Genomic DNA, 72,089 nt, shown 5'->3' with positions numbered 1-72,089 from the left:
TTTTTTTTTTTTTTTTTTAAAGTTTTTTTTTAAATTTAAATTTAAATTTAAATTTAAATTTAAAAAAAGGGGTAGGCAATGGAAAGGCTATCTCTTTTCGAGAAATATGGCTGGCCCTGAAAAGGGCCTTTGGGTTTTCTTCTGCTTCTAGTTTCTTCTTTTTCTCCACCAAGTTCTTATTTTATCTCCAACACTCTTTCTCTTCTTTTCTTTCTTTTTTCCTCCTGCTCTTCTTTCTTCTTCTCTTCCTCCTCTTCTTTCTTCCTCTTCTCATTTTCTTCTTCTTTTTCAATCTTTTCGTTCCATTTGCTTATTCTTATTCTTTCCTCTTCATCCTCCTTCTCCTCCTTTATCTCTTTCATGACACCACTAATCTTGTCCTTTACCTTTTTTAAGTTATTAATTTCCATCTTTACACGATGGGGACTATAGGAATAATGGTCTTCAACCAGTCTTATCAACATCTGCTCCATCATTCCTAAGTTGTCTAAAACGTCTTGTAATGTTTGTATTTTGTCCATTTGGTTAGAAGCCATCTTCTTTTTTATTCTTTGCAGAATGGTTTGAACGACGAATACTGTGGGTTCTTATACTTAAAGCGCGTACGTGAAGGAAAACATCCCCCTAAAACGTAAAATTGATCTTACCTAGATCATGACCAAACAACGCGCGGACGTGAAGGAAAACATCCCCTACTTTTTCATTTCATATAATAAAACCCAAACTATACTCTCCACATACGCTAAGAAACAATAAACAAATCCATAATCTACTATCCACACAATCGTACGTGAGCGGGTACAAACACAAACACACACACACAAACACACAAACACATACGCTAAGAAACAATAAACAAAATCCATAATCTACTATCCTCACAATCGTACGTGAGCGCTTACAAAACCCAAACTATACTCTCCACATACGCTAAGAAACAATAAACAAATCCATAATCTACTATCCACACAATCGTACGTGAGCGGGTACAAACACAAACACACAAACACAAACACACAAACACATACGCTAAGAAACAATAAACAAAATCCATAATCTACTATCCTCACAATCGTACGTGAGCGCTTACAAAACCCAAACTATACTCTCCACATACGCTAAGAAACAATAAACAAATCCATAATCTACTATCCACACAATCGTACGTGAGCGGGTACAAACACAAACACACAAACACAAACACACAAACACATACGCTAAGAAACAATAAACAAATCCATAATCTACTATCCACACAATCGTACGTGAGTGGTTACAAAACCCAAACTATACTCTCCACATACGCTAAGAAACAATAAACAAAATCCATAATTTACTATCCACACAATCATACGTGAGCGGTTACAAAACCCAAACTATACTCTCCACATACGCTAAGAAACAATAAAGAAACCCATAATCTACTATTCACACAAACATACCTTAGCTCTTACAAGCACCAACACACAAACACATACCCTCATACTATCTTAGAAAAGAGTTAGTGTTTGTATTCACACTACTCTACCTACACATTGGCAAATTGATGTTTATCTCTTTTCTAGAGTATTGGGTAGCCCTGAAAAGGGCTGCTTTTTTGGAACTTCATGGACACCTGGTTAATGGTGGCACCTTCCAGGCCTGGCGCCACATACACATCTTATCCCCCAATTACTTTTTACTTTTTTGGGGGAGAGAGCAGAGGCAGGATATGTCGCTTCAGAATCCCAATTTTCGATCTCTGGGATTCTGAAATTTATTCTTCTTCTCTTCTTTTCCTTCTCCTCCTCCTCTTCTTTGTTTCTTCTCTCCTCCTCTTTGTATCTTCTTTCCTCTTCTTCTTCTTCTTTATATCTTCTCTCCCCCTCTTCTTTTTTTCTTCTTTCCTCCTCCTCTCTTATCCTTCCCTCCTCCACAATGGCTTCCGCGGCCAGTTCATTCAACAGGCGCCTGGCATATTCCAGATGCACATGAAGTTCCAACAGTTTAGACAGTCTCGTGTTCATTCTTGGTGTTGATCAATCAACAAGGGTAGCTAGACTGCCCAGCGAGTTTCAATTTATAGTGAAAGCGCGGACGTGAAGGAAAACATCCCCCTAAGAAACATAAAATTGATGTTACCTACATCATGACCAAAAACAACACCGCGCGGACCTAAAAGAAACACTCACTCACTTTTTTATGCTACCCATCACTATTTTAAAATTTTTTATAAATCACTTCATTAGACTATCCACATACGCAAAGCAATCCAATCTAACTCCAAATATACACCTCAAACACCAAAAAAAACATGATTTTAATCTACTATTCATACCAACTTACTTAAGCACTTACTAACAGACAAACACATACCCTCACATTTTTTAAAAAAGAGTTAGTGTTTATTTTCACACTACTCTACCTACACACATTGGCAAATCGATCGTTATTTCTTTTCTAGAGTATTGGGGTAGCCCTGAAAAGGGCTGTTTTTTTTGTTTGCTATGGCATTCTTTTTTTAGTTTCTAAGAATGCGATGTCCTCTGAGGATAGACTTTCTGGAGATAGGTCTGCTTCTTCGGAAAGAAAAGAAGAACTCTTTGGTGTCGATACGGCAATCGACAAAGCCTCTGTCAGGTTCAGGTTGCTGCTGCTGCTGCTCTTGTTGTTGTTGTTGCTGCTGTCTCTGAAGTCTGTACTTCTCTGTCCATTCTTCTTTTTCCCTGTTCATTTCTTCTCTGAAGAGCTCTTCTATCAGGTCTTCAGTGATTTTTAACATTCTCACATTCTCTATTTCTTCTGGCTTCGGTATCAGACTGTGTCTGACCCTATGCAAATTCACGTAGGCTTCGTTGAGTTTAGCTAGTTTGGAGCACATCTTCTTAGGAGGATGAGTCGACAATGGATGGTTAGACTGGAAACAACCCGGTTCTTAAAGTTAAAGCGCGGACGTGAAGGAAAACATCCCCCACACGGTTTTTGAGTCGCAACGTTTAGTGAGTGTCATGAGAGGGATAGTAAGAAATGAAAGAACATCAATCCAACATTCTTATAGCTAAACAAAAGAGAAAGGCATTTTTTTTCAAAACACAACATTTTTTATTCAAAAATCACTTAACACTAAACAACAAGAACTCTAACATTTTTTAACAATAATCCAACACTAAAAGTTTCTCCACTAGGTAAAGAGGGATATCAGTCTTCCATGGTTTCTAGTAATCTAGGATGACTTCTCTCAAACTGTTGATTTCTATGGTATTATCGAATTCTGCATACAGGATGACGTTCACCGTTTCATCAGGGTCTCGGTCTTTAAACTGAATTTCCACACGAATCTGGCCGGATTTTATAGGGTGGAAATGTCCCTCGTCGCTGCCTTGGTCTGGAGTGAAATCGAAAGCCCACAAAGCGTAGCCTCCTGCATAATCCTCGTACGTAATACCGTGACTGGTATTGGTTCCTAACTGTCCGGTGGCTTCGTACAGGGACAAGTACGATCTCAAGTAATTCTTCTTGGTAAAGTCAGGTTCGAAAGGTTGGGTACACAAGGTCTTGCCATCGCGACTGACTTCGATTTTGGACACGCCAAAGTGTTGAAAGTAGAAAGGATTTTTTTCGGCAGCTCCGTTGAAGGCTGTATTCTCGACGATACCAACGACCAAACGTTTGGGTAACTGTCCTTGGAACAGATGATCTTCGATCATGGATCGCTGTCCCTTGGGAATGGTGAAGGTTTTCACTTCCGCGCGTCGTATGGGATACTTGGCGGTCGTTCTACTCAACGTCTGACTGATGTCGTTTCCCACTTTAGGTAACACTTCCACACGGCGTACGTAGAGTCTGGCTTCTAGGATTTTGGTTTTGTAACCGTCACTATCAGCCATCAAATGGAAAGCGGCACTGCTACGATTCAGTCTCAGGCGGACATCCACCCCGTTCAGCAAATACTTTTCTTGCAACCACATGTCCAAATGCAAACGATCCATCAGTTCTAAACTTGTGTCGGCTCCCGTGATTCTCTTTCTTCGTTCTACAAATCCATCATTGTTGTCTTTCTTTTCATCAGTTTCCAATATTTCAAACTTGGTAGGTTCGTCAGCTTCCCATACCACACAGGCATTGAGATGAGTGTTCTTGGCATCTATTCCGTACGTCAAGAGATTTTCCAGGTAGGCACGATAAGGGTAAGTATCCATGCTGCTACTTACCAGTTTGTTATTCAAGTACAAGTCCACTCCACTGAACAAGGAATGCATGAAATTGTTGACGGGAGCTACTGCTTCATCGTCTATAGGACCTCCAGTCTTATCTAGAATTTTGACTTTCAGGTACAAGTAACTGCTATTCAGATCGATGTAATCTTCGGGCTGTCCTTTGATTTCAAACTCGATGGGAGCGGAATCGGTCAGTGAGGAGACGGGGTGAAATTCCACCCACTGGGATTCTTGCATCGTCATCATCGTGGGGGGCATGGCAAACAGATCCAGTTCCGTCTTGGAACAAGCGCAAGAATCTCGGTGCATCATTTTTTTTGTCTCTTTTCTCAATAATCGAAAACGTCTAAGTCTCGAACGGTTCTTCTTTTCTTGGCCTTTCTCGCTTGAAGTCTGGTGAAAGGGTGTTTTCTTCGTCGTCTCTTTCTGCCTTGTCCTTGCTGAATGCCTGACTCGGTAGCGTGCAGGGCATTTATAGGTGTTTCTCGTTGGCCTAAAATGTCTTTGCCCGTTTGCAGCAAGACATTTTTGCCTGCCCTCATGAAGGCTTCTTTAGGGTTTTGTTTGTCGATGATGACATTTTGGAGAAATTCTTTGCCTTGCGTCAGTGCCGCATCTTTCAAGGCGTGCAATCCGCGTGTCACCATCGGTTTCAACACCGGGGCCACCGAACGAAAGGCCGATTTTAACATGTCTCCTAAACCGTGTCCTCGCTGTCAAGCAACCCCTCGGTACACTGGATACATGACTTACTTACGAGTCGTGAGAGAACCGTTTTCGAAAATGGAGTTTCACCGTGACTTTTCCTTTGGTGAATGGAATATTTTGTCCCAGATCTCCTTTTATAGCAATGTTGACCGTGTCCAAATACGACTTACTGACAGGCAAATAGTGAGGATGGACAAATTCGCGGTGGACGTGGTAAGTGTTTCCACCTTCCTCGTCAGCGTTCGTGGCAGAATCCACTTTGAAAGGAATGACACGCAGTAACGGTACGGAGGTGTGTCCCACCACGTTGTACTCCACCACATCGGAATACACGAACATCAAATTCAGTCCTTGGTTCAGTTCTACCGGGGCACGAAATAACTTGCTAAAAGACTCGTTGTCGTAAACGATGGGTAATTCGTTTTTCTTGAGCATGGCCTTTCTCATGTCCATGTCTCCGCCCAACATGTCAAACAATTCAGGACACAATAAAATGTACACGATTTTACTTCGTTCAAATTTCATCAAGAATCGACGAGCTGCTTTGTGGTACTCCATGGTGACATTTTTGTTGACATGCTCCAAAGCTTTCAGAAACACGACATTAAACCTGGAGGTTATGGTGCTGACCAAATGTTGACCACTAAAATAATAGCCTGGGGGAATGAACAAGTGATAGGTGGGGTACTTTTGTGTACGGGTTTTCTTGTCATATTTGACATTGCTATCCATCCACTGTTGCATTTGCTCGTCATGAACTTCCACATCAAAACAATTTTGATTGGGAAGGACATTGAGGACTTGGGTCGGGTGAATCATTTCTACTAAAGCCACTTCCCAATGGGCTTCGTGATCTAACTGGATGGCCTGAGGTAATTTGGCCGTGTAACAGCACAACGTGTTCTTGGGAAACACCTCCATGGAACTGTCACTGGGTAAAGTTAAGTAAAATTGGTTTTGGTGACTCATAATTCCAGAGTTCTGTGGCTGTCCGAGGGGTTACTGGACGTCAGAGACGTGTCTCCGTCTAAAATGTGGTTCTGGTTGTGATTGAAGTGGTGACTGGCACTGGCACTGGACACAAGGTTCCCGGGGTTCCCGTTCGAGGTGAATTTCAGGGAGGGATTAGGAAGCAGGTAACCGATGCAACTGCTCAATAAAATGGTCCACAATTGTTTGTCTCCTTGTTGCAAACTCAAATTGGCGATGGCTGCCCCGATGACACAATACACCACGAAGATTTGGCAGAAAAAGACGATTTGCGTTTTAGGCACACGTTCTCCACACCACACCCACAAGGGTTGTTTTTGTAAATCTTGCACAGAAGAACTAGGGGAAGGAGGAGTGGTCGACGTAGCTGCGTCTGCTGTGTGAAAAGGCATGATGGTCACTTCTTTTTATAGTCGATGACTTGCGAAGCGTCGATCCAAGAATCAAAACTGGGTGGATATCCTTTCCAACGTACTTTGACTTCTTTGACACGTCGTTTGCCCACTTTACGGGTTCTGCGTTCGAGAATGCTTTCGATGTCGTACACGTCGTCTTCTTTTTTGGTGACACGTTGTAACTCGGGCAAATAAAACGTTCCTTTGAGCACTTCTCCGTTCATGTCTTCCAATTTATAGACGGCAGGATGACGGCCATGCACTCGTCCAGTGACGCGAAACAATTCGGTCGTCCAGTTAGGTAAGTAACCTTTGTCGAAAGTGCGTTTGGTTTTGCCAATGCGCACCCAATCTCCTACGGCCAACTCTCCACTTTTCTTGGGGACAGCCCTCGTCGGGGACGTACCAAACAGGCGCTCAAACACCAACACTTCGTTCTCGGGAGTCACGTCTTGCGGGGCACGTCCGATGCTTCGATGGTAAGATTGGTTGTACGCTTGCACCAGGTGCGGTAAGATGTCGATGTACTTCAGAGTGTGGTGATGCGTAAAATATTTCCACATGCGTTCTTTCAAAGTGCGTTGAAAACGTTCCACGATGCTGGCTTTGGTTTCGGGATTCTCGGTGGTAAAAAAATGAATGTCACGTTTCTTTAATTCTTTTTGGAAAGCTTGGTTCAGAAATTCGGTACCTTTGTCCGTTTGCCATCGAAGAGGGTGACGACCGCTTTGTTTCAACACTCGTTGCAGGGCTCGCACTAACTCGCTGCTCGATTTGGAAGTCAAGGGCACGACCCAGGCAAATTTGGAAAAGACGTCGATGACACAAAACAAATATTTGTAGCCACGATTGTAGCTGGCCAAATGAGAGACATCGGCTAAATCGGCTTGCCATTGATGATCGATGCCTTCCACTCGGGTGCGACTTCTGGCAAACTTGCGTCGAATGGGTTTGTGTAAAGTGTAGGTAGCTTGTTCTTGTAACCATCGTTGCACTTGAGGTAAACGGAGACTTTTCAGTCGAGTTTTGGCAGCACGATACAATTTTTGAACTCCTGCGTAACCTGCAGGATGCGAGGGATCGTAGTAAATGCTGGCTAAGACTTTTTCCATTTTTTTTTTGTGTTGGTTGGTGTGTTAATAAGACACCCACTCTTGGAGGATGCTACTCTTTTTCTCTTGGGGTTTTTTCTTGGATTGCAATGCTTTGCGTGTGCGGCCAGCAATAGGTTTCGAAGAGGAGAAGGATGTCTGAGCGGGGGATATCGGTTCTTGTTTCACTTCTGTCTTCACTTCTGTCTTCACTTTCTTTTTCTCTTGTGATGAAGAAGGGGTGGCCATCATCTTTTTAATCCATCCAATTCTGGAGGTAGGTGGTGTTGTTAACTTGCGTACTTTTTCTGGTGGAGTTTGAAACCCTTCCTCTTCTTCTCCTTTTTCTGTCTTGGTCACGGGTACTGGTGGTACTGGTACTGGTACTGGTACTGGTACTGGTGATGGTGCTGGACTTTTCATCAAGGTCTTAAAATCTTTCAGAGTGGGTAGAGCTGTTTCGTCTAAAGCTTTCTGGTGAAAGAGTTGCAGTCGTTGCAAGAGTTGACCGTACTTTTGCGATTTTTCTGTTTCGGACAAATCTTGGCGATCCATCAAGGACTGCAATTCGTGTTGTAACTGGGACATCTCGCTCAAATGGGGATTGGGAGGTAAATGCGGGGTGCGTTGTTCTTGCCACCGATGGTATTCCATCCATCGTTTGTAAGGCACTAAAGCTAGTTTTCGTCCTTCCATGGGGTTGTCAGGGGTCGATTCTGAGATCTTGGGACTTCCGAAGGCCTTTTTATCTTGCTCCCACCAGTCCTCCCAACATGGTTCCCAAGACTCCTTTCAGTATGGGGCCTAACAAGAGAGGTAAAATACCTCCACGTTGCACTAACATCTTCTTTTTTTGACGAATGGGAATTTTCTTTCGAACCATTTGGCGAAGAACGTGACGATGTTTGCTTAAGCATTGTTTCTGGTGTTTGGACAAAGGGATCGTGCCTTTCAAAACGTTCAAACAACATTCGCACACGGTATCGATGACCTCTTTGGAGGCCGTTTGAATGAGTTTTTTTCGTAGGGGTGGAGAAGCTTTGGACAGGACAGATAACATGTCCCCATGTTTGGCTAAACGTGGTGGCAGTCCTTTCCTTTTCTTTCCTTGGGGTTTTCTGGATGGTGACATCATTGAGTCTTCAGGAGCACCGAAAAAAACACTGATACCCGACTTGGTCACAGGCCTTTTTTATACTGGAACGCGTCGCCACTGATTGTCTTTACGTCGTATCAGTTTGAGGACAGGCATGACACGTCGTGCAGGGGTACGCAACGGACTAAATCGAGCCAGTTCTTGCTTGGACAAATCCAGTAAACTTTGTAACATGCCCGATCTTTCTTGAACTTTGATTTTGGGAGAAGGTACTTTGTGAGCAGCAGCCACTGCCACTAAATTGGAAGGTCCTGCCACTGGGGAAGTTCTTTTGGGGGTCATCAACGGAGAAGTTCTTGGTGTGATCAACGTCTCCAAGTACTCTTCAGTTCTGGGTGTCATTAACGGAGAAGTGGACAAACGTGAAGTTGCCGGAGACGCAGTCACCGCTGTGGCAGGTCGTGGTTTGCGAGTGTAAGGTTGCGTCCTGGCCGAAGTGCCTCTCTTGCGACTAGTTTTCTGTGGACTTTTCTTTTTCTGGGGGCTTCTTTTCTTTTTCCGGGGTGGTGTCTGGTCAGAGGAGGGTCCTGCCACTGGAGAAGTTCTCCTTGGGGACCTGGTCTTTTTCTTCTTGGGGTTTCGTTGGACTTTTGTCTTGGGTATAACTTTGGGGGCATTAGGATCCCATCTTAAGAGTGAGCGAATGATGACCCCTCCTAGAGTACCGCTCCCTCCAGGTTTCAAAATGATTTGTTTTTTGGTTTGAGTGTCGATGCGGGGATCGGCCAGTTGGACCAAAGCGACTTTGTTTCGATCGAAAAAGCGTTTGGTTTGATGAGGAATCTGAATGATTCCTTGGAGTAATTGACGTGCCGTCACCGTGAACCATCGTAAGACTTCTTTGAGACTAGCTTCTAAGACACGAGCTCGTGTTTGTGGATCTTTTTCTCGACTGATGCCATACAAGGCACGAATCAATTTGACGGGAAGATGCGACTGAAGGGACGTCATGTTCGCACTGAGAGTGAGACAGACGAAAAAGGGTCTGAGGTTTTTATAGATTTTTTTATGGGGAGTGAAATGAAGTCGAGGACGGAGACGTGTACAGGACAGGCCCTCCGTCTTGGCCCCAGTGGTGAAAAAAGTGGGTACGAAATCGCAAATCCTCGGGAGTCGTAGGTTTCAAATCGACGAGTAAATAGGCCTGTGGCGTTTGAGTGGCATCGTCGTACGCCTGAGTCAGCCAAGGCGTTCCTAACTGTTTGGCTAAGACTTGCACTTGCGATTTATCTCGAGGGCTTTTAAACAAGACCACGTAATGCGCATTGAGACTGATGGTGCGATGGGCTTTACTTTGTTGAAACAAATTTTGGGTGATGTAAACGACACTGGCATTACGGTGATGCCCTTTGCGCGTGAACCAGTTTAATTTCTTCTTCGTCTTCTCCTAACATGTCGAAAATGACCAAATGGGTTAGACAGGAGTCAGAGACGATGCCGTCGTCTTCTTTAGGAATGCCTTCCACAAACACGATGGAATCGCCTTGACTTTCTCGCAAGAGGCTGTACGCCGATTGCCACTCTTTGTAACACCACACGATTCGTTGAGGGGGTCGATCGATCAAATGATGTTTATGTTCGATCAAACGCTTGACGAATTCGGTTTTGCCTGAACCGCTAGGTCCAGCAATGAGCATGTTAAAGGGATGGCGAAGATACAAAGCCTCCCAACTGGCACGATCTAAGTGTTCGTCGATGACTTTGACAGTAGAGGAAGAAGGAGCAGAGACAGCAGAGGTAGCCATGGTGTGAGAAATGTCACTTGTGACACGAAAAACAAACAAGACAAGAGTTTATATACTTTTTCAGAACACGTTTATTGAATGTTTCAAACATGAATACGAAAGACAAAAATGCATAAAAGCCAAAGGCTTAAGTACAAGAATAAAAGGCACATGATAACCATGAACGTGGAATAAACACAAGTGTCTGTACAACATGTTTTGGGTAAAGTTCTAACCAGTTCTATAGTAGGGGTAAGGTCACACAAGTGTCCTCCCGAAAGGGTCTTTCAGGCCTGTCCACGACAGTCCTGTCCTGGATGACGGGTTCTTCTGGCACCGTCACTAACACAGGTTGAAAAGTAACTTTTTTCCTTGAATAACTCTCGTGCATACTGGGCCACCTCTTGTGTCCAAGCCTCAAAACCCTGGTCTCGGTGATGTCCAACATTTGACTCCTAACCAATCTGGTTTCTTCTTCGTCAACGACATGGTAAGTTACTTCAATGAACAATGAACTATCGATCTTGCCTAGGGTTCCTTTTCATATACAGACCAATACCGACGTGACCGTACGGTAAGGTGAAGTGATTGGGAAGTCGCACTCGCTTCTGGTATACAATTTGATAGACTTTTTCCAAGGGTCGACTGACGATGTGGTGAGTGGGTAAACGTACAATCTTGTTCGGTTGATAGGTGGTCACTTTAAAGTTTCCATCCTCTCCCGATTGCAAGGCTTCTTTCAATACCCCAAAGTTGACCACTCGACTGGTACGATGATTCAGAGTCAGTCCTTTCACTTTGCACGTCGTGTGCACTTCTCCTTGTTTGTCCCGGTATTCGTAGCCGTAATTTTTGGGACCACCACTGACGAAACTTAGAATCTTGTCGTCGGGATGCTCGTCTGTCCAGGCTCCTAAACGGTCTCCTTCGATGTCAGGGTGCTGTTGAATCGGGTGATGGATGTAAATGCAACTGTCCGTGTCAAAGTACAGGACGCGTTCTTCTAACAGTTCTAAAGCTTCGTACAATTTTAAGCGAGCATGAGCTGTCACGTAAGCCGCAATGATGACATTTCCAAAAGGGTCGTCTTGTACAAAGTCCAGATGTTCTTCGTAATTGACCAAGATCAAATCCTCTCGAACGACGTCCACGTGTTTCATGTATTTGGTTTTGTCGTGAATCATCTGGAAGTAGCGGGAAGGTTCTGTCAAATATTCCGTCTTGGGTAAACACGGTCGTTGTGCCATTTTACCCCACAAGCAATTTAACATCACTTTGGCAAACGATCGCCTGCCTTCGTTTCTTTCGATGTGGTCTAAAGAGATGCCTTCTTGTGCGTAGTATTTCTCTTTGAATTGTATTTGGTCTTCGGGAGTGTGACACCAGGAAGGATAGCCGCTGGCTTCTTGTTTCAGTTTCAAAAAGGCATCCACGTAGTCGGCGAAAATGCCTTTCTGAGTAGGGTCACCCTTGTAGTACTGTTGTGTCTTGGGAAAGTGGCAAATTTCGTACACTTCTAACAGTTGGTATCCCATGTCCAGAGCTTTGAACAATTCCACGCTGACCCAGGTTCCCGTCGAGGCACGTTCTTCCTGGCTGTGATGGCAAGGTTGGTCCTGGTTGCACGTTTCGGCACAAGTACGGCACAATGGAAACATCAGTTTGCCTTGACAATGGTGAGGTAAGACGGGATGGTATAGGTTCGTGGGAGGCAAAACTTTACACTTGATCAAGCCTTCGTATTGTCGAATGTTTTTCAGGTCGATGTGTTCCGTGAACAATTGCGGGTGCCCTACAGGAAAGCGACAATATTTGCACACGTAGGGATACAGCGAACACACGTCCAAGTATTTGATTTCTTCTCCTTTCTCTTCGTCGGCTTGGTACAGCAAACAGGTGGCATTGGTCCTTCCTCCGTACAAACTATCCCTCGGGTTCAGCGGGTCCATGAACTGGTAACTTTCCACGAGGCGTTTAAACTCGGGATCGGTTTTCAAACGGTGATCGTACTCGTGTTCCCACATTTCCACTACTTGGTATCCTTGCTGTTCTAACTTTAGGCGTCGCTGACAAGTGTCCTGGTACAAGTCTTCCATGGTTCGTTGCAAAAACTGATTTTTAGTGTCACGGTCAGGGTAACAGACGGGACATCCGTGAAATAAGCAACCGTTAAACTCGTACACGATCTTGGGGTTTTCTAAGTCCCAGCCATCTACCGAATACGTTCCGATGGTCTTTTCGCCTCCTCCGTTGCGGGCATGCTGAATCCATTTGTCTTCCTTGTCGCACAAGTAATGTAACCAACGTAGGGCTTTGACCGAGTATTGACGCTTGACATAGTGGGTCGTTTGAGGACTCATGACAGCCACGGTGTTTTCAGGCATGAATCGTTGGCGGTACACTAAGGAACACGCTTTGGCAATGGTGCAAGCTTCTTTCAAAGGATCGACCCCTCCGTGTTCCATGAACAGTTCTCGAAATTTTCCACAGCAACGCCGTAAAATGTCCACGTCGGAACGACAATACTTTAACATTTCTTCCTGAAAGTCGAAAGGGTCCGAGGCGTGAGCTTGGTGCCAAGCGTAGAAAGCTTCTCGTTGTTCGGTACGCATGTTGTCGGGGTCGTAATAGTGAGCCTCAGGCAAATGGGGTAGAACAGCATGTTGATTGGCTTCCGTATTGAAAAAGTGTGGAAAGTACCCTTTAGCCATTTCTGTCATTCCAAACGTTTTAGGCATTCGGCTCAAAGGCATGGCCAAGTAACTCATCGAATCTTTAAACTGTACTTGTCCCACTTGCATGAAAATGATTTTGGCTCCGTTCAAAATCACTTTAGGACGTTCGGTGCCATGTTCCGTATAGTACCTCAAAAGAAACTGTCCATCGTATCCGGAGAAATTGTGAGCCATCACCGTGGCGTGACGATGACAATCTCCGTAACGTTCGATGTCCTCTTGGCTCCACGTCTTGTCGATGGGGTCTAAGACCCATTGGGCAAAATCGGCTAACGTGTTTGGTCCCCGAAAGATTTTTTCACGTCCTCCAGGAATCTTGCTGCAGTGAGGGCAATGACTGAAGATAGGTTCTTGAATGCACTTCTCGCACGCTCGATGAGCCACGCAGAAATTAGGGATGTGAATGCCAGTCTCTTGCATGCATTCGAAATCGAAAAAGATGAAATTGCCTTTCTTCTTGTGACCGTCCTCTTTCTCTGGTGGGGGTTGGTATTTTTGCACGTAACATTCGTGTTCCAAGTCCACGATGTGGTGACAAATGTGACATTTTTTCTTTCCTCGACATACGTGTGCCTTGGCATTGTTGGTAAGTATGCCTTGTCCACACGTAGGGCACAATCTCAGGAGTTGACAAGCACATTTCTTCTGTGAACCTTGTGTTTTCAAATGTTGCTGGTAACAGGCAGGGCTGACAAACGTGCGCAGACAAGTCGAACAAGGCACTGGTTCTTCGCTCAGACAGGGTGGAGAGGCCAAACATCCTGGGCATTTCAATCCACAATGCTTGTGTTGCTCTCGATTGTTATAACCATAATCACATTTCTCACAATAATAACCGTATCCCAGGAATCCGGTGATACTGGTAATGGTATCGAAAGGGTCATCGTGATGATAAACATGAATGTATTTTCCGTCCTTAAAATCCTGGCCTCGAAACAACAGAGTCCCGCGCATTTCTTGAGGGTGCACTTTCAAGGTGTAGCGTGGAGCTAGGGCATCTTGCAATTTTTGCATCTCAGGAATGCCACAGGGTGTGTCTTTGGACAGGCCAGCTTGTTGCAACAGGAGTTCTGCTTCGTTTCGTTGTTTGGCTCGATCGGATCGTTGAATAGTGTTCCAGGTTCTTTTCCATTCTGTCGTGTCGTTCTTGTTGGCATAGGTTCGTCCCACCACGATGGCACGGGCTAAACACGTCTGGTCATGAGGATTGTGAATTTGGACAAGACTACGCTTAATGCTGCGAAGCTCGTTCACCAATAACATCTTTTTGCGTCCTGTCCCTTGAGGAAGAGAGACGTGGGCCATTTTCAGTGTGGCTTTACCATCGGTGATGTCAAACTGGTCATTAGATTGTTGTACGTGTTGAATCTTGTCCATGATTTTGGAAGGGGTTAGTTCTGCAGGTCTGCTAAACTCGATCCAAACAGGGGATTTCAAACCGTCGTGATCTATGGATAGTGTCAAGCGATCGTCTTCTTTGGGTTGACATTGTCGCTTGAGTGCGGTGAGCAAAGAATCCCACATCTCGGTGATGAACCCTTCTGCTTTCTCCAAGGGTACGTCGGCCTTGAAATCTTTAAACTTCACCGTGTAGGTGTAAGCCGTGGTTCTAAATTTTCTAGAGGAGTGCTTTTCCGTCTCTCGAATGGAATAGTATTTTTCAGGGTTGACTAAGGGTGACGAACTTGGTTTAGAGGTTTCAAATTCTGGTTCACTCATGTCCTCTTCAAAATCACTGGCATGAATTTGTGCCAAGATTTCAGCCCTGGTACGAGGCGATAGATCACGTTTCTGCCTCTTACTTTCTTCTTCTTCTTTCTTCTCGAATGAATGGGATCGTTTCATCTTGAGTGCAAAACGTCAAATGACTCAAGTTTAAACACCATAGACTAATTTATAGTCTTGGCAAACCAGCGTATATAAAAAGGGTGTGTGTCTTGTCCTTTCACTATTCATTTCACTCTCAAGCTGAGCACAACGATGGAAGAGACTACCCAGATGGAACGTTTCGTCAGAGCTTTGCGAGGGGTCATTAGAAAATTCTCTTCAGACCAGCCGACAGACTACTCTCCTTCCTTTCGAGATAAAAGTCAAGATACTTGCTATATCTGTCAGAAGAAAGGGCATTGGTCTTCAGAGTGTCCAGACCGTCAAAAAAGAACAAAAACAGGGGCTAAAAAAGACAAAAGTCAAGATACCTGTTATTATTGTAAAGAAAAAGGACATTGGTCTCCAGATTGCCCCAAAAAGAAACAAGAGGAGTCAGAAGAAAAGAAGGATTCTTCAAAAGAAGAGAGGGATTCTTCGGAAGAAGAGAGGGATTCTTCAGAGGAAGAAGAGGAAGAAAGAAGACAATTCTATTTAAAAGAGGCAAAGAAACAGGAGAAGAAAAGAAGAAGGGAAGAAAATGAGGAAAAAACGGTGAAGAAATTCAAAAAACAGAGAGACTAAATGATGAAAAAGAAGAAGTGTACGAACTTTTTAAAGTGTTCTGTGGTGAATTGTGAATTGGATTGTAAAAAAATGGATAAAAGAATACATGAATGATATAAGGTAAGTGTCTTTGAGTTTTGATTTTAAAATAAGAAGCTACACTCACGCACTCATACACAGACACGTACTATAAGGGTAAAATGGGTGGGGTTTATTTTTGAGTTATTGGCAAATTGAAATTGTATTTCTTTTCGAGGAGTGAGTTTAACCAATCAACTTTAACTGCCTTAAGCCTTTGCCACGGCCAAGGCCTACTTCTGATGATTGGGTTGAAATCACTAAGGGTGGTACGACAGGCTTAGTCACAGGGTTGGCGTGTTTAGCTCGGGAAGGTCGTATTCTCTTCGGTCGTGATAAAGAAGTCTGATACATTTGTTTCAGACTTCTTAACTCCGCTAAAATGTCCAACAGTACCGTAGCCGTTTGATTTTCACCCTCTTGTTTCTTGCTGTTGTTGCTGTTGTTTTTTTCTTACCTCTTCTTGTTGCTGTTGCTGTTGCTGTAGGAGAAAGCTTGTTCCGCTTCCTTTTGTCGTTGCATAAATTTCTCCAATTCTTCTTTCTGTCTCTGTCTAAAATTCTCCACTTGCGGTAATGAAGAAGGTAACGAAGGTTCCGGAACAAATTCTTGCGAGGTAAGAAAATCCACAAAATCCCAATGTACCTCTTCTGAAAGTAAGTCCGGGTTCCCTTGGGCAGTCTCCCCTGCTGATGCACCCCAATGGATCGTTTTCTGAGTTTCCGTCATGTTGAATCACTGTCGCATAGATTGACTGCACACAAGCGCTAGCGAATCTATATAGACCAACTGACGTCACAGACTACTCTCTTCGGATTGGATGCGGGCTGACTGAATTTTGTAACGCGTGTTTGGATTGGTGAATGAACTCAATCCGTTTCAATCCTGCCTCTACCTATAAATAAGCGCAGTTCAGTGCATTGATTCACCTGTTCTCGTCGCTTGAAGATGTGGACCGATGTGCAATCTTCTACGCTTGTGTCTTCCATGATGTTCCTGACGGACATACCCATGTATGTCCGATCCAAGTGGGCCGTTGTCCACAGGACAAACACCAGCCTGTGGATACGTAGGATCTACGTAGAAAGACAAGGATGCCTGAAAAGAGTGCTGATTTACGGACCAACAGTGAAACGTAGCCTAAGGACAAGAAGAAGACCAATGCGGTACCCTTTATGTTAATGGATACATTAACATAAACCCAAAGGCCCTTTTCAGGGCCAGCCATATTTCTCGAAAAGAGATAGCCTTTCCATTGCCTACCCCTTTTTTTAAATTTAAATTTAAATTTAAATTTAAAAAAACTTTAAAAAAAAAAAAAAAAAATCCCAAAAGCCCAAACTCTATTCCCCATGTTAATTTCCCTTGTCCCTAGACAGACCCAAACTCTATGTTAAATTCCCATTGTCCCTAAAGTGGCCCACGATTTTTCTCCATGTTAAATCCCCTTGTACGTATATTGACCCACGATTTTTCGCCATGTTAAATTTCCATTGTACGTATATTGTCCCAGGGGTCTCCGTAATGCTAATTCCCATTGTACGTATAGTATCCCACTTAACTACTGACAGATAGGCCAGAACTTTACCCTCAATCACAGACAAACGTCAAGAGCACACTATAAATCAAATATGTATAAGAGTCAGTGGTAAATGCACAAGGATGAAACGGTGCTGACTCCAATTTAGTTTTGCTAGTCATAAATGACCATATGTCACGCCATGTGCATCTACGTACAAATACAAAAATTCAAGTCAGTGCTTTGAACGCTTTAGCATATTCATCGGTGAACATAAACTTAATACTCCAATATTTACTCTGAACATAAGATTAATGTTTTGCAATCAAAAACTATGAATATGTTTTATAAATTCTTACAAATGAAAGAAACAAAATGCAATCTTATGGAACAGGACTCAAACACCTCTTTCCAAAGATATTAAAAATCACCTTCGATAACCAGGTATTACTTCGTTACAAGTTTGGTGTACCGTGCTGGAATTTGATTACGAAAATGATGAAGTGAATACTTTGTTAATAATTTTACAAACAAGATGACATATAGTCTAAAAGCTGTCCTAAATTTCGATTGCTATATTGTTTATTTGCAAATTATCTTTTGTGATGAATATTTTATCATAATAAGGAGAGTAGCTTCCGAACAAGAATAATTCACGATAAACAAATAAGACTTTCTTCTATGCTATATATTTTGTACAGTTCATAGTATAAAGAAATCAATTAAAAGGTATCATAATTTTGCAAACGGTCAATATTAGAGTATATCGAAAGTGAGTGACATCTCTGCGTCCATATTGCTCGGAACGGAGAGGATTTTGAATGCAAGGTAGTGTACTGTTTGCTCGCTTTTGAAAAATATTCATCGTAGCCTGCCTTTGGCTATTTTAGATTAAATTTTAATGATAATAATAATAATAATACTAATAAATTTATAATAAAATTATTAGTTGTTGTTGTAGTGATCAAAATTACCATTATAGAGAAATTTAGGCTAACAATGCATCTTCTAACAATTTCAATTTCTTTACAGTCGATTTTCTATACACATTAATTTATAGAATGAGTAATCAATTAACATATTGTATTCTTAATTGCTTAACATTTTGATGCGTCTTTCCGTATGCTAACTGGATGAACTGTATCCGGATTTTTAAAACGTTGGTATATTTCAGATTATTTGTCCTCTCAGGGATGAAGGAGTACAGCAACGTAAACCTGTTGCTCGAGATCAACATAACAATAAATCGACATAGAGAATGGATACCATGTATAGACACTGTGACGTCAAATCATCCGTTTTTGGAATCGAATGCAAATGATTTCATGCTTGACCAGCATTCGACCGGCAGCCAGATCGAGGACTTCACAGTTTCATATCTGAAATTAGACATCGATTGTTTGTATCGTGATACAAGAAGCTGTCTAAGTTGTCTTGAGAGGGATTGCCTGCATGCAAACTGCATAATGAACAAATATATGTATGGATCGCAAAGAAACCTGGGTCAGTAGCATGCCTTATGTAGAACATTCTTTCCTATATGTTGATTACATATTATGAAACCAATTAATTTTATTTCACAGTTTCTCAACATTTTCATTCTACATTCATATTTGATGGCAAATCAACATCATTTATCTAATATTGTATAGCCTCCATTATAAGGCTCTCCTTCAAAATTGGATAAATGTTTTAGAATGTTTTATTAAAATGTGTTTCTGTATTAGTAGAAACGGCGATAAAAAGATTGTGAAAGCTAAAATCTGTACTTCAAAAATGAGGAATGTGCCCGAGAAGACTTTTTGCATGCTGTCGTTGTCAAAATTAGATCCTTTTAGTTCGAAGTTTTTTTACTTTATGTAAAACGTATCAATAATAATATTTATTTTGTTATTTTCTTTGTTTTAGATGCAGAACAATACTCAAAATTTTTAACACAATGTGTCCAGAAGCATAAGACATGGGGAAATGCTGATAAACTAGAGACGAGTATAGTGGAGCACATACCGTTTGAGATATTCGACTTTGCAAGCCAATATGGAATCTACACTATACACACGACATTTATGACGTGTGGCACAACATACATTATAGTAATAACTCTCAATCGCGAAGTCTCAAATCTAAATGGATACGACCAGTGTTTCGTCGATGTTGGGGGAATACAAAGGTGTGCGGTTTACGGTAAGTGAAGGGTGTTTACCTGCAAGATTGGGGTTAGGCAGAGTATGTGATGATGTACCTACATAGCCAATGCAAAAGAAAATAATGTTGTACTCTGTACGAAAAAAGGCATCTCTAGGTGTAATGAGCATTATAGCGACTTCATAAATTACACACTTGTTAAAGATAAAAGAAAAGGCCTTAGGGTGCTTAATTGCTTATAAGTAAATGTTCCACCTTTTTGCTGCTTGCTTCTTTCCATCCGCCACAACATATTTTAATCATAAACGTTTCAGCAAACTGATAATAGCCACTGGCTCGGAACATATCATACATCATTCTACTCTAACCATTTTATTAAACAGAACTCACATACATTATAACTCGTAATAAAAATGGTCCAGAAATGTGCACGCAGAACTAATTATTTGGTTAAATTTATTTCGAATGTATATTTCCAAATTTGCGATATACGGCCTCGAGTAAAGTAACATGTTGTTGATGGGACCATCCGCGTGCAGTGAACACATTAGACTGCAATGCCATATCATTGTCATGATACAATAAAAGAGTTAGCATACCTTTTTAGATAAAAATTTAATATCGACATTAAATAATTAGCTTTTCTTAAATATTATTGCATTTCAGTTAAAGGAGGTATTACTTCTTGGAATTTCAACAACGCTTGCTTGATATGGATATTTTGGTTGCATTTGTTCTATTGGTTTTGCATACACTGCGTTTTATGCCATTTTAACTAGTTCATCAAACAATGTGATTACCCTGTAATGTTATAATGAATTAGATGAAAGCCTTTCTATATATTGAATTGTGAAGTTATATATATGTATTTTCTCTTTTATATATTTTAGTCTTAACATACGTATGCATATTACCTTTTTAAAAAATATCAATTAAAAAAATTGTTTTACTATAAAATAACGAACATCGAAGATTATTATTTTTAAATTTAAAATTGGCGAATATTTTCGGAACAGATAATAAAACTCTTACTGAAATGTGTTATTTCATCACTTTCTCATCCTTGAGAAGAGTATACATCTTCTGTCTTAAATTCTCTGAAGCTAGAAGTGAAATTATTTGGAAAAACGGGACGAAAACAATTAACATCTTAGCCAATGCAATATCGTTATATATATATATATATATATATATATATATATATATATATATATATATATATATATATATATATATATATATATATATATATATATATATATATATATATATATATATATATGTATATATATATATATAAATATATATTTATATATATATATATATATATATATATATATATATATATATATATATATATATATATATATATATATATATATATATATATATATATATATATATATATATATATATATATATATATATATATATATATATATATATATATATATATATATATATATATATATATATATATATATATATATATATAACATTTGTTTAGTAATTTTACCAGCTGGTGATGTGCAGACATTCAATACGAAGTTAACGTAAGAATGCTTGACATTAATCAAATGGTATTGAATACTTCATTGGATATTTGTCATTCAAGTTACTAATATCTCTTTCTTTCTCTGCACAGTGTCCTAGGCGGTACCATTGACATTGTAAGAAACCGACAAAATATAAAAAGTCTCATTTATAATGACGCTTGCATTTTTGATTGCTTCGTCATCTTTCTTTTTGATCGAATTTTGTCGTTGTCATCACTTTCTACAAAACATCGTGTGTTTGACCATTCAAAGCATTTCCTATTCCTTTTTGTGGTTGATAAGCCAAAAATGCTACAATGAACAACATGATATATACGGAGATCTTTGTCCTCCATGCCTTCAGACATTGTAAAATTAAATCATCTGCGATAAGAAACGCCTGGAATGGGATCAAGAAGATATTACACAAGAATTAGAATAAACTTATATCACGACTTGTTTATAATATATTTAATTTATTCATTTATTTTTGACGTTTTCCTTTCAGTTAAGAAAGAAAACATTTTCGTATAACAGATCTAAGGATGCTCTTCTTCTCTGATAGTCCTGACCATAATCTTTTTTACACAAATATGTGATAGCGTGATACCCATCGATACCTCGATTATTGGATAATTGTGAATCCTGTCTATTAAATTCAATGTAGTAAAACTATGTGATTCCAATAGAAAGTAATAATGTTTATTATCTGTCTTATAAGGCAGATGCCATAACAAAATAACGGACCTAACATGCATGAAATATTTATTTGTTGCTATTAATTTTCTACCAGGTGAAACGATGATGAATACAAATATGACAAAAGGCTTTTAATAAAACCTTTGTAGTTGTCCCTCAAATAAATAATATTTAAGCTATAATAATTACATGGAAACAATTACCAGTAGTGACGTCGCAAGACATTAATCCGATATTATTATAAAGTGACATATATGACATTAATTTGAATTGTTCGAGTCCATATTGTGCGACAAATATTGTCATCGACGAGGCGTTATTTTGATAGAGTTCAATGCCGAATGAGTCTCGAATGAGTCTCGATACAACGTAAAAAACAAAATAAAAATCAGTAGTATTCCCTTCATTAGCAACATTTCAAAATATATCGTTTCCTATGGCACTAATGACGATTTACGTTCTATGTTCACCTTTCATTCAGGCAACCTTATGTTGCAAAAGATTTTTTTGTTGTTGAAATCCTAATCGAGGGGTTGAATATTCTCACGTTCATCACTTCCACTCATTGCAATTCTTCGCTTCGTTTCTTTTAATTTCATGCGAAACATATTTTAACAGCTACCATTTAAACAAGTTACGTCGGTTTTGGTTAGGGCTTTGTCATTTCTTGCAATTTGTCCTATTACAAAATCGTCGTTATCGGAGTCGAATGTTAAAATTGGTGAATTAAATTAGTCGAAATAATTTCGATTTTTTATGAACATTTTGTTTTTATGTTTCAGGTTATCGTGACATTATTCCTTCAACTCGATGTGATATACATCTTTTAATGAACTCAGTTTTGAACACAACATTTGACTGTATACTTCCAGAGAAACTCTCAGCTGACTTTACATTTCAAGACAATACTGTAAGTTTATTTACTTTTATTTATCTATGGAGTCAGTGGCTATGACACGATATGCAATAATAAATGAGATACGTTTGTATCTTATTCCACATAAATGCATTATCAGAGCCTATATAGGAAAACAGCATAAAGATAGTTAAGGAAATTAAAGTTCGATTACTCGTACAATTCTTTGGTTTCAAAGCGCAATGTTCAACCGCGTGTTCGCCTTAACAATTTACGTCACTAATATTAGGATTTCTAAGACGAAAATACTGTTCAATACTGAAACAGAGCAATTTCAATGTATAGTCTGCAAGAAAAATTCGCCATGACTCTAAATTATACTGGATTTAAAAAAAGTAATAAAAATAATAGATGTTCGTGTAAATGAGCAATATCGCCAACCAAAAGTTATATACAAAGCGGAATTGTTTGCTTTATATTTCATTTACAAGTTGATATTCATTTAACACAAATTGTCGTGACAACAAATACTGAATAACTGTAATGATTTTGTCGCTAAGACCTCATAATCTGTTATATCGTGAGTGAATATCTGAAATTTAACCAAAACGCATATCTAATCATAACTCTGAAGCAAAACTCAGTACTGAAAATTACATGTTAAGTCTGGCCTCAATGCGATCTTTGTAGCTGATTCTTGGAGCTCCAACCGCACTCATATTTTATGTTACAAGTTGTTTAAATTTTGTTTACAGTTTTATCACAGGTATATGAGTGTTTATAGATCAATTTCTCAATAAATTTAATATTAATGATTAATGTTTGAGATTTGAATCGTCTCTTTGGTTTTAATCAAGTACATTTTCTCATTTGTCTCCATTAAATTTTACAGCAGGAAATAACAACATGTGAAGAAATTAAAGGTAATGACCGCTTACTCAATATTAAGCAATAACAGTGTTGTGAGATATAAATTTATTTTTTATTATATATACGTTGGGTTTTTCGTGGGATCTTACGTGTATTGTATATCTAAATACACACCATAGCTAACAGAAAGACAGTGTAAAACGTCGCGAGTAACTTGTTATTCTATAAATTGTATATGAAATAGGTCAACAATCTTTAGTTCTCATTGAGTTCTTTAGACAGGTGGCTGTCCACTAAAACTAAGCATTGAACGTAACGGAGTGATCGATACTTACAAGTACCAAGTGCAAATGGATTTCGAGAAACTAAATTATAATACGAATTTTGCATTGTAGGATAAGAAATGCATGATATCAAATCTTAAGTAAGAGAAATATAATTTTAACAGCTCATACTTATCTGAAATAGCTTCAACCAAATTCTTTTTAAAATATGAAATACTCCGCTAATAAATCTGTAACGTATCATGATATCTTCATCATCTGATCAATTGGATTTTAGAATATGACTTAAATACGTATAACTGTTGACATATATAAGAGCATAGCCGTTGAGATGTACAGGGAGAGGAGGTGGTAATTTGAAAGAAGGTGACTGAAACACCATGTATACCGATGTTTAGACGATATCATTCTCAAATGCTTATTGTTCACATATCTTTAGTAATTTCCTTAAACTAGCAATGGAAGGACTCATCAATGACTTATCGTGATCAAAACAAAACTCTTAAGAAATAATACCAGTTCCTGTTTCCTTTTCCTGGTTGTAATCAGAAAGGGTCAAGTGAAGCATAGAAACACACGAATCGTATCCAAGTCAAATATTTCGCTAGAATAACTGCAGCCGGTGTAGCATTGCTTACAATTGTTGCCAGTTTGAATTATATTGCTCATAAGTCACTGACCAGAACACTGTCGAACAACCTGATAAAGACATCAAATGACTCCCTAATATTCTTACATCGAAAAGTTGTTAAAACTATCCAATGGAAAAGAAGATATCGTCTCACGGTATAGATCGGTTCTAGCTAGTTGAGGAGGAAGTCTCCACTTATTCCCTAAGAAACATTTAATATCCAGGAAAACAACAATACACGGTACAAAAGTGCCGAATAATATGGTTGAGAATGTTACGCGTTAAAAACGGTGACAATTCATAAAGGGAATACATTTGTCGTAAGATAGCATCATCAATATTACCTCCAATTCAACTTTGCATTGATAACAGCGAATCAGATTGTAACGAACTAATAATAGCAATGTAAAGCGGAACTACAATTCTTGGTGCAAGGGTGAGTGACTTAGAAAATGACATAGTCAGCACAGTGATACTTATCTAAGTGCGCGACGAAAAGATTACTAATTTGGAAACTGAGAACGCCTGTTTTTAATCTAACATTGAAAAGTACATAGCTGACATTGACGCCAAACTTAAGTTCTTGATGTTTTCAAAACATTTACATGAAGCAGGTTGTATGACCTCGGAGGAGAACTGAAGCTTAGCTTACAACAATGCGTGATTGGAATGCATGGACAAAACAGCTATTTCAAAACTGTCCTGGGCAAATAATAGCAAATATTCGCGATCGGTAATAATATGGCACCTAGTAAACAGTGTGTTACATCTCAAAAACATTACGAATGTTCCACAGAAAAGACTTTAGAAACCTCATTCTAAGGATGAACATTTATGCCAATGAGTTATCAGGCTAATAACATTTATGGTAAACAATGCAAAAGGGGCAGAAACTCTATCGAGAAACATCATATAATCCACTGGAGATAGCTAACATTTGCCAGATACTGAAATACCTATATACACCCACAAATATTTGATTCTCGATCTTTACGGTGAATAAAGAAACCAATCTTAGAGATTGGGTTTCTAATGAAATTTTGACATTTGCTGAAATATCAGTATCCGTGTAACAATTTAATCTTCGCAAAGAGCCGGAGATAGATTATGCACTGAACGAACATATTAGTCATGGTGGCATAAAAATGATAACATTTATTTCTAATCTATCCAATGTGATACCTAAAAATTGGTATATACCATTTATCTGGAACGTAGGCATAATTGTACGAATCTACAAAGGTGGAACAAAGTGCTACAGGTTCCCTGACACCTACATGGCTGTATGTTTGTTGTTTTGTTCAAACTATTTGTAAAATGTGTATGTATTAGGTTTAATACATAGTACAATTTAAATGCAAACTTTTTCGAGGACTTCCAAAACTGATTGAATTGCATAACGGCATCGTTTAACTTACATGCGCTTTCCTAGAATTCGAATCAAACGTCTATGCTGTATTTTCGGACATTATGAAGCTATTTGACCTCATTTGACAAAAGGGCCTTTTCATAAACCTTGCCATATTTTTGTACTGTCATACTCTTCACTGTAATTAAGGAATCATACTCTAACATATATAGCATTGTATATAAAAATGGCACCAAATCTGAGCATATACGAATCAGGTAAGGTGTCCGTCAAGGAAGATTCTTTTTCCATGCTCCTCTCCTGGCATATATCAACGATATGTTAAAATTTCTAGAAAATGTAACCACAGGAACAGTTTCTTTTGGAAACCATAATCTGCGTTAGCTAATGGTATCGCTATAACGACAGCCCATACTCATTAACATACAATGCTTGATATCGCTGACTTATTTCGGCAGCTTGGAACTTTAGTATCAATGAACATAAAAGTTCCATCGTCATCTTCAAGCGAATAGGCAGAAGAGAGACTGTAGGTTCACGTGGAAAATTTGGAAAATGGAAACCATGTGAAATAATAAACAAATTAACTCAAACTTACCCCACTGAATTACCTAGCAAATAACTTGACGTGACAGCATTGGTTAGGTCGTTGATACAAATAATAGTATCTGTCTGGTGTATATCTATAATTCTATTTATCTAATTCTCTATACCTAGATTTCTTTTATAGGAATCCAGAATGACTGTGTAGATAAATGAAAATCAATTACTAGGTCGTCATGTGAGTGTGTCTGCTACACACGAGTGCACATAACACCGATTAAGTAGTATCATATTTTGGTAATATGTGCTTAGTCATGAGGGAATATGTTTTTGTGTGTGCAGGCAAGGCGATGGGTGCTGTTTACCCGTTGATCTGGGTTCGAATCTCCGTAGAGTACGAATTAAAAATTATCTAACCTTTATGATAGTATTATTTGTATTAAATATGAATTCTGCCTACTATTATCAAGCATTCTCCTACAGAATCCAGGGATATAACTTTCCGTTCTGACTGGCGTATATTTATAATTCTCTATATTTAAGTCTAAATACCTTAATTTCTTTCAAAGGAATCCGGAATGACTATGTAGATAGATGAGAGTTAATTACTTGGTCGTCATGCGAGTGTGTCTGCTACACACGAGTGCATATAACACCAATTAAGTTGCGTAATTAATTTGCTGATGTGTGCTTAGTCATGTGGGAACATGGGCTAGTGTGTGCAGGCAAGGCGATGGGTACCGTTTCTCCGCGGACTTGGGTTCGAATCTCCATAGAGCACAAATTGAAAATTCTCTAAACTGTATGATATATATATATATATATATATATATATAATATATATATATATATATATATATATATATATATATATATCTTTGAGTTGAAGAATGTACTAATGTACGAATGATCCATTTATATATAGGTAACGACATCAAGATTTGAAACACAGAATGGAAAATCTCGACCATGTTAAATGCCTTCTTAATTGATTGCCTTATATGATAATTTAAAAGTACAAAATTATCAATATCTGAGTCGAACATGGACATTCATGCATTCATTTTAGTCGAAACAAGTTAGAATTATTATGGATATTTGTCTTCAAATTTTAGGTAGCAACCAGGGTATTGAATTAAACCGGTGTAACATACATTTTGTGATGGCTTTAAGCATCGACACACTGCTTGTGTGTAGGCTCCCACAGACTTTATTGGCTGACTTGACACTGCAAGAGATTCTAGTAAGTTTTATTTGCATTAACACACACACACACACACACACACATATATATATATATATATATATATATATATATATATATATATATATATATATATATATATATATATATATATATATATATATATATATATATATATAAGATTCAACATAAATATATTTTCAGATCCTATATAACGAAATAGCATAAACATACTGAACAAAATGCAATATGAGTACTCGTGCAATTCTGTGTTCTAAAAAAGCAATACACAAATCGAGCCTTCGCGATATCACTTTACTTCAATGTATTTATTAATGTTAACTGCGTCATGACCGTAAGTTATTAATTTGCTCGTGGAAATGAGCAATAGTTTCACCTACAAAGCTATATGCAAAACATAATGATTTGCTATGTATTTCATTTCCACGTAGATAATCCTTTAAAACAAACCCCCTTGACAATGATTACTTATTGCTAACACCTAAAACTATATTATAGTCTGAGCATATCTCTTAATTTTAACGAAAATCCATAACTAATAATAACATTAAAGCAAACCTCAGTATCGAATAACACATTTTAAGTCATGCCTCAATGCTAGTTTTGTATTATCCTTTTTGCAGCTGAAAGCCCACTCAGATTTTATGTTACAAGTTGTTTGAATTTTGTTTTACAATTTTAACACATGTAGATCAGTATTTATAGACAGACTTATGCATAAATTTGTTATTAATGATTAGTGTTTGTGATTTCAATCACCTCTTTGGCGTTTTCTCATTTGTATCTTATACATTTCACAGGAAGAGAAAACAACTTGTGAGGAGGTGATAATGCATTTACAAACCAATCGGCGGAAAGAAAACATATATTGTGGAACACATAACAGATGTCTGGTTTTGTCAGAGAAGACTCACTTAAGAGACACTTCGGTAGTTTTGAAAGAAGGGTTTAAGCAAAACATGATCATTAGAGGTACGATTGCTCACTTGATACTAAATGATTACTAATTTTGAGAGATAACATGCACTTCACAGAAAGCATCAATGGCCAAGGAGACTAGATGAATTTCAACATTGAAGGAATACTGATCAACTGGAGAAACTAGAACAAAAAGTGTATAAACTGAAACATAAAATATTTGAAGAGCATATTACAGATGAGACTGTTTTCATTAAATATTTGTATATGATTAATTGATTGTGATCTTTGTGTGTGAACACTTTGTATTTCATCGTAAGCTATTTTGTTTTAGACTGGGTCTTTCTGTTTTTAATCCGCGTTTTGTACACATTCTATCTGTCCACCAACTATGTTTTTTATATCTGCTTGACTATTTCATAGGGAAATGTGCTTTCTCCTTGCAATTGAGTTAGATAATAACGGTTTTCCATCTAACTTTGATATATTCTTACCTTTTGATAATCTCCAAATAGTTTAAGTATTAATATCAATATTTGTGTTACCTTTATTAAAATAATATTCCTATGAAATAAAAACAGACAAAATAATTTAGCCTTTTCCTCAAAAAGTTATGTAATTTATGTCAAAAAGGTTCATAACTGTACGTCTGTTCCGGTTTCGAAACGTATTATAAATCTTCCACAAAAGTTGTTTTATCAGGCTTCGCTTCTGCTCATCGAAAGTGGTATACAGTCATCAGTATCAGCAAAATAATACATTCTATTAAATTAACTTAAATTAATGACTTCACGAGACATTTTATTTATATTTATATGATGGCTAAGTAGCAAGAAATATAATTAGCTTTTCGTGACGAAAATAATAGCAATTCTTCTAACAAAGATTTAAAAGAATAAAGGCAAGGGTTGCAAACTATTGTACTAAATGTAAAATACTATGAGGTAGCCCCAAAATATTAACTTGCTTGGATTTGGTAACTATGGGCGCAACGAAAATGAAAATGAATATATTTTTGTAAGTGCAGAATCAGCCAAACTTTCATTTTATAGTCAGAAGTTACTAAACTATAACAAACATCTTTGTTTAGTAAATATTTTCAAACTGATGATGTGATTAAATTGTAGAGATTAGAATAATGATTGCAATACATACGGTGGTCTTTAATGCACCAATGTGGTTTTCTGATCAAGTTGTGACTACCTCTATCGGCACTATGTGCTAGATTTAAAACAACATTAATTTCAATATTTTAATAATAGTCACATTCCGACCCAGCCATGATTTGTGGTGGTGGTGGTGGTGATAGTGGGGGGGGGGGTAGATGACTTTAAACTTGTATTCTTTACGTATTTGTTTTAATGCTAGTAATTGTTTTTTTTTTATTTAATTTAATTGCAGTATCTTTGCAACTCTTCTCAACTTCTAACTATGCATCTGAACTCTTTCTAATCTACATATCTACGTACACATGAATATATATATGTGTGTGTGTGTGTAAGATTAACTATCTACATATCGCTGTAAGATGCCGACAGAGATACAAAGAAGACAAAGGTTTCGATAAATGCAATGCCGATTTTCTTAAAATATACCATCTTTTTGTTTTATTAGTTTGCTCATGCTGAGATATTATATTTGGAGCAAGCTGAACCTTTCTAATGCAAAATGAATTTTATAACATTTATAAAACTTTGTGTGTGTGTGTCTATATATATATATATATATATATATATATATATATATATATATATATATATTACATCGTTAAGTAAGATAAAAAAGTCCCAAATTTTCACCTTTTGGGAAGCGTTTGGCCATGTATATTTGTCATCGCACGATAGGAGTAATTCGGCCTATATGCAGCTATCCTTCGGGCTACCTTTGACAGGTAGTTATTTTATTATTTCAGATTCAAATCAAGAGGCAAAATGACGTTTCTTTACATTCGAAATACGATAGATTTGATTAGGCTTTGGTTTTCTCTTTTGTTCGAATTTGCCTATTTACAAAATCACCCATATCTGCCTCCAGCCTGAATATTTCAGTTATTATGTCAAGCTAAATAATTTCAATATTATTTCTTCATATTTCAGGTTGGAACAACAATATTGTTTCATATATCTGGATGGATTCAAGTATTAACACAACATTACAATGTATGCTTCTACAAATATTATTGGCTGAGTATACACTGCAGGAGATCTCTGTAAGTTTTATTTGCATGAACTTTTATTAGTGGAGCCGTTGACAATAACACAATGTGCAATAATATCATATCCCACATAAATTCAGTAGAATAGCATTTATCGCAAAAATGCATCATCAGACTTAAAGAAATTACAGTAAATCGAGTTTTCCCCTCAACACTTTATTTAAATAGCATCAGGAGATGCGACGTTTTGAAAATATAAATATAATATGAAAATATAATATAAAATTCAAATATAATTGTTAAAATAAAATAAAATTCAGCGTTGAACAGAGGAACTTCTATGCTTGTTTTGAATGTAAAATTCCACATAACCACAATTTATGCTGGTTTTATATGGGGGAAAATATAATAGATGCTCGTGGAAATGAATGCTATTTTCAGCTAGGAACTTCTTTTTCTCACGTGAATATTATGTTAAAAGTCATAAATGAACTTCTCATGACAATGTATAATTTGAATATTGTCGCTAAGACCATGAAATATATTGTATAGGCGAATGTCTTGATCTTAATAAAAATCCACAGCTAATCTTAACAATAAAACAAAACTCAGTATCGAATTAACACATTTTAAGGCTAAGCATCAATGCAAGGTTTGTATGATGCTTCCTGCAGTAACAACTCCGCTCATATTTAATGTTACACGTTGCTTGCCTTCATTTTGTTTTACAATGTTGACATAGTTAAATCAATAATTATAGATCGATTTATAAAATATATTTGTCATTAATGATTAGTGTTTGTGATTGAAATCGTCTCTTGTTGGGTTTATTCTTGTACTTTCTCATTTCGCTCCTTTTATTTTCATAGGAGAGAACAATATCGAAGAAGGTGATATTGTTTATACAACCCAAACTGCTGCATGAGAATAAATGCTATGAGACATTTATGGACTACCTAAGTTTGTCAGAGCAGATTCATTTAAGAGATCGTTTCATAGCGACGAATGCAATACTAACTGACCAATTACAGAAAGAGCAATTCATTGACTGCACAGATGTGTATAGTGTAGATGAACACGAGACGTCCAGCATATTTAAAAAGAGCATGATCATTACAGGTAACGACAGATCATTGAATATTTCTAACCAGTCACATAGTGTTTTGGATACATTATTTTGTATCATAGATACGTTTACTTTCTCTTTCTAACCAGCATGCAGAATGTATCTAAAACCACATCAAAAGTAACAGAAAATAAAGTTTAAAGCCTCGAGTCACTTGTCATGCTATCAAGCATATGATATCCCACCTAGGACAACAGTCTTTTTTTCTGATTCACTTACTAACATAGGCGGCTGTCTAATATAATTTTGTAGAAAGGAAAGGACATGATCGGTACTTACAGGTACAGACTGCAAGGCGATTTCTTTCTGTTGATTGAGAAGAAAAAACAAGGCTATTAATAATAATAATGAGGACTTTGTATAGCACCTACTCTTTAGAAGCTGTAAGTGCTTTACAACATTAGATATCAACTATAACATACAAAAACATATATAATGATATGATAACAAAACCAAACACCATGAAATTAGAAAACATAAAAAACATGTTGAAAATATTTAAGATAGGAAACATTATTAGGTCTTTAAGTTTGTTCTTGCATTCGAAATAAGTGAGTTTTAAGAGCACTCTTGAATAGGATCACTGTGTCTTTGTGTCTATGTTCAGTGGGCAATTTATTTCACGTTGCTGGGCCCTGGTATCCAAAAGAACGCTGTACATGTGACGTTGTGTTCATAATGGGAATAATGAGTATACGATTGTCAGAAGAGGAGTATAAGTATCTTGCTGGTGTGTACACATGAGTGAGGTTGGAAAGGTATGTTGGACTAGAGTCCAACAGTGAAAAGTAGCACAGAGAACAAATGTTGTGTTTGATTCTAGATCGAATGGATAGCCAGTGTAGGGTACATAACAGCGTGGAGGTGTGCTCTGATCGTGCTACTCTAAGCATGATCCGCGCAGCTGTGGTTTGACCTTTTTTGAAGTTTCTGGAGTAGATATTGAGGTGAACCAGACATAATTGAGTTACAATAGTCCAGTCTTAAAGTACTAATGAACACACAAGTGTTTTAGTGGTATCAACTGAAAGATATTTGCGACTGGAGCTGATGCGTCTCAGCTCAAGATATGCAGCCTTGTATATGTTCATGACATGTTGGTGCAATGTGAGAGTACTGTCCAGAGTAATACTTAGGTTTTGTACTGATTGTGTGAATTTAATGATGATGTTGCTGATATTTATTGTTTGAGGTAAAGAATGTGAATGAGAAAGTCTTTGTGCTGTAATCAAAATAGTCCGAGTTTTATCATCATTCATCATCCATGATTTCACATCAGAAATGCACCTCTCTACAGCTTGGATGGTAGCATCAACTTTAGTTGGGTGGCTAGATTTGTATATTTGGATGTCATCAGCGTACAATTGGGGAGGCACTGGATGATGATCTATGATACGAAAGCGGCCGAGTTTATAGAATGAAGAGAACAGACACATGTGGAACACCACAACATAGGCTAACTGGGCTGGAGTGTATTCCATTTGCAGAAACAATTTGTGTCCTGTTGACCAAGTAGGACTTGAACCACAGTAAGGCTGTATCATGAATACCAAATGCATGCTGGAGACGATGGAGCAATATATCATGGTCTACTGTGTCACGTGCTGCAGACAAATCAAGGAGTGTGAAGACTGTAATCTTTCCGCTATCCAATGCAGAGAGAATGTCATTAACTACTTTTAGAAGAGCAGTTTCAGTACTGTGGCAAGGGCGATATGCAGATTGTTTGACTGTCTGAATTCAGATGAAATACAAGCTGGGATAGAACAACCTTGTCTAAGATTTTTCATATGAATGGGAGATTAGAAACTGGGTGGTAGTTCTTTAAATCCTTATGGTCTAGTGTTGGTTTCTTTAGCAGAGGCTTTACAATGGCAGTTTTGAAAAATGATGGAATTACCCGGATGAGAGAGAGAGGTATTAATAACATCAGTTAGGGAAGGCAATACTGGATCAAAGCACTCAAGCAGCAGTGATGTTGGAATTGGATCAAGTTCACATGACTTTGGTACACTCTTCATCAAGATTGTACGTACGATATCCATAAAGACAGGTTCAAATGCTGCTAATGGTTGCTGCTCAAATTCTGTATCCCATATGTATGGTGATGACGAGTCAGTTGAAATTATGGTGTCAAGCTTATCTCTAATGGTTTGTACTTTGTCACGGAAGAACTTTACAAACATGTCTGGAAGGTCGACTGGAGAGAAGGTGGTTGGAAGTGGTGTACATTTGTTCCTTAGCATTAGCTTGTTAGTAATCTCGAAGAGCTCTTTGCAGCTGGAACTTTCCATGATCTTAGTAGTGTAGTGGGCTGATTTCATTGCATGGACTATGATAGTGACATTCTTCTTGTCAGCTTCATTGATTTGCTTATGAATAGTGAGTCTGGTGGAACGCCAAAACCTATCAGCTTTACGACGGTCTCTTTTAGCAGTGCGAAGCTGGTCCCTAACACTGGTATACCATGAAGAACTCTTTTGAATTAATACTTTGCACTTGGTAGCTGGGGCATGTTTGTCCTGCAATGAACGCAGGCAGTTATTGAGTTGTTCTGCTGTAGGAGGTAAGCAAATTGTTAGGTTTTCTTGTATGTCATGTAATTGTTTGGTTCTATGTATCATACGGAGGTTTCTCTTAGTAGCAGATAAAGGTGGAGGGTTAGGAACTGATATATCAAGATGGCATGTAATGCAGTGGTGATGATGCAAGTTCATGGGATACCAGGGAGGACCGTAGAATGTTATCATCAGGTCTATGAAGAATCTAGTCTAAACTGTGACCATGTTCATGGGTGGGTTATTTAACTGACTGTTTGAGGTCAAAAACATTAATGGAGTCTAGGAGGTTTGATGTGTTTGGGTTTCCGGGACAGTCAAAGTGAAAGTTGAAAAGTTCCAAGAATAATCAGGTTGCCACCTATCGAATTTTCATACTCTAGGAGGCTCGGAAACTGCTCCAAAAAAAAGAGATTCAGTCAGCTTGTTTTTTGTATTATGAGGAGGGCGGTATAGGCAGAAAAAATGTACTGACCTTTGCTCCAGTGTGAGTGTGGTTTGGACTAGTTCAAAAGATGTGTGGTCGAAATTGAATGTTGTGGTGTGGTTAAGACATTTGATCATGACAGCAATGTATGTAAATCATATGATATCCCACCTTGGACAACAGTCTTGGTGTGGATTTAGATACATGCTGCATGCTACAGTTAATGCAGTGGAAAGAAAACTATTCATATAAAATGCACGAAATCAAGAAATTAACTTGTGATATAAAATGCATGATATTAAGACGAAGAAAAATGTACATTTAACCATTCATACTTATCTGAAATAGTAAGTGATGTATCAGTTTCAATTTTGTACAGAATAATGCAAATACACCAGCAAATATGTTCTCCGTTGCTAAAAAATATAAAAGGTTTTATATGATTTCATATGGCAGAATTACGTGAATTGGACAGAAGAATCCTCTCCTAAAAACCTTCTATGGTGTTACCAGCGGTGTTGATTGGTCATGAATTACTGCCACTGTTGTTAGAAGTGGGCATATCTTTAAATGATTTCGCACACACAATTGAACATGAAATACCGCACGACAATTGGCACAAAAATCGTAGTATAAAGGCCCTTCCAAGTTTACACAAATGACGCCGATCTATGGCTAATATTACTAAATAAACGCAAACTTGAAAACGGCTTCTTTTAAAAATTTGCTGAACAGAATTTAAAACGCAATTGACATACTGGCATAAAGGCCTTTGAAGCTTTTAAAATACACTGCTTCACATTTTGCGTAGCGTTAATCTGAATAATTATTCATTTCAATGAAAGAAAAAGCCATGACATTATTAGTTAGGAAAATCGTACAACAATAAACAGAAATAAAAATTTAAATTGGCTCTTAATAAAGAAAGTTTCTGAAAACAACAATATTTGTTGTATTTATATTCCACCATGACAGTGGTATGAACATATTGGGTTACATTTATCTGTCTGCGTCGTTGTGTCCGTGTTAGAAAAATACATTTCTAGTCTCTAGATAAATATTCAAAATATTGTTTTTTAAAAGTTGAACAGAATGATTATCACACTTAGAGTTCAATGAAATAGCAAGACATGCTCTTCATTATTAAAGAAAAAAGACTATTCCTTCTTAAGAAATGTTTATATAAATTAAGCTAATTTTCCTGTTTCGTGTATTTATTATCAACATCTAGAATAAAGTTCTATGCCACATGTTGATAAGAGGAAATTAGTTTGATATTCATGATAGTTAAAAAGAAAATACATTTCAACGTTTAGAAAAGGTATACAGAACAAATAATAGTGGAAGCGAAAAAAACGTTAAATCCCAGTCACCAATATTAGGTCTTTTGGAAGGTGAATATCGTTAGCTTATATATGACGCTTATAAGTCATGAATTAAAAAACCTCAAACCGAACGTATCACGTTCCCCTTGTTTATTAACGAAAAATGTATCCGTTATCCAGATGCAGTAGAATTTGGTCTGCCGTTAGGCATGCGTTGTACAGGTGGAATAATGTTGCAGTTCTGGTATAGTCTTCTAAAATTCTAAAGAATGATAGTTTATGTGATACAGGAGGCCAGGTAGGATGAAACTACACACAATTATATAATAAACTGGATTGAATAAAATGCATGCAGGTACGAATCTCTACTTTTCAACCTTATTAAAATAACAATTGATATATAATAAAGTTTCAACTAGAGCATATGTTCAATAGAAAGTACATAGAGCCACCAAAAAGGAGTATTTTTTGAATGCAACATTATTATACGGTGAAGTTTGTAGGATTTATTTGCATTGTGAAGGTATATATCGAGCTAAAACCTGTCTTGGAAGAGATGCCGATGACATAGAGAATATGGTAGGTAGTTTTGATACAACATGTACATGATGAATGATAATCCTTAATGTTCTCCTCACTGGGGATGTGTCTGTACACTTTATATTTCGTATAGTACGAAAATATATAGCCAGTCTCTGTGAACCTATACTTCGTCTGCTTTTTTCACTAGAAGATTCCTGTTGTTTTCTTAAAGGGCGGGCTGAGCAACCTCATGTTTTTCTGTGACATTGAAATCTTTTGTAAGCTTACTTTGCGTTTTAAACAGCTATGATTTAAAAAAGATTCGTCAGATTTGTTTTGGCTTTATTGTTAGATGGAATTTGTCTTTGAACAAAATCGTCAGTAACCGCGTCAATACTGGAAACTGGTGAATTTGTTTTAGGCTTGATAATTTTCATTGATTATAGTTATTTTATTTCTTAATATTTCAGGTTGTGACCATCTTATTCTATGGAACCGATGTATGAGCAATCTTGTGATGGGTTTTAGTACAAACACAGTATTGAATTATATACAAGAGTATTGTTGGGATAACGATATAATGAAAAAAATATCAGTAAGTTGTATTTGTAATAATATATATCTGGAGAACTAGTGTTAATGAAAATATTTGCAATGATAAATAACTTACCCTTTCTACTGCATTGCGAATACTTGCATTCTTATACTCTGTCTGAAAAAGTTGCTCAACAGAATCTGACCAGCATTGTCAAAAGTCATCAAGGCATTAAGGCTTTTCAATATTGGACAATTATTTTCTTGTGCACATTTAAATATGAAAGAAGATTCCAAAAGTAGCGAAAACTGACAAATTTGATTTGGTTTCTTTACATATCTGATCAACACCAAAGGCAGATATTGGCACTGGAAACAAACTACTGACCTATATTTCTTGGCCAACTGATCCTGCATTTTCGCCACTAAGCGGATGCCATCGAGGTTAACAAATTCAAGCTCATATTAAGATCGACATTTGATATATGACGGAAATGGCCAGAATTGTATGACGTTTTCAACACCGGCCCTCGGCATTTAGAATGTTTTTTGCTAGTATACTTAATGTTCATTAAGCTATAACATTTAGCAATCATGTTTTAGTAGTTTGAGAATTGGTCCCCATTTATTGGATTTTCATTTATGTATTTGTGGTATACCCTTCATTAACAAAATGATTAACCTTTTGCATGTCTTTTTAATTAGGTGGGCTTACTTTGTGCAAATCGTGTGACTGTTATGATGCGGAGTAGTTTGATTCATAAAGTTTTTCATGCGGAGCAACCGAAAATGATCTGTGAAATTATGAATTACAGCAGAGGGATAAGCTGTATGTGTATTGTAGGTAAGTTTTAATGAATTACAGATCAAATGGTATTACACATTTCCTCACCTGTATATGACTGGAACTCAGGATGACATGAAATATTTGTATTATGAATTACTTATATGTATTTCCAGCAACTGCTTAAAGTCAGACCACCTATACATTGTATGTACATTGTGCAGGTGGCAGGTTGCTCAAATGAATCATATCGCAGACCCTGAATGACTTAATTATACCACTCTTGTCATGCCCATATACACTACCCAGTCGTTAACATGCACAATTATAACTTACGAACCAACTTGTAATGTGAATGCATCTATAATCCCATTTCGTTTCTTCGGTGTTTGCAAACAAAAATTTAAATGATGGGGTAGAAAAGAGAAACAGTTCGAAAATGCCCGTATAGAAGTTTACTTTTGTACTAAAAAACTGCTACTTCATCTCATGGCTCTTTTCTCTGAAAGCATTAAATATACATGTAAAACATGGTTAGTAAAACAATAATAAATCTACTCACTCAGCCGTAAACTGTCGTTTTGGACATTTTTGAGAACTTTATGCTCCTTTGCACTGATGCAATCTCATTGTCAGATTCATTCTTTGTATCTTTTTGCAATATAGGCAAGGGACATCCAAAACACTAGAGTTTCACCTTGTACACACACATAATGCTGTTTCACGAATTTGCATTTGGTTAATCTAATGACTTCTTCAACACTTGCAGAAATGTTTTATAAAATAACTTGGAAGTTGTCTTACAATCATTCCATTTTCGTCTTAGACTTTTTCTATATGCAGTGCTAACATTATTGTGTGAGTGTCTCATTCCGACTTGCCATTTATAATAAATATCATAGAGTTGTATGTCGTTATTTACCGGTTGATATTAATGAAATTGTGTTCCGATCACTATTTAAAATATTACTCCTTTAAATAATTATCCAGTTGCACAAGAGTTAATCGATTTAGTTCCGCTGGTTTAATAGTGTCTCAAGTTAGAAATGTTTACTTCATTCGTGTTTGCTTATGATAGACACAAGTACTTAGACATTGACAGAAGTTAACTCCTACATTGGTGGTTCTTTCTTTTTAACTGCTGTAGAAATTATTAATTTTCCAATCCATCGGTAACTGAGAAAGAACCTTTCGCAGATAACATTTAGGTTGATATATGATGAGAACAAAGATTACCATTTGGTGTGTCTAATGAAACATGAACATTAAGAGGTTTTGTGTTTCTTTTTCTCTTTTGTTTTTATTCTATTTATTTTTAACAGTAAATAATTCCTAGATAGGAAGAATGAACGTGTTCATCATACATTTACCAAACATGCTCACGCCAGGGATCTATCCTTCGACAATATGAATCATTACTTTTATTAATTTAACATCAAACATGGTAATGCGTTTATCAAACATTTTTGCTATTTGTAACGTTTTGCAGTTTGGTAAAGTATATAGCTACAAGCAAACTTTCTTATGCGCATATCTTTGTCGAGCCAAGATTCGGATAGAGATGGAATGCAAGTGATCTGTAATGGCGATGGATTGCGTTCTCTTGTGTTACTTTATGTCGCCATTGTACTCTTTGTAGTGGAGAATTTAGACACGAGAACTTATTGGTATCACATGAAAACTAAGAATACTTTGAGTTGAACAAAATAGTTTATTCCCCACTGAGTTAGCAAACAATACATGATGAGGATTACGTCAAAGTTATACTAAAATTGATCATGCCTTGTTCACCATATGGGTGTTGGTCTTTTGAAAGAAAAAGACAAATATGAACAAGAAGGCTTTCTGTTATTGCATAACCAAATATAATAAGAACGAAGTTTTCTAAATAGTATATCGATAGAGACATTTCTAATCAATTGTTAATAAAACGACACATTATGAAGATCTAATCATAGTTAAAAGAAAAGTGTTATGCCTTGTTCACGAAATGAGTCTATGGTTTTCAACGAATAAGAATGTGTATCTAAGAAATGGGCGCTTTAGGAAAAGATGTCGTGACGTTATAGCGTTACATCAGGATATCTCCCAGAGGTACAGGTCAGCAATCAATATAGTGGAGAATAAACATGACCATGACTTTGCGAAATTATTGAATGATTGTTTGACGGAGCAATCAGCGAAACATAATTACAATTTGAATTATCTATCATCATTATTATTATCGTTGTCACAACCATCATCATTATGATGATACTGCTCAAGCAAATTATCAGTAATGTCAGGGACAGACCATTTACATTTTTGCGGGCTTCTGTTTATGGGGAAAAATGTGACCCTAAAATAACTTGAAAAAACGTACTCTTGCTCTGATTTCGTTTGTAATCTATCTGTCAATTTGAAATCTTTTGACCGGCTTCAGGAGTCTAGAGTTGAAAGAGGAGTTCGAGGAGATTCATTTTCATTCCAAAACTAAACACGGCATTGGACAATAAATATCCGAGTTGAACTGGCATATGGCCACACAATCTCATTGCCAATTTCCGAATAGTCGTCGGCAGATGTATTTAATCTACATTTTTACAATGACTCATGTAGATGACAACATTATACAAATCGTATATTGACGTGACATCTGCGCGCGTCGATACGATCTTCCCTTTTCACTCATTTTTGCCTCTTCATCAGAGATATACTTAATATTAAAAACTGAACACCCTTCGATCGTCTGTATTTCAATATGTACATGCTCTTACTGCACAATATTGATGCACCATTGTATATATTGTAACGGATCAGTGCAACTTCTCTAGCGAGACTGATCAGATTGTACCTCTGGCAGAGACCCGGATGTAAACTTGTGATGTCATAGCCATATTTTCATAAATCGCCCATAGACCAATGTTCTTAACCAGTGTCAACTTCATAAAACTTCACACTTCACACAACAAAGCACATTTAAGCAAATAGTTTCATGGTTTATACAACAATTTACCCAGAGTTGTCTTTGTTGCAGGTTGTACCCGTGTCTGCTGAGTAGTATGTTTTAATCTTTACAAATGTATGTAACAAAATATGACTTGTATTGGTATGCTTGGGGCTGATACGTAATCCACCCGAAACTATAACGAGCAGAGAATATTATTCAACAATATGAAATGTGCATGGAATATGTCCATATAAGAATTTATTTTTGCCAGTGGTTATTTTCCGTAAAGGCCAGCGTTAAAAATTATTTCTCGAAAGTTGCCTAAGATTATGATAGCATGCATAGATACAAAAAAGCATAATTCTTTACAAATCTTATTCAAGGCAGTTACTGATCCAGTCTGGAAAATACTGGTTTCAGGCTGCCGCACATGTGATAATTTTGAATAATGATTTTTATGGAATTGGTCCAGCGAACGCTAGTCATTTTTTCATTTAATTAGTTTTCCATACACGTGTAGAGGAGAGAAAAATAAATGTGGCCCAAACAGTCTCTTGTAATGTAAAAACAGAAGGATAATTACTAATTGGTATGCATGTTAATATATCTGTACTCTAAGTACCATGTGCATTAGCTTCTTTGTCAGTGTCTGGATTCTCTATGTGTAATTCTATGAGCAGCTACACTTTTCTGAATAGGGGAAGAGAGACTTAGTTAATTTTCAGTGATTCAATAAACGCAGGCAATTTTTTCAAGGAAGAAAAGTCTGGGAATTCGCTTTAATTCGTGGGTACACATTTTGGGTGCATGTCATGGTTATTATAGCGCAGGAAATAATATACTAATTACTATTGATTAATTTCTAATAATGTAACAATAGGGTCATATTTCCATTCAAAACGTTACGTATTTACAGAAATACACCTTTTGCATAACGACAAAAACAAGATACCTACGAAAAAATTGAATTCATGCCTTATAACTTCCAAGTTACACAAAAGAGGAACTTACGACATGCAAACAGTAAAAGTATTGAACATATTTATTAGAAAGCTATATAATTTTCTGTGTTATCCATTTTTGTTGTAGGGGATGAAACTAAGGTATATACCAAAATCAATCTGCAATCAGCAGCAGCAGAATACAGTCAAAGGCTTTTATCACTGAGAGTAGAAAAAGACATTTCAAACTTTGGTTGTTTAAAGTGTCAAATAAATAAAGAGTGCTTAAAAACTGTGTCAAGACCTACCGAGACAGTTTTCAGCTTTGGTTCAAGGACTACAAATATTTCAATCGGGATAGCAGAGAAACTTCCTCTGAAGTATAAAAGTGAAATTGCAAATATAGTGGATACCGTTCACTTGGAAGAAGTTGTGCGTATATATGTAAAGGAGTTTTTTAAAACGTTCAACATTACTTTGGGCCAGAGGGAAGATGGCAATACCAATGAGCATCATATTCAGTCTTATGTGGATATCTTTGCCAAACAAGAAAAGACATGTGATGAATTTTATAAACGTAATATCAAAGCAATCGACCTGAAGGACAATAAAAGATCGAACCTCCACCAGAAGAAATGGTTTTTACATAATCGACTTCCACAGCCATGTCTCAGTCCAGATGCAATAGTTGGATTCTTTAAGGCAAATATTGGTGCTGCTGAACACAAGGAAGTTAGAGACATATTAGCACAGCTTGCATCAGATGATATACCGGAACCACACATTACGATGAAATATGAAATGCTTCGACTATGCACCATGAAAAGCTTTCCAGGAGGGAATCGACCATTTGCCGTCAGAATAATTGGAGCTGGATTTTATTATGCTGGACATCGAGATCAGGTCATCTGCTATTGCTGTGGCAGTCGTAAAGACAACTGGGTTTCTGTCGACATTCCATTGTTGGTTCATCAGAAAATGGCTCCAAACTGTACTTTTCTCACAATTAATGCTGCAGTCAATATTTCAATTAAAAGAACCAATTCACCACTATCACCTGCAGAAGTTCGACTCCTTGCTATTCAAAGATTTGATAGGGCAAGTCAGTCGGATACAGCACAAGGCGATTCGTCTTTGATGCTTCCATCATGTGAACAGAATCAGGTCAACATTTCAAGAGGAACTCTCGATTTATTAGTGCCAAACAGAGATTCACCACCCAATTATCTGATGTCATCAGAAGGACAAAATGTAATGGACAATCGACAAACCTCTATTGCAATCAATGATTCTATTGAAGAGCCTCCACCTAAGTATCCACAGTATACAGTTAAGGATACTAGAATAAATTCATTCCAAGGCTGGCCAGCAGGACTTCGTCAGAGACCAGAGGAAATGGCTGAATGTGGATTCTACTATGCAGGTAGGCTATCATATGCTCTTTGCCTGTTATAACCAATATCTACGTACCGGAAATGTTTCTAAAATTCCGTCTCTCTTTTCATTCGTTTTAAATGGAGAGGGATTGTAAAGAAAGAGATAATATTACACCAATTCGGTATGATACTAAGAATACATCTAAAAGTGACCCAATTATTTGGGGCAAGTAAATACGTTAAAATTGTGCTTAGAACCGTCATTTGTAGCAATAGATATGACATTCAACATAAATTCATGTAAACATTAGAGCAGCTTTACAGGTCATTATGGCTATGAACCTGCTATGTGTTTTGGGTATGAATGGTAATCAGTTCAACTTTGAAAGTGTTTTCAGTGATATAAAGGAAGAACGAGGTAGTGTATAACACAGAACCAATTGTGTCCACAGTGTTTTTTTCCCCATAATGGCTCAAAATAATGGCACTGATTTGTAGAGAAAATTCTACATTTGGTATCATCTGCTACAGATGGAATATTTCTAACTAAAACCCAAATTTATTAAAATTGCTGAGAAAAATTTAATTTCGTTGTTGTCAGGGTTTGTCAATTAATTTATCGTTTTTAATTAGTGATGCATCCGTTTTGAGAAAACTGCAAGGATATAATTATATTTCTACATGAAGTTGTTTAAATAGAATTTAAAGGTTCAAAACCCAGGATAAAGCCATTGAGTTAATTTGTATAATGTGAAAAACAATAATGCTGAAGCAAAAGCTGATATTTAATTGCATTTCTTAACCTTGCAGCATAAAATTAGAACCTACAAATGTTAGAGTAATACAAATAAAAAGCTTTCATTGGACAGATGATATTAAGATGAGTTTATATTCGTGGTTCTTTCAATCTGTCTATATTTGCATAGTTTTGTACCTAATAATAATAATAATAATAATAATAATGAAGACGAAGAAGAATATGCGTAACATAAAGACTTTATTTAAAGAAGGTGATGCAATTTATTACATGGAACTAATGCAAGTTCTAATAAGTTAAAATTAAATATGAACTCAAAATGTCCATGACAAAGTAAGCAGTAATTCTTGCAGATTGTTGCTAAGGATTTTTTTTAAACATTTTCATTGCATTTTGGTTGAGGACCAACATTTACCCCAAGTGAGGTTGCAGTTTTTACAATGATATATCAACACTCTTTGCCTGTTTAGACATGGCATTCCACACGTCAATGCTGATTCTTGACACCCTTTAATTGTACCAAAGACTTACAAAAATGGTACTAACAGCTGCCTCACTTGGCGCTCAGCATTAAGAGGTTAGTGTTAGGACCTGGTCGATATATATATATATATATATATATATATATATATATATATATATATATATATATATATATATATATATATATATCATACAAATTTGCTTCAGGCTTCAGTGATTGTGTACGATGTTTTCATTGCGGTATCGGATTGCGCCATTGGATGAATGAAGATGATCCATGGATTGAACACGCACGGTGGTCTACCTCGTGTGTATATGTCTACAAAACTAAAGGGGGAGAATTTGTCTCCCTTGTAAAGATGGCAGTAGAAGTAGCTGATAGGGTAAGATAGTTACATTTGAATTTACCATTGCATACATCCTAAAACTGAAAGGCACATATGTTTCCTAAAATGTATATATATATATATATATATATATATATATATATATATATATATATATATATATATATATATATCGTTAGAAATAGTAGAAAGATATATGATATAATTTGCTTTTGCTTTGACCAGCCTGTAGCCTCTTAGCAGAGTAAAATAGGTTTATATTCTCAATAGTTTATCCATCAAATATTAACATCGGCTGTTTGCCTTGGATGATTTTGCTTCACTGCGAAATCAAATCATTTTGTGAGTATCAATTTAAGTGTACTTTGGCAAATATAACATTTTTAATCGGTACTTTAATTTGTGGATTGTGAACATGTTGATATTGTGCACAGGCTCAGATATACCTTAACTCATGCTTTCCGTTTCAACAACACAATTTAAGTCTTGGAAATGCCAAACATTTAATAAACTCTGAATATAAAATTGGGAATATTTTGTTTGAACCAAATCTGCAAATTCTTTTAGCAAATCAGCTATCCTAATTTGTTTCTGTAGACAGTCATAATAGTGATGGGAAATGTTCTCACACTAATTGCATTGCTTTCATTATCAAAATCAGTTAAGCAATATCATTGTATTCAAATTCATGAGGCGCCGACATTCATTTAATTCAATAGCTAGTATGACATACTTATATCCTGCTATCTTCTGATAGACATGTATACTTCGTGAACATTTTTAACGTTTCAACTAGAAGAAAAATAATTAATACAACAAACTGCGTTTAAAATGTGTTATGTTCGTAATGTGGAGTCTGTAATATGAGAGAAGTTTCGCTTATTACAGAACTGAATTATCATGGTTTTGGAATTCATAGATGTGTACATTTTACCCGATCACCCACAAAGTAAATAAAGTCTGAAGGACTTTCAAGAGGTATATGTTAACTTTTCAGTAATTGACCTTGTATGAATGCACCTTCAGAAAACCAGTGATAAATCATGTGGAGGTTTGCATGATGGATCTTTTGATTGTTAGATATAATATATATCGTTTGTATTACAAGACTGAAGACATGCTGAATAACAAGACACTGTGGCTTTCTTTATCTATTAATACGTCAGAGTCTTTCATATACAATGCACATTATGAATGCTTAATAATCATGATTTTATAAGAATAACCGTCATGTCATGAATTATGCGTAAACCGCAGAAATTTCCAAGGAAATCAGGAATTGTCACCAGTATGAAAGCTAATTATAGGATCCAGTACGTTTTGACTTAAATCGATCCATCAGATGTTTGAAATCTAGATTTAACTTTAAAACTAATGTAAAATTGGGGCCTGGTTCCATTTCTAACTCCATCCCCACTCATGGCTTGTTGTATGAAGTCTTAAGTTGGAAGATATTTAGATCTCTACTCTGTAGCGAAACACACATACTATGGACACAAGAAAAGGAGTAACCATATAATACGGTAGATTCTGCGTTAGTTTCTTACTTGGTCCATAAATTTAGACTTTTTCAAATATATTGGCTCGACGATAGAAACTTTTGATGCCAGAAATGGGGATCTTTCGAAGGTCAGAGACATTTTATAATATGTAGTGAAGTGTTTTCCATAATGTTCCAGGAGGAAGCAGCCCGGGAAAAAGATGCAGCAAAACTTCCACCCGAAAACAAAACTAAGGCAGCGCTTACTGATACAGCAGAGAAAGGTATATTGCTTTCATTGAATATATCGTACTGCTTTCAAAGCCAGCTATAACAATTGCTGTAAAGATGCCCTCCATATAATCTATTTCATCTTATACTTAAATATCATCATCGGTCGGTTAGTTTCAGTGGTATAGTAAGTCAGTGTTGTTTTATAGTGTGCATATGAAAATATTTTGTGAATTCTAGTGAATTTATTTATATTTGTATAATTATCGTACCAATCATTATTGTCACATTTCAATTTCACCAGTGAAAGTTTTGAGCGCTGTTCTTATCAGCTATTGCACTTCAAAGTTATTTCGATATGTCTTTATTTCAATATATATATATATATATATATATATATATATATATATATATATATATATATATATATATATATATATATATATGTGTGTGTGTGTGTGTGTGTGTGTTGTGCGTGTATGTTTGTTTGTGTGTATGTGTGTGCTGTATGCACTTGCTTTTTATCGTTTCCTTCATTACTGAGATAACAACCTAGTGCAAGAAGTGTTAAGTGATTTAAGGTCGTCAGGTTGGATCAGAGACGTATCAACGCATACCATTGATCGTTTGGACACACTTTACATGTGTGTAGACTTTGCTTGGAAATATTTGGTAGAACGTTTTGAAATCGTGGCTCATGGGTCACAAAATTGAACGCGTTTCAAAACGTCGTGGGAGACTTTAAACATACACTTCAAGCCCAAGTCATTGCTTAATTTCATGAAGAATGTCAAACGTGTTTCCGCCCGAGAGGCATTAGCGTGTACACGTAGCATTTACCCCGTCCGTGCATGAAAATATTAAGAAAACAAGACGCACATGTAGATTTGTAATTTGATTAATATTGTACGGTCACATAATCCGTATTAATACAGTACCGATGGACGCTTCGTACTAATCATACTGCACCTGCAGACCGGACCACAAGGTATATATTGTCTTTGGTAAACTGTTCTGACTGCCGACCAACCAGCCCATCAGTATGAGCAAGCTATGTAAATTATAGAGGTCAGGAGTATGTTACCTCCGACTGATGAGTCAGCCTACCTAACAATGCACCGGACAGAATCTTCTTATGAAATTCAAAGCTAACCAGCAGTAGTTCTGGAGTCATCCAACCGCGCCAAACCAGCAGTGCCAGACAGGAATTTCATAATACGATCACTCCTGATGGCAAATGCAATGGGATAAAAAATAGTGATGCCCGCTGATGATACATCATTATTATTTTCCACTGATGAAGGCGACGTAACGGAAATGCAAGATTTTGTCTCAGTCGTAATATTCTCCAATATCTTCAATAAATTATACTTACAATGTCACGGTCATGGTATATCTCGACGATAAAGTTTGTCATTCTGAATCTTACCACAATATTTAAAGACTGCCAACTTGCTCACTTTTATTCTTCAGATTCTCACAGCAACATTGCAACCAATTCTACACATCCTAGAAATTCGACTGGCAGCATGAGAGTCACAGGTGGTGCTGTTGATGGAGCAACAGCATCCACTCCATCTCCTGGCAATACAGAGATACAAAAATATTTACTAACGGATGCAGCTCAGAGTGTACTAGACATGGGCTATCAACCCAAACTGGTTCAACGGGCCATTGAGAGGGTACTGATGAAAATGGGTCAGTGTACACATTTTTATATTTATCCCTGCATAACATGGATCAAAGTATGACAAATCTGTCATTGTAAATAATGGTACATGAAACAAGCTTGTTCTACATAATTCACTTTAAATTAGTAGCTGAACAAAGGCTATGGACTTTGATACCCGCATGCTTTACTTGACGACAGATTTGGGTCTGTGATTTTCCCAGTCTATAGGAAGTTTTACAAAAGGTGATACAGTATGTATTGCTATAAATTCTAAATATTCACACGTTGCAACAATTTTCTTTTGCAGAAGACAACTGCCTATTGTTCATGAGCGAAGAAGAAAGATGACACTATCATTTAGATGTGCTTGGAATATTAGTACTCTACTGGAGTTGTAGGATTTTATAGTTTAAGATATGAGTAAAAAGGACATTATGCTAGTTATAAATGGATAATGTACAATGTTCAGAATCAGTTCCTTAGGTTAGAGTATTGTACAGAAAAAGATACTTGGAACAAATTAGAAATCTGCATACCTATAGAAGACAAATATTACTGGATGCTTTTAAAGTTTTTTCTTTCTAGCACATAAAACATCTTGTATATTTGTCATAAAACTTTCATATATGAATTGGCATACAGTATTCTTGTGGTAATAAACAAGGGTCAAATAGTAAATAAAATACAGAATTTTACCTCCAATTGAAAGTTACCATACTTGTTTATTTCCTATTCATTTCAAACCTTTTATTTTGGAAAAGCTTTAAATTGTTTCAATTCTGTTATAAACAACGTCGAATAGAACATATTGTGTCTGCCATAACATAAAACGAGATTCTCATATTCTCGAGGCAAATTATATAATCGCTGTTTGGGGGCCCAAACAGGGTACAGAGTGAACACAATATATGTGATAACAAATCACATCATTGCGTGTAAAAGAAGAAAAAAGAAAATTAACAGTTTTAAAATATTACATATGGACAATTATTTTAAACCTATGCAATGATCTATTCAGTTTTTTATGAAAAGGTGGTGTGGACACCTGAAAACACGTTCTTTCATCTGTACTCTAAATGTAATAATATATGTGTCCACTACAGTTTCCCAAGTGTATAATCATCATCTGTTTGCCTTTAATAAGCTCTCCTGGATCAGCTACTTTAGACTCTTTCAGATCTTTGCACTTATACACATTGTAGCTGTGTTTGTCAAAAGACACCTGCTATTTGTGGGTTTTAGGTGTATATTTTATGAACAAAACAATAATTATTTTTGTGTAAACGTTTTGTCTCCATCATCTCAGCATGTAGTTGACTCTGTTACTTGCACAGAGTTTATGGATATACTATCAAATGAATATATCCTGCACTTTCTAAAGGCAGCTGTGATGTTTTCAGGAAACATCTGTGTTCCATTTTCACTGCCTTAGTTTCCTCAATATTAAAGTATAAGAATGAATTGCCTATGGTGTATTAATTAAAGGTTTTCTTGTAATGTATGAATTAACATCGACTACTGGCATAATTTATTTACATATTATGGTATATCATCAATTATATCTATAGACAGACCCACATACGATTAAAACATTCCAAGACAACGGCAAGGTTTCTATATGCGACCCTTATTCTCAAGAATGGTTTTGGCAACAAGCGATACGTAAGCAAAGTCAGGCTTGGCATCAGTAGAAAAGATGATCAAGACAGTGATCTTATTCAGCCAAGCGGGACGTGATTCTGTTTTCGGTATGAGATGTAGGAGACCTGTATTGGAAAGGGGACAAAAGTAGAATAGATCTCTGACATATTTTATATCGATTATTTTCTTATTTATTTTCAGAAAAGAAACATTCTTGAATGAAGCTTTTATTAATTAATATCAAGCTGTTCTATTTATCGAAACTACCATTAAAAACGATCAACATATTTTACTGATATCGATTTAGAATGGTGATAGTCATAATCGCGAGAATAGGACAAACGAAAATACATGGAAAGGAAAGGTGTTCTTAGCATACTGAATCATGAATACTATGAAAAAGTCAATGTTGCATCAATTTTCTCTAACATTTCATAATCAGGAACTGAGGAGCTAACTGGACCAATTATAATGGAGACTGTATTTGAAATAGAGGAAGAGGAAATGGCAAAATGCAAACCTCAAATGTCTTCTCGGTCTGCTGAAGCAAATCGAAGCGATGAAAAAGGTAATGTGACAGAAAACCTAGTTACTTTATATTACCATTCCTGAATATATGTCTATCAAAAGCAAGAAATCTATATCGTCATCTTTAAATAGTAAAAGAAATCAACCCCAAACCCGTACTGATACCGACAGAAGTTTTAGGGAATAATCTCGCCTATCCATTACAATTTTCAAATCTGTACAGACACGTTCGTTTTAGACACTGGTATATATCGTAGCTCTTGAGTTCTGAAGGGTCCTTTAGGCAATATGTAGAGAATATTTTAGAACAAATTCTCTGTTTGTCAAATTGTAAACGCACGTGGTATAGAACAACCTAACCAACCGTGACTATTTCAAATTTCGTGTTTATGTTGGAAGATAACTTGGAATAAGCCTTTATAGAGACATTGCGCTCAACAACAAGCTACTTGTCAAACCACTACCAAAGAGTTTTCTGTCGGATGCCAGTATCGTCAAAAGTAACTACTGATGTTCCCAAAAGTTCCGTGCGAGGACACTAATTGTTACATTTTTATGTCAGCGATATAGCTGACATCTTCAACTCGCTTGCAATGCTATTTCCTGATGATACTTCCCTTACAACTTCTGCTACAAATCCTTCACATTTAGCAAGGATTATAAACAATGATCCTGAAAAACGTAATGCTTATTACTTTTAACACTTTGAAAACGTACATTTTATTAATCGCATACAGGCAGACCGACCTAATATATTATTTAGAACACACATAAATATCTATATTGCGCGCGACTAAAGCTTCTTTCGTAGGACAACTTTAGCCAAACTATATATGTACTATTCATGCATCTAATTTTAGAACATATTTCTCAAGTCTATTGAAAATTCGGTCATATTAGAGAAAAATATCAGTTGGAAACTGCACCCGTTTGTTGCTCTAGAGAGATTTTGTGCAGAAACTGGTTGGTACATTCTTGCAAAATGAAGAAAGAAGATGAGATTATGCGTATTTTATTTGATTATAAATACTCAAATACCTAACTAAAGCGACCATTTTCAACAAAGGAGATATGGAGCATCTCATTCTTGTCTACGTAACTCCCAAAGCTTCAACCCCATCTTTAGCGGACTATAGTTTTTTTTTTTCTTTTTTTTTTCAGACACCCTTTTCCCTTATGCAAGATTTGTCTTTGAGACTAAGCATTTATTTAATTCAACTAACGGGCATATGGCTGTATTATAATATTATCAACATTCACCCTAATATCCTGCATAATAAACTTAGACATTCATAAAGTCCCATTAAATCCGATCTATAGTGAATTTAGTTAACTCTCCAATGTGTGCGTGTGGCTATGACAGTGAAGATGCTGAGCACGGTTTTCTATTGCTTCATATTTAATATCAAAGACCTTTTGCTCTATCTTTTAACAGACACGTTGTGTTACTCGGGATTCAGGATTTAGCATTGAAAGTTGAGGTCGAACTAACAAAAGAAACAAATTCTGTCTTACTGCTAAATGGTCAGAAATATATCAACAAAATGGGACTTTTTTATTACTTACAAATATATTCTGAGAAACAAATTTGCAAATAAATAAATGGATCAAAGTGACCCTAATCTTGTAATATTTTCTCCCTCTCTCATCAATTACTTATTTATTGAGCTACATACATATGTGTTTATTATCTTTACCTTTTATCATGCTTTGTGTCCTTTAATGTATAAAATGTTTGACCTTTTTTCAGATGTACTTGAATTTTGTAAAACGGTTATCATGTCTGAATCATTTTGGTATGATTTGGGAAAAGACCTAGGTTAGTTAGTCAACCAATGTTAAATCCCATATTGTTCAATAAAAGGACAGTGAAATATGTTAAGAATAAATTAGTAATTTATATTCCTGCACGAGATGATTTGAGAAAGGCCTTGCCGTTGTCTTCAAAATAGAAACTACAGACTTTGACAGTGTATGGTGTGAAAGAAGGTTTGAAAGAAACGTTGGGCAAGTACGTAAAAGATGCATACGGTACACATATAAATAAAGATGCTGATATATGTACTGTGGCGATATTGCTAAGTATAAAGTTTTCAAAACACTAAACGAACTGACTTCGACCTCTCTCTTTCTCGATCATTCTTTCCCTCGACTTTTTTAACTTGCCCACGGGCAAGTATTTTGCAGTCTTGAACTTGCCCGAGACAATTCTTTTAGCTTTCCCCCATGCATCAGGAAAGTGGATTTGTAATGAGAATAAGGCAGTTGGTGGATATGTCATTTTGGTTCAATGAATACGTGTTGGGTTAAGAAAAAAGGCTTGGTAATGACCTTGAGTTTATGATTGGTATTAATGTGCCCTATTTCTTCTGGGGAGAAGAAGGGTATTGGTTTGTGAAAAATTAAAGGAGTCTATTTCTTGTTATGCCATAGTGGCTCAGCAAACACAGGACATATACTATGTATATGTGATGGCATTGTGACATGATGTGTTCGATAATTCACAAGTGTGCGAGTGAGCATTACCTATCCATTCGTAAAGGACAAATGCTGCATAGCAAAGGTTGGTGTGCATGGTAAAAAGTGATACTCTTCATGTCTGTACCTCATACTTTACCTCACACCCCGCCTACACGTTTCTTTTTGGTTTGTTGTTTTTGCAGGTGTAGGTGTTTGTTAGTTAGGATAAGTCTTGTTCAGTCAAGGTAGGTGCTGACTCATGGAAATCAGTCCACTGCACTACTAAGATCATGGAAAGTTTCAGCTGCAAAGAGCTCTTTGAGATTACTAACAAGCTAATGTCAAGGAACATATCAACACCACTTCCAACTACTTTCTTTCCAGTCGACCTTCCAGACATGTTTGCAAATTTCTTCCATGACAAAGTACAAACCATTAGAGATAGGCTTGACATCACAATTTCAATTGACTCGTCATCACCATACAGTTGGGATATAGAATTTGAGCGGCAACCATTAGCAGCATTTGAACCTGTCTCTGTGGATTTCATACGTACAATCCTGATGAAGAGTGCACCAAAGTCATGTGAACTTGATCCAATTCCAACATCACTTCTGCTTGAGTGCTTAGATCCAGTATTGTCTCACTAACTGATGTTATTAATACCTCTCTCTATCCGGGGAATTCCCATCATTTTTCAAAACTTCCATAGTAAAGCCTCTGCTGAAAAAACCAACACTAGACCATAACGATTTAAAGAACTACCGCCCGGTTTCTAATCTCCCATTCATGTCAAAAATTTTAGAAAAGGTTGTTCTATCCCAGTTGTATCTCATCTAAATTCAAACAGTCTTTTTAGCAATGTACAATCTGCATATCGCCCTTGCCACAGTACTGAAACAACTCTTCTAAAAGTAGTTAATGACATTCTCTCTGCGTTGGATAGCGGGAAGATTACAGTCCTCACCCTCCTTGATTTGTCTGCAGCATTTGACACAATAGACCATGATATATTACTTCACCGTCTCCAGCATGTATTTGGCATTCATGATACAGCCTTACCGTGGTTCAAATCCTACTTGGTCAACAGGACACAAATTGTAACTGCAAATGGAATACACTCCAGCCCAGTTGATCTATGTTGTGGTGTTCCACATGAGTCTGTTCTTGGACCTGTTCTCTTCATTCTGTACACTCAATCGCTCTCACGTGTCATAGATCATCATCCAGTGTCTCACCAATTGTACGCTGATGACACCCAAATATACTAATCTAGCCACCCAACTGAAGCTGATGCTACCATCCAAGGTGTAGAGAGGTGCATTTGTGATGTGAAATCATGGATGACATGTAACAAGCTGCAGAATAATGATGATAAAACTGTAGCCATTCTGATCATAACACAAAGACTTTCTCATTCACATCCTTTACCTCAAACAATAAATATCAGCAACGCCAACATTAAATTCACACAATCAGTACCAAACCTAGGTGTTACTCTGGAAAGTACTCTCACATTGCACCAACATGTCATGAACATATGCAAGGCTGCATATCTTAAGCTGAGACGCATCAGCTCCATTCGCAAATATCTTTCAGTTGATGCCACTAAAACACTTGTGTGTTCATTAGTACTTTCAAGACTGGACTATTGTAACTCAATTCTGTCTGGTTCATCTCAATATCTACTCCAGAAACTTCAAAACGTTCAAAACACAGCTGCTCGGATCATAGTTAGAGTAACACGATCAGAGCACACCTCCCCGCTACTCTGTACCCTACACTGGCTATCCATTCGATCCAGAATCAAACACAAAATTTGTTCTCTGTGCTACGTTTCACTGTCGGACTCTATTCCAACATACCTATCCGATCTCACCCATGTGTACACACCAGCAAGATACTTACGCTCCTCTTCTGACAATCGCATACTCATTATTCCCACTATGTAAACAAAGTCATATGGACAGCGTTCTTTTGCATACCAGGGCCCAGCAACGTGGAATGAATTGCCCACTGAACTTAGAACAAAGACACAGTGATCACATTCAAGAGTGCTCTCAAAGCTCACTTATTTCGACTGCAAGAACAAACTTAAAGACCTAATAATGTTTCCTACCTGAAATATTCTCAGCATGTTTTTTTATTTTTTAATGTTTTTCTAATTTCATGGTGTTTGTTTTTGTAATAATATTATTATATGTTTTTTATCTTATAGGTGTTGTCTAATGTTGCAAAGCGCTTAGAGCTTCTAAAGATTAGGCGCTATACAAAGTCCTCATTATTATTATTATTATGTTAAATTTATTATTTATTTATATAAAGACCCTTTTAATGTATATCTTCCATCGCAGGTCAGATATTTTATACAAGACGAGTGTGATCAAATTGATATAATTATTACATCTTCCGGAGAGTCATATGTAATGTTACAGTCATAAAGATTCTCATTGGGTCATATTTAATGTCAATTCCCTTAGATGGCTATTGCGCACCTTCGATTACATATTGTTCCCCATTACTACTTACATGTTTGTAACAATAATGATATGCAAAACATACAACCTTTTTGTAACGAATTTGAAATAACTATATTAATGAAGATTTTCAAAATTTTCGATCATACTAATCTTATTTAACAAGGTATTGCTATGGTTTTGATAATCGAAAATCAGTAATTATATCATATTCATTTAGCATAGGAATAGATGACATCTTCATAATCCATCTTACTGGGTTTTGGTGTTATTTTTCATTACCAGGGTACATATGTTGCATATGCTTTTGATAATAATTATATCAATTAAATCACAATTGTCGTGTATAAAATATATCATCTACATCTAATAAATAGCATTCAAGATCCAAGTTCACAACTTATTTTTTTTAAATTTACTTAAAGGTAATGACTAATGAAAAGAGAAAAGAAATGCTTCCATGTATTTCAATTTATGCAACTTCGGCCACAAAGTGGCACATAAAACATCTCTTGACGTATTCCATCAAGTATATTAACAACTCTTTTCTAAAATACTTCCAAGTAACAGATTTAGTTGCGGTTTAATTGTCAACGTGCTTGCCACATCAATATATATATATATATATATATATATATATATATATATATATATATATATATATATATATATATATATATATGTGTGTGTGTGTGTGTGTGTGTGTGTGTGTGTAATTAACTTTCTTAAATTTCTCAGATAGAATAAGCCACACATTTGTGACCATATAAGGATGTTTGCTCCTATATATTCATTTAACTGTCTTGCTGTAAAAAAAATGGCATTAATGTATATGATATCATTGTCTTGTCCTACATTAGATATTCCAAAATTCCACTACTTCATTCCCTCACACCAGGTGATTTGTAATTATAATGTGCAGCGATGTGTCAGTACAGATCAGACATTTATAACAAAATGTGGGTAGCCCTAATTAAAAAAAAAAAGAATACCAGCAAAAACAAACTAATCTTCTTACCATTACCCAAACCTTGCTTGAGGAACTCGATGACATAGGACTTTTCATACCTGATCAAGAATACATATTAATTCAGTTTTGTGTAATTTGCTGGTAACTAACAATTTTATAAAGGCTGAACTGCAAAGAATGATATTATTTGGTGAAATTGTATAGTATTGTTTTCTGGAAGAAACTTTTTAATAAATAGTTTATGAGAAAATTAGGCAAACCCGGAGCAATAATATTAAAAGTGAAGCAATGTCAAGTTCTGAGCTAATGGTAACTTATCGTAAACAGCAAGGTGGAACCATGTCACCAGACTTTTGTATTCTTGTTTGGGATTCTTTAAAATGGTGTCCACAACCAATGGGATCAACTTACTGTTGACCTGTTTGCAACAGAATGGAATGACAAACTAACATGCAGTGGGAAATTTCAGAGGATGACCTGACTTTTCATAATAGTGTTCTCCTATTTTCTGTAACATATTATATCGACGCATCACTAAGATTTGAAATAAAATTTGTCCTTATTGTTTTTCAGCAAATGATGATAATGAGACAAAGGATGAACAAGATAGAAAACAAGGTTAGAAAATGCTTTTATTTTTAAAAATATTTTAGTGGCTAATTTAATGAAATAAAAGAAGAAACAAATACTATAAAATATTCTTGAGTTTCTCTCTAATTTTTAGCATTTCTAATTTATACTAATGTCAGTGCTTCTCAGTTGTTTTCTTTTTATGAAATTAAGTGATGTTCCTATACCATTGCATATAAAAGAAAACATTATTAAGGTCACTATTTCTTATATTATTTAGTTTTTGAGTCTTTCATTTCATCTTTCAAATACTTTTTTAAATAGCTCACAAGTTAGTTGGCACCAAAGAGTTAGTCACATATAAGAATTATTTTGTACATTTAAATTTTTCAGTTAAATAATTGATTCAGTAATTAACATTACTTAAAATGTGTAATATTGCTTTACCATTTTTAGTTGTTTTCATCATTATTTAGATTTACACTTATAACTTGTGATTTATAATATGTGTATTATACACATGATATACAGGCAGTGTGAAAAGACATAATAATGATTTGATCATCATAGTTTTTGGCAATTTGGGATGTAGATGGGGAAGATGTTTCTCTGATTAACTGATAATTTAAATAATTTAGATTTTATTTTTATGGGTGATATAGCTGACTTTGTTGTGTGCAATGGATGTAATCTGAAATTCTGTTATTATCCTCTCATCTATGGAAAGGATGTTGACAATTCCTTTCTCTTTCAGTCCATCTTTCTCCCCAAACTGTGCAATAAAACACTGCACATGAAGAACATTTGTTTAACCTTGTCATCTTGACATGAATCAAAACTTGGTATCTGTGGCGTACTTGCCAGGGTGTTTTAATACTGTTAAAACATTCAAGATTTCTACTCATAATTCAGCTGGATCTATACACTAAATTAGATCACTGTAACCTATTTTCCAAGGCTTATTTATTTAACTTCATTTGTTGTATCAAGATAGCTATAACATATACGTCTAGTTGACTTTCACTGAGCCCATCTTGATAGAAACTTAATAAAAGGAATCTTCTTGGAATGAGTGTGATATCTATCCAATTATCTGTGTGTCCATCCATCTGTGCATCTTTCCACAACCTAAATTTACTTCAGTGTAAAATAAATATACGTGTTTAGTTTCTCAAATACAGTAGACCACAGGGGCGTGTTATTTGGTATGTGGGTACAGCTTGATATGTACTCCAACAATTTTCAGATAGCACTGGAGTGGGCTCAGCATGCAGCTGTGACTAGCTTCTTGTTTTCATATTTCATTTGTTCATGTCAGTATGTGTTTTTTTTCTTCTCTAAACAAATGTTATATATCTTCATTCAATTTTATATGCTTAGAGCTTGAAATGCTAACTAATATTAATCTCTCTGCAGACAGCATTGCAGGAGAGGTAGAGGGAGCCAGTGGTGAAGAAATTCAAGCTGATGTGGAGAAGATCAGAAGAGAACATAGAGAATTATATGAAGCTACTCTATGCAAAATCTGCTTGGCCAACACGATTAGTGTTGTATTTCTTCCATGTGGCCATTTGGTGACCTGTCCTGACTGTGCCCCGGCAATGAGGAAATGCCCAATCTGCAGAGCACTGATTAAGGGAACAGTGAAGACATTTTTTGGATAAATTCTACTGGAACGTAATAAGTTTGATGCACATGTTATTTACAAAGCATCAGCTAGAGGCACTTTAAGACTATTAAAATTTCTTGACCCTTTTTGGTTACAAATCTGTATTCAGAAGACTTAACAGTAATTAGTACTATGACAATTTACTGAAGTATTTAATCAAATATGCTAGTTTCTTTGTGAATATTTTTTTCAGCCTTGTTCTTTAAGAATGCTGAAAACTTGTTAGCACACTGTTTCTTAAAAACAAACATATCATATCATCTATATTCTGAGCAATGACTATCAACTCAATACATGACCCTGATTATCCATGAGCTTTATAAAAAATGCACAAGTAATTTACTAAAGTCTTGTTATTCATCTTATTCTTAAAATTCTGATATTATACAATAAAAGGAAATGCATTTCATCAAATCATGGCCTAAATCTGAACATGGAATTTACAAACCATTTTTGTTCTTAGAGAACATGGAATTTACAAACCATTTCTGTCCTTAGAGAACACAGAATTTACAAATCATTTTTGTCCTTAGAGAATGAAAAATGCTTCAAAGTAGGACTTCATTCATCATCTAGCTCAGTTTGTCTAAGAAAGATGCTGGTTAAATAAAAAACTCGAATTAAAATATTTCTAGGTGGTGACATAATTTTAAAATCCTAGATCATGTACATGGTTTTCCATTGACCCATTACAAATGAGGCAGTAATTTGAAAGTAATCTGTGAGTTAATTTGATAAATCATCATCATGATGCTCTAACTTGTCTCAGTTTCCATCATGCCTGGAAGGAACGTTTAAGTAGAATACATAACTGCAAATGAAAGTGGTCTGAAATCTCATTCACCTTGGAGGTGTAGGTTTGAATCCTACCATCAAGTCAAACCAGGTTGGCTACTGTGATATGTCCCTGTGCCAGGCACTTTCCTTCAGTTGTCTTGATATGATATAACCTTCATGTGTTGCTGTGCTATAAAATATCCAAACCAATGAAGTCAAACTTCAAAATCAAGTACTATATTTCATATGAATTTATATCAACTGCATGAATGTTTTTTACACTGACCTGAGTAGTGACTTCATTTTTAAGTAACCAAGCAACCAAATTTGATTACAGGTACCAAGTGATACCTGCATTGTTCTGTGCTTGTTCTCTATACTGATGCAGTTTGGACTGAGATTTTTTTCTGTGCAAGAATTATACTAGTCAATCTACTGCCTGTCAGCAGAATTGAAACAAACTGTTGATTCATAAAGGTTTTCCTGCATACCACAGTACAAGTTTGGATTCAGTGAATATGGCATAAGTGAAACAAATTTGGATTCAGTCAATATGGCATAAGTGAAAACAGCAGCAAGCCAGTCTTAATCTTCAGATCTAGACTGGTTAAGTGGCTGTTGAAGTTTTCCCACTATTGACTGGTCTCAGCTGGAAAATGCCTGTACAGTGGTTTCCTGACTGTTATATTGCCAACAATCTTATCACAGTCAGCTTGATCTTTACACTGGTATAGTTTGGTCATGTGTGCAAAGATATGTATGCAGTAGATACATGTATCAAACAACAAATAACCTCTGTCTGATTGTCAGACCTCAGGACATGTCTTTGAAGCTAAAGCCAAGAAACTGGAGATAACACAACCTTTGTTGTCTAAGCCCCTGTTCTTAGGATTACTACTACTACACAGTCTTTTGCATCTTGCCGACCATCATTCTTGATCTTTTGTTACCATTGATCAAACCTTTGACACGTTTATAATAAATTAGTATTGTTTTTCATTTGGATGTCATCATATAACCAGGTTCATCTTGGGAAACCATGCAGGACTATTAATGGAGGTTTTGTACTGAGCTTAAATTTGGAATGTCCTTGTATTCATCCCAACCTACAGTCATTGACACTCTCATGCAGTTGATCTTAGCATTGTAGGAAGTAAACAACAATTTGATCACAAATTTGAAATTATATTATTATATATTAATTTATGCTGATATATATTCATTGTTCTGTTAATAGTGAACATATATTTCAAGCAACAGTTACACTGTCATGGTGAAACTATGTGGGTATTTCCTGTTAAATTACTGGCATGTTACAATGTCAAGTATTAGCTTTTGGTATGAGGCCTTACAATACAAAGACACTGATTCAAAATTTTTTTCAAAATGTAATCATTTCAGGGCATTTTTGAAACAGGATTTAGCAGAGCTATTTATCCCAGTTTGACTTTGAACGGTGCACCTTATATTCTGCTTGATAGTTTAGGAAGGTTTCATGTATTAAAAGAAACTCTCATATGAAGAATTGCATTAAGAAGCCTAATGAGAAGTTTGATTTATTTTTCCAGGAGCATTTTATTGTCTTATTGTTTCTGCTTAACTTTGAAATCCACACTCTAGTCTATATTCAATAAGTCTTTAAGACTTCTATTGGCTTTAATCAGACTTTTAGACATTACATTAAGAATATCTAGGTTAAGCCTGCTGTGGGTTCAGCAAGTATAATTGGCATGCAGGACCCTCTTAACAGGTAACTAACTGAGACAACCTATTGTTGGGTAAAATGCTTCCCATGTCAGTGGTGGAGAGTGATCCCTGTTAGTTAAGTAGTAATACTGATACAGCACACTACTTTGGCCTCAACTTGAACTAGATTAGTGGTTTAAAGTGTCCCTCTGATCAATTGGTTAGTCATGCCAAGCATAAAATGATTAGAAGTCACCATTATGAATATTAGAATATACAGTGTTGTGTTCTAAAAGATTTAAGATACATGGCATCTGGATAATATTTCAAGGATAAATCAAGTAAGGATTCTATTCTGATAGAGAACATGTATATTATCTTGTGTAGCCCTGATACAAAAGCACAATTAATCAGTCCTAATCACTGTGCCCTATTTTAGCTACAAAGTGAGTGGGGAAAACATGTCAAACATTTTGTATCTTTTATTATGGGGACAAAATAAAAAAAACCTTGACAGATATGTGCATGGTCCACCTGTCTATCTTTACTTCTAGTTTATTCAGAGATAGAAATTTCAGAGTAAGGTAGGTATCACCTTTCTCAAAGTTATCTTCATTAACCCTTTTGAACACCAAATTTAACAACACAAAAGAAAGTGTCATGCTCCAGGCATTATAACTTTTTGATCTGATGTAGACAAATGACTATACATACTGCTGAATTTTAACTACAGTTAAGTTCAAACAAAGTTTAGAAATGGTCTGACTGATATGGGTTTCAATTTTTTCAACCTGTATTTTTTTGTATGTACTCTTGCAAATTATACAAATTTCTGAACTCTGTCTTCAAGGTTATCTTACTGCAGAAACCCATTTGTTGACCTTATATTTTACTTTATACTAACTTTCCTTCCACATATCAGATACCCTGAGAGCAAAGGTAAAAAAGCCCAGGATACACAGTGAACACAGGCTGAGGAGGAGACTGAAAGGTTAAATTCCATTTATACAGGACTTTACCATATCTAAACTTGACTGAGGTTCAAATATGTATGGGTTAGCTAGCAAATCTGATCCACAGATACTTGATCCAATCTGAGAATATATTAAATATCTCCTTTATGTGGCCTTTATTTTGAGGCAAATAAACTATTAATGTACGATAAACAAACTTTACTCATCTACCAAACTGTCCTTCAATCCCCTTGATCCCAAATATGATATTGTCTCAAGGGCCAAATACTAAACCTGAATCGTAATCTTTTGGTACCAAAATTTGCCCTCATCTAGAAGCATAAAAATTTGGTCTTACCAAATTGGAAAGTTCTATGTGTCCAAATCACCAGTGTGGATATCACAATACCTCAATATACACACCTAACTGCTCCATGAATACTGGAAAGGTGAACCAATACAATAATACATACCTTGTCAGTGTCCACGGATAGTGGAACACATTCCTTTCAAGTGTAACAACTTTGACAATGTGAGACAAAAGTCTTTTTATCTGAACTCAGGAAGCCTTATAATGTTGTGGCACTTGATAAAATCTTGGACATTTAAAACAAATATTGCTTGTATAATACATTTTGTCTCAGTACTATTTGGCTTTTATGTTTTATATTTTCATCTTTATTTTACTAGCTTCTGGTAAAAGCTGAAAGATGTATGACCACTTGCTTTATTTAAACTTTTGACTTTAATTGCTGCTTAATCACTGTAATGGATTTGATGGACTGAAATCCAGTTTGGCATGAAGCTTTACATGAGGAATCCTTAGGTCAGGTTGATTTTCTTCATTGTCCGACAAAATTTGACCAAGTTATGACCTTGTTTTGCTTTGAACTTTGTACTATGATTTCTACATAGTAACCTTTAAAGGATTGAATGGGTTCAACAAAATTTGAGATGAGGGTTTATAGTAGGAAGACCTAGGTTGGGTTTGATTTTACATTTTTCCAGTAACATTTTAGAGAGTTGAGGTTCATGTTTGACCCAGAAAATTGCAATTTAATTATTTCTTGTTATTGTCATCATTTGTGTTGTATGGACACATTTCTTGGTATTGTTATACAACTAATGTGCATGTCAGTGATTGAAACTAACATCTGTTTTCCTGTTTCATAGACCAGGCAAATATTTGACTGCTGACCTTCATAAGTGATTTTTCAGATCTTTCAGTTGACTTAATTCTCTGCTTTCATGCAAAATACATTTTATTATGTATTTTGTTCTAAAAATAGAATACTATAACCAAAGCCAAAAACAAAACAGCAGTACAAAGACAGAATACAAACAATTTGTGTACAACTTTGAACAGTTTGTACAAGGTCTAATTTCTTAATTTTGGTCATATTTAGTAAAGGTTCTTGTCAATGTAACATTTCTTGATAAGGTGAAATTTATTCTTTGCTTCCATATAGAAATTTTCATTGCTCAGAATGTGGAAAATGTGAGATGTCCAATTGTATAAGATAACTGAAGTGAGAATTAATGGTGATTACTTGTTTAATGTTGTAGTATGCTTACATTATACAAATTTAATATTTTTACATAGGTAAGGGTCAGAAGAGTGCAAAAAATAATGACAAAATATATAGGTTAGTGTGCTTGGTATTCTTAATTGAATATATCATACCTGCCATATTCAACAAAGGTACCTGAAGGCTTAAACTTCAAAAATATGATTGATAGTCACAAGGGGGGGGGGGTCAGTAAACCTAACCAAAATAAATGTTGTCCAATTGATTTCAAGGCAATGATGTGTAATAATGTCTTCGTCAATGTGCACCTCTTTAATTTACCTATAACTTCAAACAAATTGTATTATTCCACATAAGCCATGCAAAGTAGCTTAATGGGCTCTCCCATATAAATTGTTAAAGGATTGAGCCTGATTTTACCATACCTGTTCACAGCCAATAAAGTAATCTGGGAAATTGTGCTAGGGTTCTGTGGGGGCCCCAAGTGACCAAATAGTCTAAAGTGTTTGCCTTTACTGATCAGTGCCATCTCACTTCTGTCAATGTGTGTTCAAATCTCAGCTCTGCCACTGTGGGTATGAGAGCTTCCAGTGGGTTGGTGGTTCTTACCAGGGTTTTCCTTGGTTCTTCCAACACCAAATGTACTGGCCTACATGTGTATCCAACCTTGTCCTGAGAAATGGCATTAAACCCCCAAAACAGAAGCAAACTTGCTTATGTCTGACCACCTTACTTTTAAATGGATCTATGATAATCAATTGTATAAACTGCACTGAGGATGGTTTTTCATAACCTCTAAGCAAGTATGTTTAATGTTTATACAGACCACATGGCTTGGACATCTATAGTGTTGGTCAACAAATCTCTCTATTTTTAATTTCTTTGTTTGATTACTGAAAATCATGTTTTTTCAAACATAATTATGTCAGATGGTTTGGGAGTGTAACAATCATGTTTTTTGCATGACACATCCTATTATGAAAAGAAAGATATTTTGTATATAAAAAGTAACCCCACTGTCCATACAAAGTAGAAAAATAAGTATTTAAAGAATTCATAAAATTTAATTGGGTGAAAGATCATATATTACTCTTATTAAATACAAAAGAAGAATTGTCTGTTGGTGAATTATCGGTTTCACTGTGATACATTTATTTAGATTGTTTTAGTTTTCTTCATAGCAGACATTAATAACTATTGTTTTACAAAGGTCTCATATCAGTATCACTTGATCAGTTTCTCTCACATGAATGCACAGGCAATTATTACAGCTGTAAAATCATTTCCACTTTGTTTTTATCTAAGATATGTAAATAGCAACAACATTGTTTTATGTCCTGTCATTCCCAGAGCTCATAGGGCTTTGACTTGTATGTAACAGGTTACATTATAAGTATGACGATATCATACTTTTATAATCAAGTCATTTGGGGTTTCAAATAAGCATTGCTTTTACAAAAAATGAGTATTCTGCTCTGTCAGATAGATAACACATAGCATGTATGAAGACATTTATGCATTGTTAAAAAAACTGGCTATTTTGTAAGATTTTTGATTGTATGATTCCATTTTATTATCAGAACATGAAATGTGGGCAAATTAAATTACACAAAATCCTCCCCATATGTAGTAGAAAGATTAGAAGTTGAACAGGAAATATTTGTGAATACCCACACATTTTTTTCTTCTCTGTTTACCAAGTTTGACAGATTTCATGTATCCCAATGAATGGGATTTAATGTAGGTCTGACAAGGAAATATCAGTTATTATTTTGTTTTTGGTAATTATTTTTTGTATATATTGTGACTTGTTTCTAACTCTGAATTGTTTTCCTTTGGCAATAAATATGTTTGTAAAACTTTACTTTTGCATTCTATTCATCACTTTCATACACTTTATGTTATCTATATTAAGATTTTGCAAACAAAATATATTTAGATAGAATCAGAATCATTGACTGATGTACCTTGGATCCAGTTGGTTTAATTCTGAATGTAAGATTATTTTATATTCCATCAATTATCAAGTTGTAAGATTATATCTTCTAAGTGAAATTTCATCAGGGGTTTCAAGATATTTTACAAATAATGAAACAAGAATGATGCAGTTTCATATTAAGTCCACCAATATCATATTTTGAATTATATGTAAAGTTGGTTTTTTTTAATCAAATGTAACTCAAACATAATGAAGAATGTAGAAATTCTTTTTATTGAGGTTTTTCAAATCCAGATTATTTCTGGATATCCATTTATAGTGTACAATATTGTTGTATGCAAAATAGATTTTATATTTTTTGGCAGATGATGAACTCTTGTTTATCAATGTAAATAGAACCTTTATGTAACTTTTTATTGTTTAAACTATGTACATGAGTTATACATATTTGAAATACAAAGCATCATGATTCATTCAGAAGAGTTGACTAAAACATTGACACACACTTCATTTATTGTTGAAATATGAATTTCTTAGTAAAGTTTATTCGATTGTGTACATGACTGTCTGTCTATGTTTAGGGAAAATTATAATATTATAATTGGTTATACAGTCATGGATATCATGCTGTAATGGGGTAACATCGTACGTTACTTCCCGTAAGTGTAGTTGGCACATCATCGTAAAATCTGGTCCAGCCAATCTCAGGTCTAATGTTTTAGTACATCTGTTTTGTGTCAGTTATTTTTTCCTGAATTAAATTATTTTGCAACCATAATATCTTCTAGGGATAAAATATTTTTTTGCATACACTTAGATGACAAGATTTTTTTTCAGTGTTAATAAAGGAATATATGTTTGTTTATTTTCTTTTAAATCTTATGACTTGAAGGTTGCAAATGCAAACTAAATGGTATATTTCTAGACCAAAACATTGCATACATAGACTACTTATATGCAATAAATACATTTTTTAAAATAAATAAATAAATAGCTATTTTTTCTTCTTCTGTGATGTTTGTATTTAAGTAAGAACTCTTATGTTCTATCTAGTATTCACTTTTATTATAATAATGGGATACATATAGCCATGGGTTCAGTTTACTTCTCAGCATTATCATCATCATCATCATCATCATCATAAAATGATGATTGTTGTTGCTAACTGATGATGCAAAAAATTACAATTTTGAATTATGTGTGCAAAACATTTCATCAAACTACATGAGAGTTATGAGAATAAAATGATGCTTGGTCAGCATGTATTAGGCATATTTTTTACAAAGGTTAAATGTTACTTTTCAAAATCATTGATTAGATGTATAAATCTGTAGGCTTTCAGTCTTTGGTTGTTTTTTTATCCAAATTAATCTGAAAGTTTTCCCAATGACTTTTTCACTGTTAAGCTGTGATCCAAAAGAGACTGACAGTATTATGTTATTTATGGCATGGAAATAATAATAATAATCACAATAGTAATAATAATAATAAAATAATAATAAACATGAAAGTCTCTGCATAAATACCATTTTATTTATGATTCGAAACATAACAGTTGACCTTTGTATAAACAAAACACCCAATGCATCTAGACTACATACATTTTTTCTTTCTTCATAACTCTCATGTAATTAGACAAGTAATTTGTAGCTTAGCCAATTAACAATAACAACCACAATAACGATGATAATTATTCTCATCACCTGATGATTATTATGTATTTGAATACATATCCATAAATTTTGCATCAGTATTATACAAATTTAGTTTCTAGCTGACAAGTAGTATCACACAACAACATATATTTATTTCTTGTATTATTTATTTATTTATTATTTATTTATTTATTGTTTGTTTGTTTGTAAGTAATGTAAATATGCAATGGAAAGAAACCATTAAGTTAATTTTGTAACCTTGCAGTCTGCAAGAAAAAATAAAGAAATATACTTGTATATGTCTTGATTCAAATTTAAACCTCTTCTCAGTAATTGTCACTAAAGTTTCTACTAGTACATTTTATTCCTGAAAGATATTACTGTAGCAAAGAAATTGTTTTCGGAAGGAAAACAATGTATGTAACATAGATAGAGATGTACACAAATATAAGAGATTTGTTGGACTGAATTTTCTTTTGGTACTAACTTAAGGAACTAACTTTGATTCCCCTATCATTAAATGATCTCAAACAATTGCTTTTTATATATTTTTTATTAATTTACTTTTAAGTCTTTCTACAATTAAATCTGGAAACCATGCATCAGTCAAATATATCTTCACCTAAAACTAACATAATCAGTTATTTTAAGAAAAGGTAAAAGAAAGAAACTTTATTAAGAAATGCTGATGCTAGCAAAAATAAAAAATACTCTGATTATTTTTAGCAAACTATTTACTTCCATTCACTTGAAAACTTATTGGAATAAATACAGTGTTTTGTATTCCAAAATTACATTTAAAGTTAATATGATTGATATAGACTGTTTTTTCCTGTGGCTTCATCTAGTCAGTAGATAACTGATTGATGAAGGCTCTTTGACCTTAATAAGCTTTTTTAAATGTTCGTTATGTATTTATGGAAACCTGATAAATGTATTAATGTGTATAATAAATGCCATGTAATTTTTAGGACTATTTTTACTATCTAGGTGTTTTGAAGCATACAAGTTGCTGCCTAAGTGGAACCTTGTAATTTCTTTTTGTACCCACAATTTTCATCTTCATTTCATGTTAGGCATGCAAGCTGCAGACACTTGTACATTACTCTTTTCTGTAAGGACATAATTTTATAATTTCAAAAGAAAAGGATTATGTCAAAACTATTGTTACCAGAATTCTGTATTTGCATAAGCCAGAGCCTAATATGGTATATTTAAACTAATGCAGCATGCATAACAAACTATATCTTCATATCACCCATTCCAGTTACTTGTACTCCTTGCCTACACCACTTCTTACCATGCTAGGTACCATATCATACATTGATACCAAAATCAGTAAAGGGGATGTATAAGCTCATTGTTAGTAATGGAACAGTTTCCTAGAAACCTACACATGCTTTATTTCAGTCCTGTAACTTGAGGACAGAATTTGGACAATAGGACTGAACTTATTTTTATAGTATGTTTGTCTTAAGGGGGGGCAAGAGTACAGCAGGGTCTAAAAATTAATATTTAATGGATTTATTTGGTATATTGTTTACATGTTTGTATATGAAATGAAAGCTTAATTGATATAGCATGACTGGAACTTAGAATTGTTTTTTGTTTTATTGCAGGAGATGAGAAGAAGCTAGTAACTTCATCTTTTAAAGGCTTCTCCATGAAGTATGACTATTGTATGTTTTGCTTGTATAATATACAATTTTTCAACCATAATTAGTCCTTAAAGAAGACGACAAGAAAGAGTAGTGCTGTTTTTGCAGGTATAAAGTTTTCTTTCATTAGTATCTTGCTAAATAAGACTATAATTAAGAACTTCATCACATTAATTGATTTAGTAGTATGTTTATTTTATTGCTTTTGATCTTACAATATATTGAATTCAAGCCTTTCCTCCTGCCCTTTGTATGTTTTGACATTGGAGGACTGGGTGCACCTGATCTGCCATGGGATTGGTAAGATGACATGTTTGATAATCTTAATGATTTTGGATCATTTTCATTGGAAAGAAAACTAGAAAGAAAACTCAGGAGTTACATTTCATTGTTGTGTCCCTTTATACATACAGATAATTATTATTGCAAATATATTTACATTTTCTCATTAAGCAATGATCTGTCGACAACACAGAGACAGGATATGGTATAATAATTGTTTGTTGTGTAAACACAGAGACAGGATATGGTATAATAAATTTTTGTTGTGTAAACACAGGCAAAGACTTTATTTTAGGATAATTTCATGCATGCATAAAAAGTACATGCTGATTTTCCATAACACAACCTATCTGTGAGACATTTATATAGGACATTTTATCTTCAGAAAATATTACATATGCCATTTAATATACATATGCCATTTGCATGTTGTTTGTAAAATTGAGGGTCTTTGCTGGTGTTGGCAACACTATTCACCTATTTAACTTGCATTGGTTACTATTATCAATATCTTCCCATATTACTGAGAACATATTAACTATTCACCTATCAATTCCTGATCAAATGTAACTTTCTTTCATCTGTTACATCACTTATTGCTTTTATGCATCATCCACTTGTGGCAATAAATTTGCATTGTGATGCCAATCATAAGTATTCTGACAGTTTGTATTGCAATGTAATTACAAGTATTCCATGACTTTACAATTATACAAACAGCAATTCTTAATTGTTGTTAATTTGCCAGCTTTAAAGGTTCCACTTGAGCAGTATATTTGTAATACAATTTTGTTTTTAAAAATGTAAATAATTTATTGAATTCTGAAAAAAGTTGTATGTACTGTACATATATGTTTGACATTAGCTGATACTATTAAATTACATAAAAAGTTGAATGTTATGATATATCATAGATGTACATAAGAAACATATGAATGCAGTAAAAATGCCAAATGATTTTGTTTGGACTTTGAAAATTAGTTATTTTTGTCAATGTCATAAATTGCTAATGTTTAAATTTGTCAAATGGGCAGAGAAACATGTTGTAAATCATCAGTTATGAATTATCATTTAAAAAAACTTTTGTTTTTATGTTAAGAAATCAAGCATTTTGGGAGAAAACACTATGTTGAAAATTTGCAGTTTGTGTATTATCCTAAAAAACAACTCAATTTATACTGAAAATAATTAAAGTAAAACCTTAAATTTGGACAAGTAAACTTTGCATGGTGTATAATATGCACTCATAAACCAGAGTATTTCACACTCCAGGACCATAGTGAAGCTAGACTTATGCACCATGAATCATTCATTGTATAGCCCATTATTCTCCTCTTCTGCAAGACCCATGTTAGATGATTAAATGTAATGTTTTTATTTAAGTTATTAAAAATACTTTTATATTTGTGTTTGCCTTGGAGAAGGTTACCTGGTATCCAGTAAACCTGGATTCCGATTTCTTCTCCATTATCGTTTATCAAACACCATCAATGTGCCCTTTTCTTTTGCAAAATATGGCCAATAATGTGTTAGAAGTGCCATTACAGCAATCAACAAACAAACGACCCAAGAAAGATTTGGAGATCCTAAGTAGAAGAGCATAACTTTCATAAGGATAATTGGTAGATATTTTAGGTTGGAGGAATTTTAATCCAGCCTAGTCTAAAGTATGCTGTCTACTCTGTCACTCAAAATAGTGATTATTTCTAATAAAGCACTTTGTAATATTAGCTCTTCTGCCCCTATGACCTATAAGGACTCATGATACTTATCATATGCAAGAATGGTTACCAGTCTAGAAATGGGTAAGATCAAGTAGAATTTATATGGGTTTGGCTGGCCATAATTGATTGATAATAAAAAGTAAAATTTTGCGAGCTTATCTTCTTTGTAACTGACAGAAATAGAGACAATATTTTCTTGATTAAATTTCAGTCGTTTTAAAGATGTGAATTTATGAAACCTTCTACTGAAATTAGCATCTGATTCTTTAGATGTGGAATTGAAAATCCATGTTTCAGACAGAGGTACATAAAAAATGCTCTGGCTCAAATGGTTTCCTCGACACAGATGTTTGCATCAAGCATGGGTTTTTACTGAAAAATATAGATTTGAACATGATTGTTTTAAAATGTAATGTTATTGACTTTTTAATATTATGGTTTATCCATTGGTTTTCTATAGGAGCTAAATTAGAATTGGTATGCCTAAAAGTCCCATCATGCTCTGTCAGGGGACATAACTCAAATTCTAATTATGAGAAAAAATAATTATAATCTGAGTGGCTACTTGCCTTGATTTAGCTTAAGGTTCAGTGTATCATTAAAAAAAATACAGGATTATTTTAACAAGACATGATTAACAAAGGTAATTGATTAAATATTATGACATTTTGGATTATTTCTATTCTAAGATATAAAGAGAAGAAAAGACTTATAATTAAGATTACATGTATCTAGAGGAATAATGGAATTTACTTATGATGATAAGAATGAAATATCGTTATCAATATTTCACAAGATACTGTATGTATTCTTAATTTTATGTTGTTAATGTAATATATTACCTGAACCTTCCAAGCCATGGCAACTATTTCTGTATTTATTTAAAAAAAAAATTATTTTTTTTATTTTAAGTAGTGGGATAGAATTTTGTTAAGGTTTTCAACTTTAACATGAACAATATGTGGGATAATACAATCAAGTGTTGATATTCTTTACTGACTAGATTTGTTTCATTTTATTTAATTGTATTTTGAATTATAACCACTCTTTCAGGGAAAAGTGAATTGAGGAACGGCCTAATAACTCACTAAATAAATAAATATATATATGTTCATTTTTTCAAATATATATATATATATATATATATATATATATATATATATAATCATTTTTTTTATCAGTTAATTTTGAAATTATGAGATAATGTGCTGAAATGTGTCCAGTGTAAATTATTGATCTTCTCACTAGATACCATTGCTACAGTTCTGATTATCAAGAGATTGGTCATACTTGTGTCACTGATAGTTTGATCTAATCAGGCATATATTTACGAAGGAACTGTTTTCACGTGGAAAAGATGCTGGTAATGAGCAAGTGTTCCATGATATCTAAGTTGCTTTGATCTCAGTGGTCTCTTGTCCTTTTAATCCATTGACAAGAATTCTGCTTTAGTGTTTATAAAACAGTCAAACTTCTTGCTTAGGTAAATTTTTATTTTTGTTTACACATAAAAATAATTATGTGTGCCTTATGGACCTTGAGGTTATTGTCATCAAGAGAAAATATTGGCATCTTTTCATTGCAGCAGGACAAAGGATTTGCAATTTGTTTATAATTTGTATGATTTTATTTTTAGATCCCATTCAAGTTAATAATCACTGAGGTGTGCATAGGAATATTAAACAGTGTGACCATAAATATGATGAAAATATACCAGAAATGAATTGTTACAGAAGCTAAATCCTTAACTTATAAAGCAAACATTAAATTAAGATGATATGCTCCATCTTTTATAGTTATTATAGCATATTATATCATAGTAGA

General features: G+C 35.4%; 3 protein-coding genes across 3 annotated transcripts; all 3 read left to right on the top strand.

Annotated features, from left to right (window-relative positions):
* The first annotated feature begins 18,218 nt into the window (after positions 1–18,218).
* LOC149797308 (uncharacterized) lies at positions 18,219–23,215 on the top strand. Its single transcript, XM_089960743.1, has 4 exons — positions 18,219–18,528; positions 18,934–19,209; positions 22,187–22,314; positions 23,153–23,215. The coding sequence occupies exons 1-4, from the start codon at positions 18,219–18,221 to the stop codon at positions 23,213–23,215; spliced, it is 777 nt and encodes a 258-aa protein (XP_089816869.1).
* A 3,855-nt stretch (positions 23,216–27,070) lies between these two features.
* On the top strand, positions 27,071–36,719 carry LOC149797307 (uncharacterized). The gene is made up of 6 exons (XM_089960741.1): positions 27,071–27,200; positions 27,983–28,154; positions 30,197–30,309; positions 31,125–31,374; positions 35,982–35,989; positions 36,684–36,719. Exons 1-6 carry the CDS (start codon positions 27,120–27,122, stop codon positions 36,717–36,719), a joined length of 660 nt encoding a protein of 219 aa, XP_089816867.1. The 5' UTR covers positions 27,071–27,119.
* A 5,140-nt stretch (positions 36,720–41,859) lies between these two features.
* On the top strand, positions 41,860–58,057 carry LOC149797306 (baculoviral IAP repeat-containing protein 7-A-like). Its single transcript, XM_089960740.1, has 7 exons — positions 41,860–42,824; positions 44,225–44,400; positions 46,044–46,128; positions 47,549–47,773; positions 49,831–49,956; positions 56,397–56,441; positions 57,810–58,057. The coding sequence occupies exons 1-7, from the start codon at positions 42,191–42,193 to the stop codon at positions 58,055–58,057; spliced, it is 1,539 nt and encodes a 512-aa protein (XP_089816866.1). The 5' UTR covers positions 41,860–42,190.
* Positions 58,058–72,089: the final 14,032 nt, after the last annotated feature.

The sequence above is a fragment of the Sinohyriopsis cumingii genome, chromosome 6 (assembly GCF_028554795.1).
Source record: "Sinohyriopsis cumingii isolate HCF-2022 chromosome 6, ASM2855479v2, whole genome shotgun sequence".
In the NCBI taxonomy this organism is placed as follows: domain Eukaryota; kingdom Metazoa; phylum Mollusca; class Bivalvia; order Unionida; family Unionidae; genus Sinohyriopsis; species Sinohyriopsis cumingii.
The sequence above is the reverse complement of the archived record's forward strand: the minus strand, read 5'-3'. Positions and strand labels throughout refer to the sequence as shown.

Coding starts and splice junctions, on each gene's coding strand:
- LOC149797308 (XM_089960743.1), top strand. CDS start 18,219: ATGAAGGAGTACAGCAACGTAAACCTGTTGCTCGAGATCAACATAACA. Junction 19,210..22,186: donor ACAAAGGTGTGCGGTTTACG/GTAAGTGAAGGG, acceptor TTTATGTTTCAG/GTTATCGTGACATTATTCCT. Junction 22,315..23,152: donor TTACATTTCAAGACAATACT/GTAAGTTTATTT, acceptor TAAATTTTACAG/CAGGAAATAACAACATGTGA.
- LOC149797307 (XM_089960741.1), top strand. CDS start 27,120: ATGGCTTTAAGCATCGACACACTGCTTGTGTGTAGGCTCCCACAGACT. Junction 28,155..30,196: donor GCAAAACATGATCATTAGAG/GTACGATTGCTC, acceptor TTCATATTTCAG/GTTGGAACAACAATATTGTT. Junction 30,310..31,124: donor ATACACTGCAGGAGATCTCT/GTAAGTTTTATT, acceptor TTATTTTCATAG/GAGAGAACAATATCGAAGAA.
- LOC149797306 (XM_089960740.1), top strand. CDS start 42,191: ATGAAATATGAAATGCTTCGACTATGCACCATGAAAAGCTTTCCAGGA. Junction 42,825..44,224: donor ATGTGGATTCTACTATGCAG/GTAGGCTATCAT, acceptor AATTTGCTTCAG/GCTTCAGTGATTGTGTACGA. Junction 49,957..56,396: donor AAATCGAAGCGATGAAAAAG/GTAATGTGACAG, acceptor ATTGTTTTTCAG/CAAATGATGATAATGAGACA.